At 38.0% G+C, this 72,089-nt stretch overlaps 8 protein-coding genes across 8 annotated transcripts; 3 read left to right on the forward strand and 5 right to left on the reverse strand.

Annotated features, from left to right (window-relative positions):
* Positions 1-4,492: 4,492 nt before the first annotated feature.
* Positions 4,493-5,834, reverse strand: LOC132926180 (ATP-dependent DNA helicase pif1-like). The gene is given in 2 exon segments (XM_060990518.1): positions 4,493-5,328; positions 5,331-5,834. Coding segments are annotated over 2 exon segments (1,188 nt in total). The 5' UTR covers positions 5,683-5,834.
* A 9-nt stretch (positions 5,835-5,843) lies between these two features.
* LOC132926181 (uncharacterized) lies at positions 5,844-6,660 on the reverse strand. Its single transcript, XM_060990519.1, has 2 exons — positions 5,903-6,660; positions 5,844-5,847 (listed from the first exon to the last, which is right to left on the reverse strand). Exons 1-2 carry the CDS (start codon positions 6,658-6,660, stop codon positions 5,844-5,846), a joined length of 762 nt encoding a protein of 253 aa, XP_060846502.1.
* Positions 6,661-8,039: 1,379 nt separating this feature from the next.
* LOC132927747 (uncharacterized) lies at positions 8,040-8,966 on the reverse strand. The gene has a single exon (XM_060992334.1). It carries the CDS (start codon positions 8,964-8,966, stop codon positions 8,040-8,042), a length of 927 nt encoding a protein of 308 aa, XP_060848317.1.
* A 59-nt stretch (positions 8,967-9,025) lies between these two features.
* Positions 9,026-11,813, reverse strand: LOC132926182 (uncharacterized). The gene is given in 6 exon segments (XM_060990520.1): positions 9,026-9,055; positions 9,117-9,459; positions 9,852-9,979; positions 9,981-10,397; positions 10,483-10,656; positions 11,718-11,813. Coding segments are annotated over 6 exon segments (1,188 nt in total).
* Positions 11,814-18,891: 7,078 nt separating this feature from the next.
* On the forward strand, positions 18,892-21,262 carry LOC132926183 (uncharacterized). Its single transcript, XM_060990521.1, has 4 exons — positions 18,892-19,480; positions 19,823-20,103; positions 20,216-20,423; positions 20,472-21,262. Exons 1-4 carry the CDS (start codon positions 18,892-18,894, stop codon positions 21,260-21,262), a joined length of 1,869 nt encoding a protein of 622 aa, XP_060846504.1.
* Positions 21,263-23,677: 2,415 nt separating this feature from the next.
* Positions 23,678-24,292, forward strand: LOC132926185 (uncharacterized). Its single transcript, XM_060990522.1, has one exon. It carries the CDS (start codon positions 23,678-23,680, stop codon positions 24,290-24,292), a length of 615 nt encoding a protein of 204 aa, XP_060846505.1.
* Positions 24,293-25,988: 1,696 nt separating this feature from the next.
* Positions 25,989-29,776, reverse strand: LOC132926186 (uncharacterized). The gene is made up of 13 exons (XM_060990523.1): positions 29,639-29,776; positions 29,379-29,579; positions 29,184-29,319; positions 29,061-29,120; positions 28,823-28,996; positions 28,554-28,753; positions 28,257-28,492; positions 27,910-28,194; positions 27,586-27,840; positions 27,109-27,508; positions 26,825-27,045; positions 26,436-26,762; positions 25,989-26,374 (listed from the first exon to the last, which is right to left on the reverse strand). Exons 3-13 carry the CDS (start codon positions 29,299-29,301, stop codon positions 26,029-26,031), a joined length of 2,622 nt encoding a protein of 873 aa, XP_060846506.1. The 5' UTR covers positions 29,302-29,319; positions 29,379-29,579; positions 29,639-29,776; the 3' UTR covers positions 25,989-26,028.
* Positions 29,777-41,180: 11,404 nt separating this feature from the next.
* Positions 41,181-43,876, forward strand: LOC132926187 (zinc finger protein 675-like). Its single transcript, XM_060990525.1, has 4 exons — positions 41,181-41,229; positions 41,418-41,956; positions 43,367-43,583; positions 43,812-43,876. The coding sequence occupies exons 1-4, from the start codon at positions 41,181-41,183 to the stop codon at positions 43,874-43,876; spliced, it is 870 nt and encodes a 289-aa protein (XP_060846508.1).
* Positions 43,877-72,089: the final 28,213 nt, after the last annotated feature.

A 72,089-nucleotide genomic window follows, 5' to 3' on the forward strand; every position in this document is an offset into this window, starting at 1 on the left:
AGTGGTAGTCAATAAGTACTATTACAAAAAACATAATAACAAAGCTGATACCAAAACACGTATATTTAACACTCGCAATATTCAAAAAAAAAAAATAGTACATAAATGTTGAAATACTGCTTTTTATTAGTCGAGTAATAAAAAAAATATACCGACGTCGCCAGCAAAATCATGTAAAATAAAAAAAACATTGGAAAAAAAAATGCAAAAAATGATTCGCAGTGTTAATAAAAGGGCCGCCGGGAAGGTCGCTGGAGCGGGATTCGATCTCGGTACACCTGCCTAAATCTTATCCTATCCTAACGCCTAATCCTATCGACTACAGTTTGAGTTGAAAACCGATGTCAAATCTCGAGCACTTAAACCGTTTCCGAACCGTCACCGAAATCGCGTTGTACTCGTTTAATTCGTATTTCATTACACACACACACAGACATTCTAGTTAATTTTCTTTAAAATATATTTGTAAATATCTGAAATATCCGTTTTATGTGTATTTTATTTATAATTTATATTTATTATATTAAACGACTTTTTTCTCACGCCCAATCGCTAATATATCGCTAATATAAAATATCGTAAATTACGCGAACACGGGAAAACTCGGAAAACGCTATAAAATCCGTAGAAAAGTGAAATAAAATAGTAATAATCATAATAATCGTATAGTTGTCCAACATATATTTGATAACCGTACTGGCGCGATAACGGCGGGCGGCGGCGACCGGAGCGCATTCTTTTTTCCGTTTTAGGAACTGCAATCAGTACAGCAAGCGCGCTCAAGTGGGTTTCGGGCGAAACGCTTGCGGTTTTATAATATAAGTCTAGCTGCCCGTGTGCCTCGCTGTGAGTGTGCCTCGCTTTGAGTGAAACTCATTGAAACATTGAACATTGTCAATGTACAATTATTATGATAAAAAAAAAAATATAAGTAATATCATTTATGTTTAAAATTATTTTACTATTATTGTAATGTATTTGATTCTTTTTTTTTAAATTATTTTAATTATATTTTATACCTACTCACTTTTTTTTCATAGTATATACACAAACACACACATACACACGCACAAATATATTTATACGATTTCCTACTTATATATTGTGGACGTATATTAAATTATATGTATATAGTTAAACCTATTAATATAGTTAAACGTAACGTGTTTTTAAATATTTTATTATTATGTATATATCGTACATTTTATCAGTTTTGTTATAATACTATATATATATATTTGTCCTCAATATTTTCAATATATTATAAGGTGCAACAGACTTAACTATGACGTACAAAAAACGAAATATGTGTAATATATAATAAAGTCGTAGGAAATTTATCGACGAATAAACCTTCCGTTATATTAGTACACCGCAATCGACACATCATTGGACTCTCGACGACGGCAATAAGTACACGCGTAAAATAAAATCGTACGTAAAACTAATATAATGAGGTTATTTATTATGAAGTCATAATAATTCAATGATCTATGACGGAAAAAAAAATGTCAACATTTTAAAATATAAAATCGCGTAATAAAAAAAATCGAAAAAAAGTGCGAAAAATGTGGGCGGCCGTGTTAATCAAAGCGCCGCCGGACATACCGCCGGAGCGGGATTCGTTCTCGTTACACATGCCTAATCCTATATCCTATCCTAACGCCTAAACCTATCGACTACAGTTCGAGTTGAAAACCGACGTCGAATCTCGAGCACTTGAGCCGTTTCCGAGCCGCGACGAATCGGGCGTCTAGCACCGTTTTACCCACGAAATACGTACGATTCGACTCTAAACGTGTTTTTTTATTTGTTCGCCCACGACGTCCGTCGAGACATCGTAATGTTTTCAATCACATTTAGCGTAATATATTATATATTATATTATATTATTATATATCTAAACAATCAATGCCCACATCATGAAATTATATAACATATATCGTGTTAAGTTTTAGGTAGGTATTTAACGATATAGTATATATAACAATAATAATAACGATAAAACATGATTTATTATTCAAAAAAATAACTCAAAGGCCGTGAAATCGTATTCAGGAGATCGGTCAACGCGATCGCGACCCGGAGAAAACAAACGCGTAAAAAGAGAGCACACCGAAGACGCGAAAAACACGTCGAGAACGGCTACTCAAAAGTCGAAATTTTCGGAAAAAAAAAAATGATAGGTATTAAAAAATCGCGGGAGCACGATACCGGACGGCCGGGATAAAAACCGCCGCGCGGAAAACGGCTTCAACAGTCGCGCGGCCGTCGGCACGGCGACGACGGGTGAAGCCGTCGTCGATATGACGGCGGAAAGGCGATCTCGCGATTGGCTCTCTGCTAAAGTACCGGCAGCGCTCAAGAAGACAACGAACGAACTCGTTCACGTTTTATTATATTAGACTAGCTGCCCGTGTGCCTCGGTGTGAGTGTGCCTCGCTGTGAGTGAAACTCGCTGTGAGTGTGCCTCGCTGTGAGTGAAACTCGCTGTGAGTGTGCCTCGCTTTGAGTGAAACTCGCTGTAAGTGAATACCCTAGGACGGATGGAAGAGCTTAAAAGCGGAAAGTTTTCAAAAAAAAGGAAGATTTGGCGGTAATAAGTCCGCGGTGTTGGTACCACTGATTGGTAATACTGCGAGTCTTCTATCGCTATGATGATAAGTTGTCGATTGTTTGGCGGTCTTCTTTCGAATGTGAAAAGTTTTTGAAAGTCGAGATTGATACGTAGACTTTTGAGTGTCTTGCTATCAGCCTTCTACCGGTGTAAATCGATACCCGGCTGCGGAATCTGCCTACGGCGGATTGTCTGACCTCCTGGCGTCGAAAGTAAGAAAAAATGTTAGAGTCGAATGTCGTCGTTTGAGCGTTGAATAATCAGTAATCACTCGTGAAAATAAATTTATGTGCAACTATGCCTACCAGGTAGGCAATCCGACTGCGTCGGATCGCGGACCCCGTCGGCGCAATAAGTGAAATCAAAATGTTGTATGAACTCAACTTTCAAAAAGCTTTAAGGGAAACCAAACCAGCTAGGTTTGTCGACGCACGGGTGAAAATTATATGTATTGAATATTGAGTGTACAACGCTACGACAATGGTATTAATTGATGAGTAATTCACAATAATACAAACTTTACAAATGGATAACCACACATTTATCGTATTTGTGTTTTAAAAATAAAAATAATCGTGCAAAGTAAAAGTTTTTTAAGTTATGATGATGTTGACTTTTTAATGTCTAGTTATCAGTCATCACTGGTGTAAATCAGTTTATGTATAATAAAGCCACCTATGTAGGCAATCTGATCGTGACCATTACAACATATACCTAATGTGTATTTAAAAATTTAATATTAAATACTAACATCAGCCAATACACTTATTAATATTATAATATATTATTATTAAATATAATACACGTGATTAAATTTGCAATGTATTGTGTTAAAAAAATTAAATATTACCTAAAATTGCATGTATTTTATTAGGTATATATATTTTATAAAACATTAGAAATATAATTAATTTAATTATTTTATGTTTATTATATTACATAATTGGTGTAACAACAATTTGTGTACAGATGAGGAGAGTATGAGTTTTACATGTATAATATACTTATAACATACATATTATGTTTGTAACGTTCAAGTCCAACAGAACAACGTCAATGTACAATTATTGTGATAAAAAAAATTGTTATACATTATAGTAAGTAAAAGCTTTGCATACAATAGGTAGTCTAATAAAAATAAGACATATTGTTATGATATATACTTGTACATTATGAATAAATTGAAAGCAATAACACCTTGTATTGTTGTACAGATAAATCAATACATGGTGTATATATAAAAACAAAAACAAAGTACAAACAATTTCATGGTGATTAGATGACAGATATTATGTTAAATATATATATACTAAAAAAAAATATACACTATTAATTACAATAGTTGAATTGGTATTGCACATATTTAATTGAATGGTATGTGTTACAAACAAATTGACAATTACAAAATTACAGATATCTTACAGGTACATGATAAAAAAAAAAACAAAAATAGGTAATAGGCTTTGAAGCAGATTCGCATCCAGAGAGAACCACGTGGAGGTTGTCGAACTATCTCTCCTCAGTGAACAGTCGGGAGCAGCTACACGACTGTAGAAATAACCCAACTGTCCATGAAGTACCTAAAAATGTACGGATCCCTAAGGATTAGGTACTTCAAGTGGCCAACGCCCGGTGGATCATAAGACCCATGATGTGGCCAACGCCCGGTGGATCATAAGACCCATGATCGGTATACAACAACAATGTTGTATATATATAAACAATTTTGTAGTCTCTGGTTATAAAGTCTCAAAAAACAAAATATATCAGAATTTTTTATTGAAATTAAACAATGGTAATAGCGAATGGCAATTAGGAATAGTAAATCTTATATCATTTTTGTTGTGAACAATTTCACCGTTGCCTAAATACCAGTTACCCCGTTGGTAGTACTTCCCTGTACACAACGTTCTTTGTGACAAACCGCCCATTGCCATCATCGTACATGCCGACTCTGACAGATTGAGCGTTCCTCACTCTCGAAAATGCAACATACAGTTGCCCGTGTGTGAACACGGGCACCGACAGAAGCAATCCAACTCGGTCAAACGTCTGTCCCTGCGACTTGTTGATTGTCATAGCAAACGATAACCTTACTGGGAATTGAACCCGCCTCATTTCGAAAGGCACGTCGTCTCCACTACCCGAAGTCTTGGGTATCGCTGGTATAACGACGTCCTCCTGTGCATCAACATTACCAGACAACACTCTAGCCTTAAAGTTGTGTCGCTGGAGCTCGGTGACCACTAACCTTGTACCGTTACACAGTGTTCGCTTAGGATCGAGATTTCTTAGCAACATGACTACAGCACCTACCCTGAGTGTCAATCTGAACAACGGCAGGCCGTTAAGTTCTAGTGAGTTTAGGAACTCGGTGGGGTAATTTGCTACCTCGTCGGGATCGTCCATCACCACAGAGTCTACGCCTGTGTACGTTCATTCAGCGCCCTCGATGCGTTGGAGCACCTTGCGATTGATTTGCCTGCATTCCTCGTTCCTAGGACACAGAATGATTTTCCGAGCGAAATCGTCGACGTTAGCCAACGACATGTGCTGCGGGTAAACAAAATCAATTAAATCAGCAACGTCACATACCATTTCCCGAGGGATTTCGACGGTGTCCGGGACACCTTCGACCGTCGGCAGTTGGCCGCTGCCGAGCCGGAGCAACCAATCCGCGAAGACCGCGTCGTTGCCGGCGCGCATGTTTGCGTCAGTTCAAACTTCTCCGAGTTTTGCCACAGGGAGTTGTGTTTGATCGACGACATGACGACGGCACTCCTGTTTCCCCTGTGGACTACGGGCAGTATCTGCCTGAAGTCGCCCGCGAACAGGACCGGTTTACCGCCGAACGGCGATTCCGAGCTCATGACGTCCTTGAGCAAGCGATCGACCACCGTGAGTTGCGGTCCCGGTGACATGGGCGCTTGGTCCCAGACGATCAGTGCCGCGTCACGTATCCTCTGAGCGCGTTCGGACTGCATGGTGATGGTAGACGTGTCCTCGTCCGAAAGGGTACCGAACGGCAGCCCGAACGTCGAGTGCACAGTCATACCACCGTCCATGAGCGACGCCGCGATCCCAGTGTACGCCACGCACAACACCGACAGCCCTCGGTTGCGAAGCGCCCAAATGAGGCATCCGTAGAGCGTCGTCTTTCCAGTGCCACCGGGTCCGTCGACGTAAAACACCTTTTGGACGTCCCGGTTGTCGTCGACGGCCGCCATCACCTGATCGTACACCGTACGCTGTTCGTCGTTCATGTCCACCACTTGTTGCGCCCACCGCAACGCCACGTCTATTGCCACAAACAGTTGGTCGTCCTGTTCGGGTTCCAATAAACCGACGTCCGGGTTTGGCAACCCGTAGTCGCCGAGCGTTTTTCCGTGTGCACGAAGTAGGTCTCCAATGGCGTCAAGACTTGTCGCTCTGGCACGGTCCAAGTCTTGGAAACGCCGATTGAAATCTTCCATCATGCTGGCCTCGTTGGCTTGGAACAAGGCCAGCGGTTCCGCTGGATGGCACATCACCAATATCGTTACGAAGAGATACCGGAGCTGTCGGGGAGTGTCTAACGCCGCAGACTCTTCCATGCATACCAGCCATGCGCGGTCGGACTCCAAGAGTCCCAACGCTATGGCGGCAGCCCCGTAGCTCTCGTGCACCACCCCGTCGACTGTCCTCATGTCCCGGAAAGACTGCGAGCCTCTCCGGTGCAAAAGTAACAGTCGCAGGTGGAACCGGTCACGGTCGAGTGGGTTGACGACGTACATCCGAGCCAACGTTTCGTTGGTCATCCGTCTTTGTCGCCGCACCCACCTTCTCTGTGCCTGATGCCACGTGTAGTGCACCGGTATCTCGTGATAGAGGTACTGCCTTGCCTCCACGTCGTTTGTGTTGAGCGTGAAGAACTCTGTCAATTTTGTACGACGTTGGTCATCGTTCTGTACTCGCTGTTGGGCTTGTCCAGGAGCAAAGTAGACGGTCTGTCGGTCTTCCAAGTGCACTGGAAGTCTAACGATCGTGTGACTTCTCTTGTGCATTTCATACGAAAACAACCGCCAGATCCCTTCTGGCGGACTTACGTATCGTGAATTGATGAAACTGAAAAAAAAATAACATATAATAAACAATAATAGTAACAAAGCTGCACAGTCATAATGCGACACATCAATTGATATTAAGTTAATTACATATATAATATATATTTAATATATTAATACATTAATATAATAATTGCATATATGTAACAAATAATATATCTTATTAATAGATGTAATGCTATAAGGGTTTGGCGAGCATAACGTTTAAATAATTAATAATTTGTTTTATGCTTAGATTAGATATATTATTTTTCATTATTAATCATTAGTGCTATCATTGTGCATGTGATACTACCAAGCACATGAATAAAATAAAATTAGTCATTAAAAAAAAAAAAAAAAAAAAAAAAAAGTATATAGTTAATAAAAAGTATATTATTATAACATGAAAAAGTGTATAGTGGTATAGTGTTTAAAGTATAGGATTAATATATTGTTATATTGTGAATTTTATTTATTTTTATTATTATTATTATTTTATAATAATTTAATTTAATTAATTTAATTTAATAATAATATAAAATTAACAGTTGTAAACAATTAAAATTCAGTTATAGGTTATTACTATAACAAATGACAACTGTTAACTATGTCTGCGCCATTCGAATGAATTAAAAATAATTAACTCAATTAAAACCATCGTCAATTGTGAGCTGGGGGTTAATAATTTGTTTTCGGATAGTAACAATATAGACAAAACCATACTTGACACCAAAAGAGTGAAGTTTATGTATATATATACATGTACACTAATGTATGGTCAAGTATTATATTATATAGTAATAGTAATTAAACATCACACAGATATGAGTTTGAAATAAATTAAAACAGTAGTAATACTAAGTTAATAAAAAAATGTTTTAAGTATGCATGTGTTTGAAATGTGTATAAAAGTGCATTTTATTAGTTTGTGCAACGCCATACCAATTTGAATTTAACAATTATCAACTATACCTGAGCCATTCGAATAACTACAATTGTATATCAAATTGAACTGAAGCTTTGATGAAAACCATTGATCGATGGTGAATTGGAGTTTAATGATTTTTATGTTATGTTTCAACAACAATTAGTTTGAGATAATGAGATAAAGCATGGCCAAGTATAGTTGAAAATACAATTAAAACTGCTGGAGTATTATATAATGTATTTACAGCGTGTTGTAAGTAAACAATGATTTCCATAGTCAAAAAGCATTACAATTAACCAAATGAATGCAGTTCTTACGACAAACATTTTAGTGTATGGTTCATCGAGTGTTATTAATGTATAATATATAGCAAAGACTTAGTATATGAAAATAATTAATTTGAATCTGCTTACTTTAATATCTCATCGCCGTCCCAAACTTCCATAGTAGCCGCATCATGGCCTTTGTACACATATTTATACAAATACATGACACTCTTAATCGTAGAGCACACCTCAACGTTGATGTGTGCATCGTATTTGGCCAGTAGGTACGGATTGTGGGGGACCACAAATTCATTGCCCACCTCTTGTCGTCTGACCAAGGCCACAGATCCATTGTTCGGTCGGCGGTACGTCGGGTACCCGTTGTTTGAGGCGTAGAGGGTTTCTTCGCTGTATTCTTTTAGATACTTCTTTGAACAACTGTTGTCCACCATGCACGGGCTGTTAGGGTTTAGTTGCCCACACGGCCCGTGAATCATGTGTAATTTCACACAGTCAAACAGGCGCCTGTCGGTTGCCGGGTCCGGCAAGGAAGCGCACACAACATTGTCCACATCCTCGGCGGTATGCAACTTGCTGTCCTCGCCGAGGATGACCAATATGTGCGCGTGCGGCAGTCCACGTTTCTGAAACTCAACAGTGTATACATAAGCGTCTACATTACCAAACACACGATTTACTATTATGTCCCGCATGAGGGCCTTGAGTTTGGCGTGGAACACCCGGGCTATGAGATCGGGTCTGTCGTTTGGAGCAGACCATCTTTCGACGTTCTGTGTGATTTCTGGCCACCTAGGATTGCACGTAAAAGTTATAAACAGATCAGGTTTACCGTACTTACGCACAATAGTCATCGCGTCGTGATAACATCCTTTCATGTAACGTGGACTCCCGACGAACGTCGACGGTAGAATGACTCTACGGCCGACAGCCATCGGGTTGGCCTCGTCCAAGTGATGCTGTTGGTTGACGTGGTCCACCAGCCCTTGATAAGCGTCAGCGAGGAGCGCTTGCTGATTTCTACGGGCGTAGTTGAGATTGTTCGATTCCATCCGAACATACTGGTCGCACACGTACTGCTTCAATAAAAAACCACCACCGTGTATTAAACTTATGCCTCCGTGATCAGTATAGTTGTTTCCTGTATATCGAATTGCCATACGATAACACACAAACTCCCGGATAGTGTTCCGACTGCGAACTTGGTTGTTGCGGTTACCCTCTTGCATCACGTTGAAGTGCCATCCGCTCTCCCCGTGCGGGAAGAACAGAGGGTACAACATGGGATCTGCGTGACATGAGCCCGCGGGTATGGTTTGCATCCGATGTCGGGGGTCAACGGGATTCCTGTCAAAAATTACCAGATTTAATTCTCTCGGTGGTCGTCCGTCGTCACCAACGAACACGGCCGCAACTTTGTTTGCGGTCGGTCGCTGGTCCCTGGCTGCATCTGTAACAAAATGCATACTTACCGACCTCGGTCCAATCAAATCAGGGTTGGCATTGGCTCTTTCTTGTTCCTCCAACCACAACCTGCTCATGTTCCTGTAAACACATTTATACTTATAATATTCACATTGCAAAAAGATGCAAAAAGACCAACAAGTGGGATAATAAAAATAAATATAATGCATATAATCAGTAGTCTATATGTTATTTAGTTTATTCGGAAGTACCGTGGTTTTGTTTTTTTGTTATAGTGTAATGTATATTGTATAAAATAATAAATTCAAATATTATTACCTTTATGCATTAAGAACCGACCGTGTGTATAGACAAAAAAAAAAAGCAATGTGTGCAATCATAAAATTTAAGTTTAAGCACAGCGTTTAATAACTACAAAAGTGTATGTGTATGAGTTTAGTGGTTGTCTCACCTAAAAGCCTGAGCGTACGGGTTGATCTCCCGAAGCATTTGGTCCAGGTCTGCAAGCAAACCTGCCAAAAGACGGTCTGCGACATCCTGTTTGTCGCATTCCGGACTGGTTGGCCTCGGCGGAGTTGACAAAGTACAACTCACAGTAGCTCGGTGGCCTGTGTTCGTTGCCGACGACGTCATTGTTGACCCCTGCGGTACACTTGTCCGTGAACAGTGTACACGCTTGGTCCCCGACCCGGCAACCGTCTGCGGTTGAGGTCGCTGGAGAACGCTGCGAACGCCAGTGAGTTGTTGTACCGGCGAGTCTCCCTTCGAAAGTTGGTACCGTCCTGTGAATCATCAATCAACAAATTAGTTAAACGCACAGTTGCTGTCAGCAGAACGCGCTGTCCTGTGGCGGTCACTTGACCGTTGTTACAGCACGTGGAGAAGTGACCTCTAGCTGCGCGCTCGCAGTGGAAGTGACGGGCGTTGCATTCTCGGCAAACCGCGTCCAAAGCACCTATGTTGTGTTGGTCCGGGAGTGGGTGTTGAACACCTGCCGGACGGTCTCTCATTGGCAAACGTTCTGCCGCCACAGGAACACCCAGTGGAATCGGCTCGAACTGCAATGTGTGAATAATAAAATTTTAATGGTTCTTATAATATGCTTTTTATTTTATCAATATGATGAAATATTTATTCACTGACCTCTTCGTCGACGTCCGGAGGTAAATGGTCGAAGATGTCTGCGAATTCAAGTTCTGCCCGCGCGTCGGCCGGCAGAACATCAACGACTATGACGTCATCCATCTGGAACTCGACAACTTCCACATTGTCGTCTTCCATCTGGACTTCGACAACTTCCACATTGTCATCTTCCACCTGGACCTCGACAATTTCCACGCTTTGAATAATAATATCACGTTTTTCAAACTGTTGCCCAACTATACATAAAGCTACTTCATTAGTAGTTGCAGCATTGTAACAGCCTTTGTGTCCGAAACACCCATCATATTTTTCAAAAAATACCAAACATAATGCTTGGTGTCACTTGGCAAAAGAATTTAAAAGATCGGTTGAGAAAATTAAAAAAAAAAGTTTACAGGGTTCATATCGTAGAGAAAAAGCGATAGTAAGAAAAAGTTATGGAACTGGAAAAATTAAAAATTAAAAATTATTAATCAATAATAACTAGAATGAAAATCTAGAAATCAAGTACAATATTATTTTTTTAAAGGTGCCAACGACATATACCACTCTAAATGGTTTGGTTTCGATGCCATGCATTGTTTTTTAAACGATAAGGAAGATCCAATGCCGACTGTAAATTCTGAAAATCTAAGTTTTACTAACTATGTCATGATTATAGTTTTATATAATATAATAATACATAATTAATTTTTTATAACTTAGCTAGAGAGTGTTTGAAATTTTTATTTTTAGACATTAGGGGATTGATAAAGTGTATTACCCGGTAAGAAATAGTGTTATTTATATATACATTGTATCGAAATAAACTACGTATAATTTCCAGATACATACAGGGCCGGCTCTAGACAAAATATATACATAGGCAAAATCAAAATTTGAAGCCCTTTCGTTTTGATCTCTCTATTTACCCCTTGTCCCCTTAACCATATCCTCAAACATATTTACCTCTACTTCGGGTTCAAGGCACAGTATACCTATACAGGCTATGCGTTACCTATTGTAATAAATTATAATTCACAAAAAAAAAAAATTTTAATCAACTATAGACAATTAATATTAATTACATATAAATATTACTAAAGGATAAGAATTTTATTTTTAATTACATTTAAATAGTTGTTTTTGTTGATATTTAAGTACTTTAAAATAATACAATTTTTTCACAAAAATGTTAAAAACGATATAATAAAAATTAAAAATTTTTACTTTTATATAAATTTTGTTTTTCTAACTTTTAATGCTGCAAACTCTTCTACTATTTCTTTCATGTCCAATTTATTTGATACATCCTTTTCAATTGAAAGAGTTGCCAGACCAACTAAACGCATTTGACATATTTGGGACCGCAAGTAGTTTTTTATAATCTTCAGCTTTGAAAAAGATCTTTCGGCACTTGCTGCAGTTATAGGTAATGTCAGTAAAATCTTAAGTGCTGTAACTAGGTTAGGAAAAATCTCCACCATTTTTCTTTTACAAATGTACTCCAAAACTTTGCGTGGATCACTTTTTCATCCCTTGAATGTCTTTTAAATGCGACAATTTCTTGATGTAATTCCACAGCACTAATATCTGAGTTAAAACCGTCGTCAGAAGTGAGAGACAGTTGTAGATCTTTGCAGTGTTTTAACAATTCATTTTCATCTTCAATTATTGATAAGTTATATAAGAACGAAAATAAACTGTTATATTCAGATAGCTTACCAAATCTTTCAATTATAGACTGAATACCTGTATCCAAAACATGATTAAAAAAATTAACCTTAAAGTGCATTTCTGGATCATTTATAGGGTTGTCCTGAGATTCATAAGCAAAATGAGTCGCCTAACGTCTAGATCTTTGTAAACTATCAAATTTTTCATCTATTCCAACCTTTTTAGCAACTTCCTTTGCAGTTTTTAATGTTTTTTTAAAACCTTTTTCAGAACGATAATCTTACAAGAACTTTTTTGTGGTGTTTAATTGATTAATAGCTTCCGATAGATCAAGCGATGGAGATTGAAGAAGTTTGCTCGAAATATTAATTTCATATAAAATATCATACCATATTACTAAACACATCACAAATTTAAAGTTAGATATTTTTTTTAAAATTCCTTGTGCTTCAGAACGACTTTTAACACCAGAAGCAGTAGTTAAAGTGTTATCTTCTTCAATATCTGACAATGCATCACAGATTTCATTTAGTTGGAATCTAATAGCTTTAACTGCATCTACTCTACTTTCCCACCGAGTAGCACTTAGTGGTTTCACAGTTAAACCAGGTAAATATTTAATAAATGTATCCAAACGGTGAGTTGACGAAGAAAAAAAATTGTAAATTGCTTGAATTAAACTAAAGAACGATACAGCTTCAAGGCAACAATTAGCAGAATCATTTAAAACCAAATTTAAAGTATGAGCATTGCATGGTACATAAAAAGTTCTAGAATTTAATTCAAGAATTCTTGCTTGGACAGTGGACACCACTGTGTTTTCTGCGCATATTCGCGCCGTTGTCATAACCTTGACCTCTCATATCTTCAAGGTTAATTTCAAATTCTATTAATTTATCCAAGAAGACTTTTGTCATATTAAATCCGGATGTTTCATATAGTTGGATAAAATCTACAAAGTGCTCATTTATGGTGACTTCACCAGGATCCTCTGAAATTGTCACGAATCTGAAAATCATGGTAATTTGTTCTTTATTGCTAATATCTGGCGTACAATCGAGAACAATTGAATAATATTTCGCTTCTTTCAAACATTTTAAAATGTGAAGTCTAATTTTTTTCGCCAATAAATAAATTATCTCATTTTGTATCTCTTTTCTAAGATAATGAGTATGTATTTCATCGAAGGTTATTTTTCTTATATGTTCCTTCATAACTGGATCAAATTGACCTAAAAACTCAATGAATTTTAAAAAATTTGCATTATTTTCTACATTAAGTTTATCGTAAGTTCCCCGTAGAGCTAAGTTTTGATTTCCAAGTACTCTTATTAAAGATATTATTCTTTCTATAACTTGTCTCCAATGTTGAATTTCCGTTTTTATTATTTTTTCATTTATATTGTCTATGGTTTTTGAATTATTTATTTTTATTTCTAGTTCTTTCCATTTAAGAAATGATGTTTCATGGTTTGGAGATCGCTCATGTTGTTTTAAAGTTTCAGCAATGTTCTTCCAATCATGATATCCCTCTTTGCCTAAAGATGATTTTGTCTCATTAAATAACTTGCAGCAATAACAATGTTCGGTATGCTCGGCGACCATCTTGGGTGCCTACAATAATGTACCCAGATAAGCACTGGTCAGTAATAATACGGACGGCGTAGTGAACATATCGTGCTCTCTGCTCAACGGCAGTATATATTATGTAATAGTTATTATTAATTAAAGTTTCTAAAGTTAACCAGTACTAATAAAGCTTAAAGTCGTTCATTGATTTAAATCATTGTTTTAATTACTCGCAACATGGTGCTTCGCAACCGCATATATAGAAAAATCGGTGTTTTAGTTATGTTTAGTTAAAACACGTTTTCGTACTACGTCGAAGTCGGTATTTATTACTCAAAGCCGAATTATAATTTCTCGTACAATACCATAGTATTCTCGCGTATTTTTCGAAATTTTGAGTTCGTGAACGTGAAGTCAGTGCGTGACGAATTTCAAATATTTCTCGTGTATTTTCGAACGCGAATGTGAAATTCAAGTCAGCATATTGGACTACCAATTTGTTTAATGTCCATACACAAGTGCCACCAGTAGGTTACAAGTATTCAACACATCAAGCAATCAAGCAGCAAATAGTCAAGTCTTCAGCTCAGGTAAGAGAATTGGCCAATTTCTATATTTATTTCATCTTAAATTTTTCCCTCGCGTTATTTCCTATATATTGTCCTCGTAATAAAACACGTAGAATAGTAAAGGTCGCAAAAATAGAAGTTTGGCATTTATAAGTCGAGGCCACTGCGACAAGCGATAAGACAGATCCGCGTTGTTATAATCTAGCACGCTCGCTATCGTTATATCTCCCTAATCATAGCGCACAAACGTTCGGGACGAAACGTACAACATATAGTAATAACAGTAACATTGGCTATTGTCCACCTGTAGGTTCATAGCATTAGTAGAAGGTATTACTTAATACTTATCATCAGCGCAAGAATAATGTCCGATTTAAACGCTATTATCGCACAACGGGGCCAGATAAAAGTCCAATTAACGAGTTTCGCCACATACTTACGAACTAATGGCGGTAACAACGTAGATATCGACCAAATCAAAGCAAACTTGGGAAGATTTCCGGTGCGTGCAGCAACAGATAGAGGAAGAGGACCACGGAAATGAAGACAACGAAAAGTATCGAGATGAATTTGAAAATTTATATTTTGAAAACATTGCGAAATCTGGAAAGATCTTCAAAATGGCGGATAGTATCAGTACAAATGCGAGTTCAAGCAATATAGATAGTAACGCACATATACCTTATAACAGTGGTTCCCAACCTTTTATGAGTGTGACCCTAAAATTTTAAATTTAACTTTTGGCGACCCAAAAATAAAAAACATAATTGCAAACATCACTTTCATTTATTAATATCAAATCGGTAAAATTTGGTACATTTATCTATCCTCAAATACTAAATAAAATAAATTTATAAAATACAAATAAAAAACTAATCAACATACGTGACTTACGTCTTAAAATATTATAAAAAGCAATTTATTCTTTGTTTCAAATTTGACATGGTATTAATTGTATTAACTCTTACTTAATGACTTCCTTAATGCTGAACATATTCCACGAGTTCTTCAATATTTGGATGTATATTCATTGAAAGTGCACATCGCATATCGTGTTGAGTGTCAAGGCGGTTTCTATGCTTTGTTTTGATGACAACTAACGTAGAAAAACCGGCTTCACATAAGTATGTGGTTGGGAATGGTAGCATTGCATTTTCGGATTCTCTTGATAAAATCGGTTTATCTTTTAGTTGTGCCCAAAATTGCGTCAAACACATTCTTGAAAAATTTTCTTTTAAGACTTGACTGGTTTGAAGGTCAAGAAGTTCTTCTTGGAACCCGCAAATGTCTTCACCAACTTCGTGAACAGAAATTTCAAAAGGATTTCTTACCCAACTGTATTTACTGAGTTCTACGTTTTCTGGTATATATCGATCGAGTTCTATCTGTAATTTGTCCAAGTACTCTTGAAGCAGTAATTTTAAGTCATTTAATGTTACCTTTGTTGAATCTTCAAGAAATTCACTTAAAAAGGGAAATGTAGCAATTTTTCCTTGAAACAGTTTTTCCCGCCAAAGTGCGAGTTTTTGTTTGAATGATGAGATTTTTTCGCCAATATCGACCATTGTCCTATTCTTCCCCTGCATCTCAATATTTAATTCATTTAACCGTCCAAAAATATCACTTAGAAAAGCCAATTTAGCAACCCACGAATCGTCATTAAATTTATCAGCCAATGAGTGTTTTTTTTTCGTTAGAAAAATTTGTATTTCTAAACGCAAAGACATTACACGGGTAAGAATTTTTCCACGGGAAAGCCAACGTACATCCGAGTGATAAAGTAAATTTACATACTGTGATCCCATCTCGTCACACATGGCATGGAATATTCTTGAATTTAGTGCTCTTGATTTTATGAAATTGACAATTTGAATTACGTCTTGAAGTACTGAAAAAAGTTCTAGCTGAATTGTTCTAGTTGCTAAATTTTCTCGATGTAATTTTTTTTTTCCGAAATTGAAATTATAATATAATAAAAATATAATTATTTAAATATAATATGTAAATGTAAGAAAAGCTTTTGCGACCCACCATGAAAACCTCTGCGACCCTAATTTGGGTCGCGACCCGAGGTTGGGAACCGCTGCCTTATAAGAACGATAATGCCGCAAGTACAAACCCGAACGTTAATTCAATTGTAAAATTAGCCCCGCTAAAGATCCCGCAGTTTTCCGGGGCATAATACAAAGTAGGGCTTACGATTTCACGTGTACTTAAATACACGGGTACACGTGTAATTATGAAACTCGTGTATTGATCCGTGTATTTAATGTTACACGTGTATTTAATATTACACTTGTATTTAATATAACACGTGTTTTTAATGATATATAATAATTGATAATGTATTATAAATGTTAATAAATTTAGCATATAGAAAAAAACAAATTTAACAGTAGGTAATAAATAATAAATATACAATATTAATAGAAGATATTAGTCTCACATTCCAGTCTTAGATAACATAATAACATTATAAATTATAAATAATATTAAACAAAAAACATTAACAACAAAACAAATAATAATAAACAATAATTATAATAATTTGTATAAGGTTATAAATATATTAATCAATTAAATGTCTATTTTGATACAAAAAAACTAACGTGTTTACATTTTCTGGGAGTAAGCAGCTCCTTTTTGGTGTAACAATATTTCCGGCAGTTGAAAAACATCTTTCAGAGCTGACTGATGTAGCTGGTATTGTGAGATATTTCTTCGCACATTCGGAAATGATTGGATACTTTATTGTTCTTGTATTCCACCACTCAAAAGGATCCAAATCAAATCTTAGTTGAGGTTCAGCCAGATAACCTTGTAATTGTCTTTTTGGATCATTCATATCGATCATTTCGTCACCGTATAGGAACTCCATGGCACTTGTATGTGAATTTTTTGTATGTTCCGTAACTGAAACCTGTGGATAATTAGTTTCAAGTATATTTTGCAACTCTTTTCGAATATCATCTCTTGAATCAAGTGACTCATGTTCTAAGTCCTTATACCTTGGATCGAGTAAAGACGATATTTGACTTAGGCTTGTAGTACTTGAGGATGTCCATTCGAGATTAAAACGGGTTTTTATTTGTGTTATAAGTGATTGCTTGAAATATATTTCAATATCATCTTCAGTGTCTTTTATTGATAAATGTTTTTCTATTACTTTTTGTAGTAATGGTCTGACCATTGAAACGGGAGAATGCTTTTCATCACAAAATAGTTGCGTTATTATTTGTAGTGGTTTGAGTTTTTTGATAAGAAATTCTAATGGTTTTGTTGTTCAAAATTCATAAAGCGTTCAGTTTTTTATATTTAAGGATTAAAAATTTAATGCAATGTTTTATGTAAACAGTTTATAATGTTACCAAAAAATCAGAAAAAAGTATTCAAATTATAATTTTTTATATACATTGTCCAATGAAAATCAATGATAAAACTATGCTGTGGTATGACCGTCGACCAACAACCTATATGATATCACGTATCTTACTTAGTAACAAAAATTAAAACAAATAAATGTACCTTAATGGCTGACAATTTGTTGGCTTCAAATTATGCACTAATTTTAAATGTCGACCTAATGATCCTGTAGTTCCACCAGCACATGAAAATTCGTTGACATCATCTTCATCACACATATTACAATATCCTTTGTCTCCAATACGTTTTGCATACTGCCATACCCAACTTTTTAATTTAGACATTTTAGAAGTTAAAATACGTTGAGCTTGAGAGGTGACACTTGAGACTGAGAGACGGCGGCAAACATAATATAATATGGTATCGTTTAATTTGGTCTTTGGAGTATATATTATAAAATAAACTAAGAGTTTATCAATTATTATCTTTGTTTGATAAACCTATTTTTGTTATTTCCATTATTTACTTTTCATATATTATTATTTATTAGGCTTTTTAATATTTGTTACGGGCTCAGCCATCCATGTCTTTTATATTGTTATATGATATAATTGATAAGCAGCGAAATAATGCACTTTTGTATAGATATAATCTTCGTAATAATTATTGCACACACTGAGCATAATATAATATAAGTATAATCTGCAACGACGTCCTTGACCATCGAACTAACTATAATGTATACTATAGTGTACGCCTGTGTACTACTGTTAAATTTATTAACATTTATAAATTGTTATACATTATAAATTATTATAGATCATTAAAAACACGTGTTATATTAAATACACGTGTTATATTAAATACACGTGAAATATTAAATACACGTGTAATACTAAATACACGGTTAAATACACGTCTACCCGTGTACCCGTGTATTTCAAATACCCGTAGGAAATCGTAAGCCCTAATACAAAGTGGGTGGCGTATCATGATATTTTCTCGGCTTTAGTACATAGTACATAAAATTCTTTTACTTACGGTCGTCATTATCCGGAGACTCCGAATGTGTTATAAAATGTATATACACCACGGCCGACAATTATAATGCAGCGTGGAACAGTTTGATAGAGCGATATGATAACAAAAAGGTTTTAATACAAGTACATACGCAAGCTATTTTTGATTTAGAACCGATAAAAAAGGAATCGTCCTCACAACTACGTAAGTTAGTTGACACATTATCAGGTCATATGAAGGCATTAGAATCATTAGGGGAGAGGCCAAGTCAATGGGGAGCATTATTAATGCATTTGGTCGTATCCAAGTTGGACACAAAGACGATGAGGGAGTGGGAAATCTCATCCTCAAAAACAGAAGTTTTTAGTATTTCAAACCTTACGAATTTTCTACAATCTAGATTCCGCCTTTTAGAGGCAGTAGAGACGTCTCAACAAATTAACTCACTTCAAGAAAATAATCGCATGGCAACTTATGCGAACAAAAAGAAGCGATCCAGCGTATTAAGTTATTTCTGTAAACAAGCTCACACTATTTATCGCTGTCCGTCGTTCCTAGGATTAGCGATTGCTGATCGAATAAAACGAATAACCGAGCTCAAGCTATGCAAAATATGTCTAAGATCACATGAAGGAGAAAGGTGTCATTCGAGGCGCTGTACAATATGTGGGCGCCCGCATAATGGATTATTACATTTATCGCGTTCCGAGAAGCCAACCAAACAAACCGCGTCGCACATTAATGAGGTTATTGACCGCGACGACGGGAAGGAAGGCGAAAATAGCAATAATACAGCTGTATCAGTGAGTGCGTGTGCTTACCGTAAAAACAATAATAGTCAAATTTTATTATCGACCGCTACCGTATATGTTTACAATGTTGATCGCAAATCAATACAGTGTCGTGTATTATTGGACAGCGGATCACAGCATAATTTTATTACAGAAGCTCTAGCACAGTATTTACGATTACAACGCACGAAAACGTCGTGTGCCGTAGTAGGTATCAACGAATCGTCACATACTGCGTCGCATATAGTAAACACAACAATTAAATCGCGCATCACAGATTATTTATCAAATTTGGATTTTTTCATTTTACCTAAATTGACAACAAACTTACCATAAATGCCTATAGGGGCACCTAATTTAAAGATTCCCGCAGGTTTAGCAATGGCTGACCCTGCATTCGGCACACCACAAGCCATAGATATGATACTCGGTGCAGAAATATTTTTTGATTTAATTAATAAAGAGCAAATACGTCCAATGGCTCACGGGCCAGTCTTACAGAATACGAAATTAGGATGGATCATTTCCGGCCCAGTACCACATTCTACTGTTTTTTGTGTAGAAACTAGTGTATCGTTATTCATCCGCACGTCATCGACATTCGAAACAAAAACACTAGAAGAGCGAATGGCCGCATTTTGGCGCCTCGAAAAAGTAAAGTCCGATGAATTATACACTATAGAAGAACGTGCATGTAAACAGCATTTTTTAAAAAATGTTCATCAACTCGATGATGGTCGTTTTATTGTTGCGTTACCTTTTAAAGTCGCGGCTCAAGTTAGGAAATTCGTACGATAGAGAGTTGCGCATATTTACGTCATTGGAAAGACGCTTTCAAGCAGATAAAAACCTGAAAGAAGATTACGTTAAGTTTATGAACGAATATATAGAGCTCGGGCATATGTCGATCACGAACTCTGTTCCAGCGGCGGATCAGTGTTATTACCTACCGCATCATGCCGTGTTTAAAGACAGTAGTACAAGCACCAAGTTATGTGTTATTATATGACGTGTTATTAAAGGGTCCATGTATACAAGAGGAATTGGTACGGGGTTTAGAACGCACAGGTATGCTATTACCGCAGATATTAAAAAAATGTACAGACAAATTTGGGTCACTGAAAGTCAACGCGATTACCAACGTATTTTGTGGCGAGAAAATCCCGACCAGCCCCTAAATACATATTGTTTAAAAACGGTGACATACGGCGTAATAACCGCATCGTATTTGGCTACAGCATGCATAGACAAACTGTCAAGTGATGAAGCTCTGCAATTTCCCGAAGCTTGTAGAGCTTTGAAACATGATTTCTACGTCGATGATTTCCTAGGCGGTGCAGGATCGATATCGGAAGCACTAAAGCTACGTGATGACTTAATTAAAGTTTTACAAAAAGCCGGTATGGAATTATGTAAGTGGTCTAGTAATGACCCTAGATTGCTAGAAAGCGTTGATACGGCAACAATTAATGTAAATGCTAATGACATTTTAATGGACGTTGAAAATACTACCAAATTATTAGGTATGTATTGGAACCAAAATATTGATGCTTATCAATATACTATACGGCCGTTCAACGAAAATACGCGTATTACGAAGCGAGTAATATTATCCGAAATAGCATCAGTGTTTGACCCACTGGGCCTAATTAGCCCTGTAATAATTAAGTTTAAAATAATAATTCATCGGCTATGGCAATTAAATACGAGTTGGGATGCTGTGCTACCGTCAAATATCGAGAAGGAATGGAGAGACAACCATCGCACAGTGGGAGGAATTGAGGTTTTACCGCGACAAAAATATATTTCATGATAAAATCAAATTATATTTATTTAATTATAGTTTTAAATATGTTATAATTTATAGGTTTATAATTACAAAAGAAAATTAATAAAATAGCTAAGTTCTATTAGTTGTGTGAAAACACGATAGCTAAATAGATACAATATTTATTTAATAAAAAATGTTATTCTGAATCAGAACATATGTCTGAATCTTCTAGTTCTTCATCATTATCTATAATTAATAATTGTTTTACTGAGGATGGTAATTCTGTAAATGATGTTTTCAAAATTTTTCGCTTAGAAGATATCACTGGGTCTGAACTTATTAATAGAGCATGCATTAAATCAGTATTGGTACTTATTCTTGATGTTTTGCGGGTATGACTTTCCCTAAAATTTTTATAATTTTTATTACATGCTTCTTGCGCTTCTTCAGATAATAATCCTATTGGTACAAGTACATTTTTTATAACAATAGAACCATGTAACAAAATTTTATGCATACTGGGAGGCATGCGATACCAATTATACAACTCAATATACATAATTCGGCTGTTTCTTTACAATATTCATCGAATGACTCAAAATTAATTTCATATCCACTAGATATTGCAATTAATATATCACCTAATTTTTTAATCAAATTTAAATCAACACCTGTTATTTTTGTCGACATTTCTGCATTTTTAAAAAATCTCCTTGCCACATTCCCAGTATTAGATGTACCTTTGTACCTTTGTTTACCTTGTACTATTTTATCAACTTTTATCCTCATATCATTCCAAAATGTTTGTTGAATATTTTTTTTTTGTTGTAAAACTTTCCCTATCTCTTCTTTAGACATGCGACTGGTTGATTCGTGGATATTTAATTTATATGAAATATTTAAAATGTATTTCAAAAAATTAATCCTAAAAATGATCGGCGACCATCGTGGGTGCCTACAATAATGTACCCAAATAAGCACTGGTCAGTAATAATACGGACGGCGTAGTGAACATATCGTGCTCTCTGCTCAACGGCAGTATATAATATGTAATTATTATTTTACTTTTTCTTTATCTTTTCTTATTCCTTCACAATCAATCACATGTCCTAAATAATTTATTTGCTTTTGATAAAAATAACATTTATTCACATTTAGTTTAAAACCAACATCCAGTAATCTTTTAAAAACCTCTCTCAAATTGTTTAAATGATCCTCATCGTCTAATCCTGTAACTATAATATCATCCAAAAAGTTCTTTACACCTTTTAAACCTTGTAATACTTTTTCAATTATTTACTGAAAAATTGAACAAGCCGGTTTTGTTTCAAAAGGCAATCTCTTTACTTTATATATACCTTTATGTGTACTCCATGCTAATAACTTTTGAGTCTCTTCACATATTTCAAGTTGATTATAAGCGTTGATAAAATCTAATTTACTAAAAAATTGTCCTCCTTGCAAAGCTACAAACAGTTCTTCGACTTTCGGTAAAGGGTAATTATAATCTTCTAAATACTTATTTATAGTTATCTTATAATCCGCACATAACCTATAGTCCGCGACATGAAAAGTGGCCGATTTGTACCGCGACCCGTTCCGGCTTCCCTACCTGTTAGCCATTGGTTATCAACCTATACCACCTCCTGCCCGGCGCCGACAGTTGTAGTGACACGCATCTGCGCGTAATGTGTATTCCATACATTATAGTAGACTGGTTTTTTTTGTGAACCCTTAGCGGATCTTCTGGAATGCTTGGAGGGCAGCTGCAGAATGTATTGTGGTAGGGAATACAGTAATGCACATAATACAAACACGTTTTATGGCACTCGTGTTTATCTTTCTGTATGTTGTGTACTGTGCACTCGTAAACAACTATTTTTTTACACTGTTTTTTCTCCTGCGTTACCGTGTAATCCATTTAAAAATGTCGTTTTCTGATTCAGATACTCACAGTCAGAGTAAAAAAATGATTTATAGTGTGTATTTATTTTTAAAACAATTATCAAAGAAGTCAGATTTAACTGCTGATTTTTTTAAAAATGCGCAAGTTGTTACTGCCGAAGCTTGTGGTGTGGGTTATCGTACTGTAAGACGGATTTGTGCTGAAGGAAAAAATAATATTAATCCAGAAACACCAAGTGCGGATCCTACGTTTGTTTCTCCACGTAAAGGGTATAAACGCGCAAAAACTGTTTCAGAGCTGGATGATTTCGATTCCGATGTTGTGAGGAGAACTGTCCACGAGTTTTACGACCGGGGTGAGTACCCAACGGCTCAGTTAATATTAAATGTCGTAAAAAAAAAAACAAATTACACTGGGTGCGTTCGATCAATGCAAAGGCTCCTAAAAAATTTAAAATTTACGTACAAAAGATGTAATGACAAAATGATGGTCGTATGTTTTTAATGGAGAGGAATGATATCGTCGCACTTCGGTGTAAATTTTTATGACAAATGTGTACGCTGCGAGAAAATAAAGACGATCGGCCAGTGGTTTATCTCGACGAAACGTGGGTAAACCAAAACCATTCACGGAAGGGTATTTGGCAAAATGAAAATAATTCAGGTGGTCTAAAGGTGCCGAAGGGTAAAGGAGGCCAACTTATTGTATGCCATGCAGGATGTGCTCGCTACGGGTTTATAGAAGGGTCAAAATTGGTATTTCGAAGCAATACCGGAAATACCACGGATTATCATAATCAGATGAATGGTGAAGTGTTCAAAGAGTGGTTTATTCAACTCCTAAAAAATCTTGAAGAGCCATCAGTTATAGTCATGGATAATGCACTTTACCATTCAATCCTCAGAGACAAATATCCTAAAAGTAATTGGAGAAAAGCTGAAGTACAACACTGGTTAAATGAAAAAAATATCGAGTTCCATCCATTGGAAACATTACCTGAACTTCGACAAAAAGTTAAAAACCTATTACCACGTGAAAAAAAATATGAGCTGGATGACATTGCAATTGAAATGGGTCATGAGGTAATCCGTCTTCCACCATACCACTGTAAGTATAATCCAATCGAATTAATTTGGGCTCAAGTTAAGGGCCAAGTTGCTCTGTGAGAATAACCAGTCCTGCCACAATAAAAGCAGATTCTCTAATGAAATCAGAATTCGGCTTCGCGGACATTTTTCTACGTCTACCGAAGGACACGGACGGGGGGAAGTCAAGCCCGCAGACCCGGACGACGTGAGTTCGTTACCGGCCGTCAACCCGCGATTTCCCCCGGTACAGACCGTCGCGGGCGGCCTGCACGCCCGGGAGGCTGTGGTTGCGCTAGACAGCGGGGTTACGCCGCGGCACGGACGCGCCCGGGACCGCGGGACCGCAGACCGCCGCGGAGTGTCAAGCTCAACAGCGCGGTCGTTCCCCGGGCGACTTCACCGCGGACCGACCGGCGAGCCGCGGGCAGACCCGTGCGTAACGGCACGGCGGGAGAAAAATCGTATTTTCAACTTTTTTCCCGCCGGTCCGATCGGTTTCAGACTTTAACGGCCGATGTAAAATTGAAAAACGAACGACATCGTTCATAGGTAGAAAGTCCGTAGGACCAATATTTAAGGAATTATCGTAAGTTGAAAAGTCGTTGACGAATATCGTTCGAACGGTCGTCACCCACGTCGCCGTTGCGGTACCTACCCCGGTCTTTCGCCTACGGCCGGTATCGCGCCGAACCCCTGATTCCCTAGGTTTTAGGCCGTTTCAAACGGTCAGGCCGGGGAACGGACGTCTTTCGTCGGGGAACGTTTGGATTGGGTCGCTGATAAGAGACCGTTCCCGGAGGTCTAAAATGCACGGGAAGTCGGATCGAAGCGTTTTTCGTTCTCGACTTGACCAAGCCCCGCCCATGACCGCGAGGAACGGTCGACTTGACGCGACGTAAACAACACGATTTCGCCGGGCAACGGCGTCTCGGCGGTCCGGGGGAACGCCGCCCACGGGCAGACCTCTCGCGACGGTCTGTTCCGGGGGAATTCGCGGGTTGACGGCCGGCATTGGATCCACGTCAACGGGGTCTTCGGGCTCGGCCGTGCGTTCGGACCCGCCGTCCGATACGCTAGTTTTCGGCGGAAAAATCGATTTCACGAGGTTTCGAATTTCGGCTTCGTGGACATTTTTTTCCGTCTACCGAAGGAGCCGGACGAGGGGAAGTCAGGCCCGAAGACCCAGTCGACGTGAGTTCGATACCGGCCGTCAACCCGCGATTTCCCTAGGTACAGACCGTCGCGGGAGGCCTGCCAGTGGGAGGCATTCCCTCGGACCGACGGTACCCCGGTCGGTCTGCGGTGAGACGCCCGGGGAGAAAAATCTTGTTGAGCTTGATCCTCCTCGGCGAAGTCCACCGGGAGTACCCCGGGGATAAAATCTTTTTGAGCTTGATCCTCCTCGGCGAAGTCCACCGGGCACTCGAGTCGGCTACTACATAATGCATTGTCCCCGTCCTACGATATAGGTCTTTTCGTTTAATTTTTAGTCGCTAATTTCCACACCACCTCGGAGGTATAGCGTTTGGCGCGTTTTTTTTTTGTGGTTTCCCCAGTAGGCCTAATCCACATATAATCATCAACACAAAGGTTTGCAAAAAACGGTTTATTGTTTAAATGGTAACATGCAATGAATAATAAAAAAATAATATGTACTAATACAACAATATTGTTTAAACAACAGTCAATAAAATAATGATAACATGCAATGAATTATAAAAATATAATATGTACTAATACAACAATATTGTTTAAACAACAGTCAATAAAATAATGTGTACTAATACAACAATATTGTTTTACCTAACCTATGGTCATTCGCCCTTCTTAATTTTTGCCAAGACTTTGTTCAATATTTTCCTGCGGTATCTGAGGTTATTCAAGAAGAAGTGAACCTTCTTCTTCTTGGCGACGTCTATTATGGCGTAGTCCGAGACGTTCGCGCGGTCGAAACCGGCGAGCTTCACCAACTCTGCTAGAACGTCCACCCTTTCGGCCAGAAGGGTGGCGTCATAGCGGTCTTGTAGTTTGATTATGTAGTCCATATCGATGGCCGCCGACGGATAATCGATCATTATGTCGCTTTCCTTTATCTTGTCGATCGCCGTCTCCGTTTTCGGGAACGGAGAGTGTGCAATAAGTGGGAAAAAGTCCTCGAAGCTGAAAATATGTCATGGTCAGTATACGGTGTGTTTTAGTCGACGGAGGTGTGTTCGCTTACTGTTTATCGACGTAGCTCTTTATTAAAGCCGTGTGCTCCACCCGGTCCAAGTTGCCCTGGCGTCGAATCGCCTCCGCCGCGTCCGGCACACGGTAATAGCGGCTGGCGGTGTCCTCGGAGTGCTGCAACGCCTTCGCCACCCCCGAAGACGTCGCAGCGTCGTGGTCCCGGCCCTCTGTCTCGACCATGCGCCGGAACAGAGTCGCCGAAAGACGGGCGCCAAATGTTTTATTGACGTCGTCGTAAATCTTTACGACTTTTTCACCCCGGTTCGTGACGAAAAAGTTGGGCCTTCCGTATCCGAGCCTTAGCCTTAATCGATAATATCTGAAAACAGAACACGTCGAAGAGTTTCTCATTATATATCATATCTTTACTAATCACACTACCTCTTCATCAGTTCACCCATGCCCTCTTCGAGGACGAGCGTGGCGGGCTCCTTGTCTCCCGTCTTATGTTCGGCTACCGTGATAATGGACCTGGTGTCCATTACCCGACGGGACTCCCACTCGCCGATGGTCATCCCGACGGCGACCCCGCTCCGCTGTTTGGAGGTCCACAGCACATCGATCACCAGCGCACACGTGACCTGTCGCCACAGTTTTGAGAGCTGAAAAAAATGTTAGCGGTTAATTATAAGCCTGTTAAGCGATCACGACGCGCGTTTTCAAACCTCCATCTCCGCCGGCGGACTATTTTTCTCGCTCCGGACGTTCACCGTGCCCGAGTTCCCGAACCTGTCTTCCAGCAACCTCAAATTTCCGTGGATCGTGCCCTTGATTTTGCGCAATGACTCGACGACAGCTTCGAACTCGGGCAGGGTTTCGGCCTCTCTCGTCTTCCTCGTAAACAACTCTCCTGGCTGTTGCTTCGTAGTCCTTTTGTAGACGAGTCCCAGCTTGTGGTCCAACAACTTAATGGCCGTGACCGTCTTAACGCAGGGCGACAAATCAAAATCCTTAGGGAAGGCGGGGTCCTCTTGAACGTACGAATTCATAATGTTGTGGAAAAGCATTCGCAAATTTTTCAAATAATTGATCGTTGTCGCCTTCGTTTGCCCGATCTCCTCGCGTCTAGGTATAAAATATAAATATAAAAATAAAACGTTCGACGAATTCTGTATTTCAAAGAACGTTCGACGGTCACTCACAGTCTAAAGTATTCAATGTAGATATCGACGTCGACGGTGACCAACGCCGACCAGTGTTCGGAAGGAGTTTTGTTCTCCACCAAACGCCTCTGCACGTACGCCAATGTTCTTGAAACGTTGGCTACATAATTTTTAGCCGCCGCTGAGTCCACCCCGTGGCTGTAGGCCAGCGAACGCTCGAGCATGGCTATCAACGGGTGGTCGACGGGCAGCTGATGGTTCAGCCCCTTGCTGGATGCCGCCTTGCGCAAGTTCCTGAATGAAAAAAAAAAAACGAAATGTCAACAAGACGTCGACCGCGAGCATTCAAAGGCCAATACTCACGACTGTTTGCCGGGCTGTGCGCCGGTCGGACGCCGCGGCGATGTCGATGTCGGTGTCGTTGTCGATTTTGGTGTCGGTGTCGGCTTACCCACTGGCCGCGACGGACCCTGTACATAGCGCACCGGGGGCGCGCTTGTCGTGGGGAGTTCTGGGAGCGGCGCGGGTCCAGAGATGGCGTCATCTCCCGCCGGCCTGAAGAGACCGGCGAAAGGATTCGGCATGTCTTTGACACCCGGGAGGTTCCAGGACTCGCCGTAACATTTCATTCTTCCCATGAGTGTGAGACTGAAATGGAACACATAAATAAACGTCGTGAATAAAAAGCACTAACCCATATTTCAACTCACCCGTGGACGATTTCCCTGTAGCACCGGTCGTCCCAGTAGGGACCTACTTTCTTTTTCACGGCCCTCGTGGGCACAACAGAATATGACTTTCGCGATTCGTTCGCAATGTAGTCGCAAATCTTTTTGATGTTCTCTTTCCGCGGCTTTGTCATCTGGTCCCAATGTTTGTTTTCGATGTGCCGGCCGAGTTTGTGACCGCAAGTCATAAACTCACACATCGGGCAGTATTTCACGAGCTGCGGAACAAAGACGAATTGTTAACAACGATTACGATTCGAATGGGTGGACGGGACGTACCTGGGTGTCGGTCGAACTGGCGAGTTTTTCGACGACGGTGAGCCGCTTGGGCCGCAGTAAACGCTCGTCGTCGTCTTCCTCGTCTTGCTCTTGCGAGTTTCCCGACGCGATCGGGCCCGTGGATATCGGTGAGACCGACCTTTCCGCAGCTGGTGCCGCCGGTGCATCGGTCCTACTCCTGAGTGGTGCTGGCTCGAGTTCTGAAACAAGCATGATGGCGTTAAAAATAAAACAGACAAATAAACAGTACGGCGTTACGGCTCGCGTACCATCGTCGCTCCCGTTAAACTGGTAAACGTCTTCGGGTTTCGTCGGATGGGGTGACGGAGTGAAAATGTCGTCCACTGCCAGTGGCGACTTGACCTGCAGGACATCGTCGTCCACCGGCGAGAATCGCAGCTCCGGTTCGTCGTCCGACGACGATTCGGCAAATACAATGTGAGCTGAAAAACCAAAAGCCATTATCGTACATTACGGACGAGACTTCATGTCGTGGTTTTTACTTACTGTTGACGGGCGGATCGCTGGTCGCACGAAGTGGCGAAACTTTGCTAGGCGGAGACGGAGCTGAAAAACAAAAGCCATTATCGTAAATTACGGACGAGACTTCATGTCGTGGTTTATACTTACTGTCGACAGAGGAGCTGGCTGGTGTCCGAATTGGGTACACAATTCCGATTGGGGGGCACGCTGTATGCCGAACGTGTGTGTACCACCACTTCTCGTTGAACGGTCCTGGCACGGCCATTTTTAAAAACAATGACGTCTGAATAACAAACATTTGTTTTTTAATTACAAACATTAAAGACAAGAGTAAAATTTTACCTTTCATGACGGTCTTCGGTGCGACGTCCTCCACCACATCGACCTCGACGTCCTCCGCGTCGACTGTGACGTCCTCCACAGGCCGTTCGTCGTCTTCAACGATCGCTAAGACGTCCCCCACAGTCGGGCTAGACGCTAATGGCGCTAAGACGTCCCCCACAGTAGGGCCAGATGCTAATGGCGCTGCCGGTGGCAGTATTCCTGAATTTCAAGAATATGTTAATAAAACTGATTTGTTGTTACGTATGGTAAATAATTACCTTTGATCTTTTCATGGTCTTTTAACGCCTTTCTTAACGTCGACCTTGGCACGTTTGCTTTTCTGGACGCTTCGTTTACCTTACAGCCATCTATCAAGACCAGATTAACCGCGGCAGCCAAATTTTGGTTTTCGGATATTTTCGTATATCCTCTGCTCGCCTATAAATTTATCAAAACACCGTCACTTAATTACAAGGTATTAAAGTCACGAGTACTGAAAAAAAAACAATGCTTACAACGGCCGGCCTACGATCCCTAGTTTGGTGAGGTGCGCCCTCAGGGTCGTTTCCGGGACTTTGAACTCCCTGGCAGCCTGTCCGGCAGACAGTGATCCGGCTTTAACAGCTTCCACAGCATTCAATAATGGAATGTCCGACATCTGGAAAATAAGAGACTTTATTATATTTTTAAATAGTAATTTGAATTTTTGAATTTTATTTGTTACTATTATTCCTAATTCATAGCCTAATTTTTAATTAATATAATATCAGCAAATAAAAATTAAAAACAACATTCAACTAATAATTAATTACCATAAGTTTATTCATACTTTGAGTGATTTTTCGATTTTCTCGATAAGTGATAACTAAGGCTAGTTTATTATATCCAATAAAAAATTGGATCTATTTAAACGAGAATAAGCAAAATCGTGGACAAATCTGATAACCATTAATTTTAAACTTAAGGAAAATGCATATAAATCCTAGCCCTAGTAAAAACTGTTGATTATTCTTACCATACGATTTGAACTTAGAGAAATTTTTAGAGAGATTCTGTCGATTATGAAAATTGATTCGGTTACTAATCTACTATACACTATGCCCATCGCTAACGGTAGCCAACGGGTTAAGAGGAAATTTGACGAAACGAAATTTAGCGAATTTTAAAAGGTATGTGGAAGCGGCTATCGAACCGCGAGACCCGGCTGCGTGACCCATCAGGTGCAATTGCCTAGTGATCTGGGGGGACTAGTGAAAGTCTTACACTTACGGTGTGGTGGATTCTGTATGTAGACGGCCGGCTTGTACGGCTAGATTGAAGGCAGGAACGACCGGCTTGTACGGCTAGATTGAAGGCACAGAATATTGTGCAGCTCTAATATTTCTTTAGCGCAAGCTCTGTGTTTACCGCTCGTAGACCATCGCGGTTGTGTACTGGTGTACTCATCACTCGTATAGTCGTACGACGTATATATTGTTTATTATGTCGCGTACCCAGGTATTAAACAAATTATAAGTTTTAATCGTATCATTAGACGCGCGTATTAATTGTTATTGTTTTAACTGTAGTTTATTTTACCTAATTATTAATTAATACCTAAGGGGATTGGTGGCGGCTGGCGTGTATCCAGAATTTTATTTCGGGAAGGGCTGATCAAATTTTTAAACATCGTCATATAATAAAATAAAATTATTTTTAAAATTCACTGAATTTTGATAAGAATAAAAAATATATAAATATAATAATAAGTGAACTATTTATCAATATTTGATGTATTTGTTTGGTATGATATAGGATTGTAGGCGCTTATTAAAAAATTGATCATTATGGCTAGAAGAATAACAGTTCTTTAGTTCAGTTCCCATTAAAAGTAGAAAAATTGACGAACAGCTAAATCAAGAAGAGTTACCAAAAGTTTCAAATATTTTTTCTGATTTATCTTCCAACAATTCTGAAGACAGTAGAAATGGTCGTGATCCTAAAACATTAGAATCTACCAGTGATCAAACTGAAAGTAATTGCAAAATAATGAATACGATTGCAGAACCTACTGAAACAAAAAAATCAGAATGGTATAAAGGATCAAAGTTAGATATTTCTTGGATTCTTCAGACTTATTCCTTTTTTCAAAAAATAAAATTGGGGAAAAGATATGGAATAAAATGCAAGACTTTCTTTTCTCTATTGGCTTCGGCCTTTAAGACCATGCCGCTATAAACAAATCTTGCCATCTGTCCCTGTCCTCTGCAACTTCTCTCCATCTGATTCCTGGTCCTATCGATTTTATGTCCTTCTTTACACAGTCTTCCCACCTCAACCTGGGTCTTCCTAAAGGTCTTTTCCCTATAGGCTCTTCCTCTATTACCAGCCTAACAAGAGATCCTTGCTTACGCCAGGCATGACCTCCCCACATGAGTCTTCTTTTTGTTATCTCCTTAATTAAAACAATATATATTATATATTATATTTTAAAAATAAATAAAAAAGAAAATGAGAATAAGGAAATGGATTTGGATAATAACAGACAGTTGGTAGAAAGGAAAGAAGGGTCACCTTTCATCTTTGTTGGGACTAACGAGGAGGAAACTCCGACTAGTTGCAATAAGAGATTGAAGGATGACGAGGGTGAGGGCGTTGGGCGCTTCACCTACGGCGCTGGGTCCATCGTGGACACAGCCGAGTTGTGGGATTATACCTGCAACTTGGGACGTCGTGGGAGGGAGTACTCTGATGAGCTTCTCCGTCTTGTGGTGGCGATGAGACTGGAGAAGTCAACTATGACGAAGGCCAGGGAGGAGACCTTTTTGAGAGCTCGGGCAAGGATCATGAGTGTCGTGGACGAACTTGTCTACGCGCAAATGATGTTGCAGGGTAGGCTCATAGAAGCTCGACACCAAAGGCCGACAGAGTTGGTGAAGGAAGCAGCTATAGTAGAAATCGGCGACGTGAAAGGTGGACCAACGGGGATGTCAGCATCACCGGGGGACACTTTGATCGGCGAGGATTTTAAAAAAGTGGTTTCCGACATCCATGCCGAGATATTGAAGGAGAGAGAGGAAAAGAGAGGAGCGCTGAAGAGAAAGAAGAACCGTGAAAAGAAGATTTCGAAGAAGACAAAGAAAGAGAAAGAAGATAAGATACAAAGACCGATGCGGATTTGGATCCTAAGGCGTCAACCTCGAAAGAGGTTGCTGTTTCGATACCGGCCGGGGAGATGAAGGTTCAAAAGGTTGTTGAAAAACGGCCTCAGAACAAGAACCTCGTGTGGTCGGTGTTGGTGGCAGAAGGGCGAAAACGGGAGGAAAACACGGTAGGACCCCGTCTTGAAAAGCCAAAGGCAGAGGGATGGACGACAGTGAAGAGGAAACAACCGAAAAAATGGAAAAGGGCTGTTCCTAAGGAAGTTAGAATACTTCTGGAGGAAACTCAGAAAGTCAAGGAGAAGACTTGGGGGGCGTACATCGTCAACTTGGCGCCGAAGGCGGATTCGGATCTAGAGAAGCCAAAAGTTGCCCACGAGGCAATCGAGGCCGAACTGGTGAAGGTTCTCTGGGAGGCGATAAGGACGGGGATGTGCAATCCGAAGATCCGGAAGATAAGAAAAGTGAGTAGAGACAAGTTATTCGTAGAGCCGGAGAATGAGGAGAGTCGGAAACTACTCCGAAACGCCTCGCTCGATTTGCGTCGAGTGGGCGAGAGAAATCCTCGAATAAAAATATTCGGGGTTGGGATCGAGGTAAAAGACAATGAAATAGCCAATCAGTTAGAGAAGCAGAACGTAGGTTCTGTGAAACTAGGTGATGGCTGGAGTAAAAATCTTGAACTCATCCCAAGGAGTAACCGGGTTACGAGTAGAGGGAGAGATGTTGAGTTTTAGGTCACGCCTGAGGTTGCTGGCGGGATTTTGGGTCTGGTGTTGTCTGTTAAGCTGTCTCGTTGTCGTGGGGGCCCCAGTGTGAAGGTGTTGCGGTGCCACAAGTGCCAGCGATACGGACACATTGGTGTGCCTTGCAGGGCACCGGTGGTGGTCTGCGGGCGATGCGCGGGCTCACATCACGCTGCGCGCTGCACTGCTCGACCAGCCGCGATAAGGTGTGCTTGTTGCGCCGCTAGTGGATGGGAGACTGTGCATGTCTCGGGTGACACCTCGAAGTGTCATACGTGGGAGGTGATTTCCGGCGAGAAGCCCGGAAATTCAGATGGGCAGTGTAAGAATAGGGCAGGTAACCCTGGGACGGGGGAAACTGGCAACAGACGACCTGCTGTCGTCCGAGGTAGGGAGGAGAGGTCTGGATGTAGTGTTAATCCAGGAGCCGTATATGACCGGAGCTGGGACGTTTGCCAATCTTGGTAAATGACCGCTTCGGTTAATAACCGGCTCCTTACCAGGTGAAAAACCAGCGGTTGCGGTATTGGTTGTGGACCCCAAATTGGGGGCGACACTATTGACGCAGTTTAGCGGGACTCACCTGGTTATAGTGGAGATACGTAGCGGGGACCAAAGCTTCTTTGTGGGCAGTGTGTATTTCCAGTTCTCGGAGCCGAAAGAAATCCACGTGAATGGCGGACTGGTTCATTGGAGGTGATGTCAACGCTAGGTCTACGTTATGGGGCGATACACATACAGACGCGAAAGGGGAGAAGGTAGAGGATATGATTATGTCGGGTAACATGATCTGCTGTAACGCGGGTAAGACGCCTACGTTTCAGTCTGGGATGGGATCGGCGATACTTGATCTAACGCTTGCGTCAGTAACAGCCGCCGTGAACATCCATGATTGGAAAGTGGCGTTGAACGCGGTTACTAGTGATCACCGACTAATTGTATTCAGCAACGATGTAAAAGAGGAGGACAAAAGAGTTGAATGGGAAAGAAAAAGGTTCAATGTCCGGAAAGCCGACTGGAATGTCTTTCGCCAAAGTCTAGCTGAGAGACTGTTTGACGGTCAATCATGCTGGCTTGGGGGGGACATACATGGTTCACGGATGAACTTGAAACCCAGAGACGCTGTAACAAAAGGATAAGGCGGAAACTGTGTAAGTCAAGAGCTAGAGGAAGCGATGAAAGGACAGCCGCATTGGAGGAAATCTACAGGAGAGAGAGGAATAAGTACACAGCAGGAAGGAGAAAAGAGCAGACGAGAACCTGGAGAAAATTTACCACGGAAGAGGGTAATGAGAAACCATGGGGGTCCACCTACCGGTGGTGTAAGGAAGGAGCCAATACCGATTCACGTGGTGTGCTTGCAACCCTCCGAAAGGAGGATGGCGGGAGCACAATGGGCCTGGTTGAAACTCTGGAATTACTGCTCAACACCCTGATTCCTCCAGATACGATCAACGGCGAAACCGAAGAGCACGAACAACTCCGCGGGGAGACGGGAGTGCAACTAGGTGAAACCGGGGAAACGACCTGGAGTGGAGAAAGTGAGAGCAATCACTGTGAGGAATTTTCTCAGGAGGATGTGAAAAGGGCGATTTGGCGCATGGGACGGGACAAAGCTCCCGGGGAGGATGGTCTAACGGCCAGAATTCTCAGAGTGGCGTTCCCAGTGATGGCGGAAATAGTGACCACCCTTTTCAACGAGTGTTGGAGAAGAGCCCGTTTTCCGAAAGGGTGGAAGCATGCAGTGGTGGTACCCCTATTGAAAAATCGTGACAAGGATAAATCTGACCCAAAGTCATATCGCCCGATCAGTCTACTTCCGGTGCTGTCAAAGGCATTGGAGTACCTGATATGCGTGAGACTGAGGGAAAAGATTGGTCCGAGTATGAGCGACAATCAATATGGTTTTAGAGCGTACAGATCTACAACCGATGCAATATTAAGAATGAGGGAATGGACCGAAAGCCGGGCAGAGAAGTACGTTCTTGGAGTGTTCTTGGACATTTCGGGAGCGTTCGACAATGCCTGGTGGCCGGCAATATTGCATCATCTGAAAAGGTTAGGAGCCACGGAGAGGTTGTGCGAAATAACACGGGATTACCTAGGGAGAAGATACGCCAGTATCACTGTGCCGACGGGGAGAAGTCAGGTTAGGCTGTCTAAGGGTTGTCCTCAAGGATCTCAGTTCGGACCAGAACTCTGGAACATTCTGATGGACTCTTTACTGAGTCTTGATGAGTCGGAAGAGGAACTATCTATCGGCTATGCGGATGACGCGTTGCTGATGATAGCTGGGAACACGAGTTATATAATCTTAGTTTAATATAATGTACACATCATCCTGCACCCTGATGCACCGCTTCAGCCGCCCACGCACACCCCTTTCACATGGACTCACCCGGAAAACACACATATACTTAACCAGGTGAGTCTCAATATATTTAACCGTGTGAGTTAAATATATAGACTCACCCGGCTAAGTATATAGACTCACCCGGTTCAATATATAGAGACTCACACGGTTAAATATATTGAGACTCACCTGGTTAAGTATATGTGTGTTTTCCGGGTGTCCATGTGAAAGGGGTGTGCGTGGGCGGCTGAAGCGGTGCATCAGGGTGCAGGATGATGTGTACATTATATTAGACTAAGATTATATAACACTTAGGATTTTATTAAAATTAAATTTATTGGTGTATATAGTTATTTACAGCGTTTTCATATTCCTGAATTTATGACCGTATGTATTGTCTTTTTGTTTTTGGTGCATATATTAAAGGAACGAATATTCCGTTTTCAAACTGTGACCTGAACGGTAACACTTGGGTTTTATCATACTTGTAGTGCTTTCCTAGTTTTGGAAATTCAACCCATACGTCATTTTGTATGAAACTATGTACTATACCAGCAAGGTAGGGTTCACCCTTCGACCTTACTAGTACCTTAACTCCAACTTTTGGCTGCAAAGTATTATTATAAGTTGACATAAACAATGTTAAATGTCGCTTAACAAACCCAATTTTCATTATCTTCTTGAGTAGTTGAACAAGATGGCTGTGGATCTATGTGTTCCTGTGTCAGGTGATCTGGGGATGGCCTACATGATGCGCAGTCTTGATGAGTTGTTCCCTGATCGGTTACTTCTGTCTTTCCCGTTTCTCGCATAGGTTGACAGTTGATCGAACAAGATGGCTCTAAATCTGGCTCATTTACAGTTGGGATGTCATCTTCCGTCGCCTATGTGTTTATATATTTATTATTCGTGGGTAGTATTTTGTCCAGTCACTTGCCGGTTGAGGGTACTTGTAAGATGCAAAAAATAATAATTGTTCAAACTTACAAACTCTATTGATAGCCCACGACATGGTGAACAAAAAGGCTGATATGCATAATATTTTGACGGCTGAGATTCATTACTCTCGATTTCGGGCCTACGTTTAGAATGTTCCTCTGACCTCTGAGGCGAAGTCCGTTGAGTCATCCTTGTCGAAATGCTATATTCACAGGTAGATCGTATTTGCAGTTTAGGTTTGGACATTATTTACATTATTAACAATTATATTTAATATATTTAACAAATATATTTAATTTTTTTTTATATAATAATAATTTAACTTTAATCCTTTGTAAGGCACCTTTGTTTATGGTCTTAAAGTGCCAATTTTCGAAAAGGAAATCATAGGTGCTCGCCGAAGATATTCAATAGGGTTCGGAATAATCTCCAGGCAATTCACTAGGCCTCTTCCGCATATTGTCGGCGAGCACCTTTATATATACTTAACCGGGTGAGTCTGTATATAGTTAACCGTGTGAGTCTATATATACTTAACCGTGTGAGTCTGTATATACTTAATTGTGTGAGTCTCAATATATTTAACCGTGTGAGTCTATATATACTTAACCGTGTGAGTCTGTATATACTTAATTGTGTGAGTCTCAATATATTTAACCGTGTGAGTCTCTATATATTGAACCGGGTGAGTCTATATACTTATCCGGGTGAGTCTATATATACTTAGCCGGGTGAGTCTAATATACTTAACCGGGTGAGTTAAATATATACTTGTCCCGTCCCATGCGCCAAATCGCTCTTTTCACGTCCTCCTGGGAAAATTCCTCACAGTGGTTGCTCTCACTTTCTCCGCTCCAGGTCGTTTCCCCGGCTACACCCAGGCGCACTCCTGTCTCCATGCGGAGTCGTTCGTGTTCCTCGGTTTCACCGTTGATCGTGTCTGGAGGAATCAGGGTATTGAGCAGTAAATCCAGAGTTTCGACCAGACCCACCGTGCTCCCGCCACCCTCCTTTCGAAGAGTTGCAAGCACACCGCGTGAATCGGTGTTGGCTCCTTCCTTACACCACCGGTAGGCGGACCCCCATGGTTTCTCATTACCCTCTTCCGTGGTAAATTTTCTCCAGGTTCTCGTCTGCTCTTTTCTCCTTCCTGCTGTATACTTATTTCTCTCTCTCCTGTAGATTTCCTCCAATGCGGCTGTCCTTTCCTCGCATCCTCCAGCTCTTGACTTACACAGTTTCCGCCTTATCCGCTTGACACAGCGTCTCTGGGTTTCAAGCTCCTCCGTGAACCACGTCGGCATCTTGAATCCATGAGGCTTTATCATCGGCATCGACTTCTTACAAGCTTCAGTTAGGGCTGAAGTTAGGTAATCCGCTCTGGAATGTATATCCCCCTCAAGCCAGCATGATTGACCGTCAAACAGTCTCTCAGCTAGCCTTTGGCGAAAAGCATTCCAGTCGGCTTTCCGGACATTGAACCTTTTCCTTTCCCATTCAACTCTTTTTTCCTCCTCGTTGACATCGTAGCTGAATACAATTAGTCGGTGATCACTGGATACCGCGTTCAACGACACTTTCCAATCGTGGATGTTCACGGCGGCTGTTACTGACGCGAGCGTCAGATCAAGTATCGCCGATCCCATCCCAGACTGAAACGTAGGCGTCTTACCCGCGTTACAGCAGATCATGTTACCCGACATAATCATATCCTCTACCTTCTCCCCTTTCACGTCTGTATGTGTATCGCCCCATAATGTAGACCGGATGACCCCCTCCAGTCTTTCGACGTGGATTTCGGTCGGCTCCGAAAACTGGAAATACACACTGCCCACAAAGAAGCTTTGGTCCCCGTTACGTATCTCCACTATAACCAAGTGAGTCCCGCTAAACTGCGTCATTAGTGTCACCGCAACACCTTCACACTGGGGCCCACACGACAACGAGATAGCCCAACGGACAACACCAGACCCAAAACCGCGCCAGCAACCTCAGGCGTGACCTCAAACTCAACGTCACGTCCTCTACTCGTAACCCGGTTACTCCTTGGGACGAGTTCAAGGTTTTTACTCCAGCCAACACTTAGCTTCACAGAACCTGCGTTCTGCTTTTCCAACTGACTGGCTATTTCATCATCTTTGACCTCGATCCCAACCCCGAATAATTTTATCCGAGGATTTCTCTCGCCCACTCGACGCAAATCGAGTGAGGCGTTTGGGAGTAGTTTACGACTCTCCTCATTCTCTGGTTCCACATCCCCGTCTTTACCGCCTCCCAAAGAACCTTCACCAGTTCGGCCTCGGTTGCCTCATGGACAACTTTTGGTTTTACCGGATCTGAATTCTCCTTTGGCGCCAAGTTGACGATGTACGCCCCGCAGCTCTTCTCTTTGACTTTCTGTGTTTCCTCCAGAAGTATTCTTACTTCTTTTGGAACAGCCCTTTTCACTTTTTTAGTTTTCCTCTTTACTGTCGTCCATCCCTCTGCCTTTGGCTTTTCAGGGCGGGGTCCTACCGGGTTTTCCTCCCGTTTTCGCCCTTCTGCCACCAACACCGACTTAACGAGGTTCTTGCCCAGAGGCCGTTTTTCAACAACCTTCTGGACCTTCACCCTCTCGGCCGGTATTGGGACAGCAACCTCTTTCGAGGTTGACGCCCTGGGATCCAAGTCCGCATTGGTCTTTGAACCCTCCGACTTCTCTGTTTTCCTAGTCTTCTTTTTACTCTTCTTCTCACGCTTCTTTTGAATCTTCGGCGCTCCATTCTTCTCTTCTCTCTCCTTAAGTATCTCGGCATGAATGTCGGAAACCACTTTTTCGAAATCCTCGCCGATCAAAGTGTCCCCCGGTGATGCTGACATCCCCGTTGGTCCACTCCCAACGTCGCCGATTTCTACTCTCGTTTCCGTCACCAACTCAGTCGGCCTCAGGTGCCGAGCCTCAATGAGTCTACCCTGCATCATCATTTGTGCGTAGACTAGTTCGTCCACGACACTCATGATTTTTGAACGGGCCCTCAGAAAGGTCTCTTCCCTGGCCTTCGTCATTGTCGACTTCTCCAGTCTCATCGCCACCACAAGACGGAGAAGCTCATCTGAGTGCTCCCTCCCACGACGTCCCAAATTGCAGGTGTAATCCCGCAATTCGGCTGTGTCCACGATGGACCCAGCGCCGTAGGTGAAGCGCCCAACGCCCTCACCCTCATCATCCCTTAATCTCTTGTTACAGCTAGTCGGAGTTTCCTCCTCGTTAGCTCCAACAAAGATAAAAGGTGACCCTTCTTTCTTTTCTACCAATTGTCCATTACTGTTTGATTCCATATCCTTATTCTCTGTTTGTTTTTATTTTTTATTTTTTTCCATACTTGTTCCCACGAATTGAGGACGATTTATTGAGTCCATTATGTCACTGCGCCTCTCTAACATAATAAGGGATTATACCCAGCCCTTCCCAGGGGGCTGTGGGATCTTTATAGACACGGTTTATTTACCTCCTCCGTGCCAACCTATTCTCATAGCTAATATGGGGTAAGAGTACCTCGGCATCATGCGGTAACCGTATGATATAATATTATACTTCTATGTAAAAAGGGAAGGTCACCTTTTGGACATCCTGCTTTCAAAACCACAACAGAACGATTTAAAGTGTACTCATGAATGCACATATAGCATTTTCAAAGCTCTAAGTCCAAAGCCTGACTTCTTACGATTTTCCTTGTACAAGTACGTACTACAAGTTTATTAGTAGTGCGGCAAAAACAATTGCACAACCGACTGGTCGTTAATATATACGTGTCGACTTGTTTTAAGTGCATTTATACAGTGCGTACTACAATGTAAAATCGTAATACATAACTACATTTTTTTTTATATAAAACATCTAGTAAAATCGCTCAATCTTATATCTTAGTAGAATATTTTAAACAAGTATATGATTTACTATTATTATAGTATTGCATAACATTAGTATTTTGAATAAAAATTTTACTATGTACGTGTGTCATCGGCGGTCCGTGATCGATTGACAGACCGCCGGCAACCGGTAATCTCCTGACGCGTCGTGTGAGGAACTGGATGCAGCGCTCCTAGTGGCTTTTCGTCTAATATGGGGTAAGAGTACCTCGGCATCATGCGGTAACCGTATGATATAAATATATAATATTATACTTCTATGTAAAATGGGACGGTCACCTTTTGGACTTCCTGCTTTCAAAACCACAACAGAACGATTGTTAATGTACTCATGAATGCACTCATAGCATTTTCAAAGCTCTAAGTCCAAAGCCTGACTTCATACGATTTTCCATGTACAAGTACGTACTACAAATTTATTAGCAGTGCAGCAATAACAATTGCACAACCGACTGGTCGTTAATATATACGTTGCTACTTGGTTTAAGTGCATTTATACGGTACGTACTACAATGTAAAATCGTATAACTTAACTACATTTTTTTTTTTAAATAAAACATCTAGTAAAATCGCACAATCTTTTATCTTGGTAGAATATTTTAACAATCATAGTTCAATTATAGTGTTACTTGTATAATATTGCAAATATCAATAATTGAACTACACGCATTTTTCTTTTATTTTTTTAAATTAAATTATGACAATAGTTTTTACTTATATTACAGTAGAGACTATGGCAGAGGACGACCCACCAGATACAGTGAACATTCTTAAAACAGAAGGTAATACAGCTGTTTTTTTTAAACATTTTACTTTTATCGTGTGAATTTCTGCCCTATTCTCAAGTATATACCTATATAGCTCACACAATCTTCAATTGTACAAACCACATATCAATAATTGAACTACATGCATTTTTCTTTTATTTTTTTAAATTAAATTATGACAATAGTTTTTACTTATATTACAGTAAACGCTATGGCAGTTAACCATAGTTCTTCGGATACTGACCCTTCGTCATCTGATGAAGATGTAGAGAACATAGTTGATGATACAGGATCCATACAATCAACAGACAACAGTGACATAGACCCACCTTTTAAGTATCATTGTAACGAATGTGACTTATCGTTTAAATACAATTGTTGGTTTAAAAGGCATATGGTTGTCCACAACCTTGGGACCTATGCCTGTGAATATTGTACTAAGTTATTTAAAAGAAAAGACAGTATGCGGGAGCACCTACAACTCCATTTAGGTGGTCCCAAACATAAGTGCCAGGAATGCGGTAAAGAATTTGGCGATAAAAGAAACATGAATAAGCATATAAAATCAATACATCAAAAATCTATGGTTAAATGTCTGAAATGTGATAAAATGTATTCGAACAAACGACAGTTACGTTATCATGACAATAGAGTCCATACATTAGAAAAGCCATATAAGTGCAACAACTGTGGGGATGCATTTCCAGTTCCATGCCTGCTTTCGGCTCATAGAGTGAAAATGGTAATATATTGAAAATTCATTAAAAAATTATGAATTTATTAACATCAATTTTGTTTTTTTTCAGAATCACTTAAATTAATGTTCAACAACAAAACAATACAAATTCATTGGATTTTACACAAAAAAACACTTCATTGTTATTGATACTATTATATTCATTTACAATCCAGAATATATATTTAATTGCATGTTTTTTTTTTCAAGAATTAATTGTTTCACTCAACTAGTTTAATTTGTAAACTATATATATATATATATTTTTTAAAAATATATTATATATAAATATATATATATATATATTTAATTGCATGTTTTTTTTTTCGAGAATTAATTGTTTCACTCAACTAGTTTAATTTGTAAACTATATATATATATATATATATATATATATATATATATATTAATGTTCAAGACATGATAAAAATGTGTATATTAAAAAATGAAATATAATTTATTATTTACAATTTGTCGAACTATATTAATTTATATTCCTGAGTGCATTTACTATCGTTCTGTAGTGTTTTTGTATACGTCAAGTCCAAATAACGGCCGTCCGGCAGGTAAGTATATGATTTACCGCTGGCTTGCATTGCAATCTGGCGGCAAAACAGACCTACGCCGGTTCAAAAAATCGTATAAAATCAGGCTTTGTACTTAGAGCTCTAAAAGTGGTATGAGTGCATTCCTGAGTGCATTTACTATCGGCCTGTAGTGTTTTTGAAAACGGCAAGTCCATATAACGGTCGTCCGGCAAGTAAATATGTAAGTTATCGCTGGGAAACAGATAAAAGAATAATATTTTCAGTTATAAGTTCTGGCCGCCGTAATTCTTAGTCCTTATTTTTGAAACTTGTACACCGAGTAGCCAACGCTTTTACCTATCTAATGAAGTGATTTTTATAAAGATAGTACAAGAATTGGATTTTTGGTGAATTTTCAAAGCGGACATATCAAAAATAGGAATGTTTCTCAATACCCCCCCCCCCTTTGAAACATTTCATTATTTTCGTAATGCGATAGTACTCGTACTTGGAAAATCATATAAAATCAGGCATTCGACTTAGAGCTTTGTAAGTGGTATGAGTGCATTCCTGAGTGCATTTACTATCGTTCTGTAGTGTTTTTGTATACGTCAAGTCCAAATAACGGCCGTCCGGCAGGTAAATATATGATTTACCGCTGGCTTGCATTGCAATCTGGCGGCAAAACAGACCTACTAATCTAAATAATAGAACTTATGCAGATCCATGTATTTATGTTACGCACTCTGTCCAACTAAAACAAATAAAATTATCAGATACAAAACAAAAATTGGAGGGAAAGTATTATAATTACGCAATCTCTGTGCTGACATTTTTTGAAGCTCTAACTTTTTGAATTCGTTGGTTTATAGTTGTTTGTTTCTTTTAGTGCTTTAAAATTTTAAATATGAGTAAACGCAGCTTAACTCTTGTAGACCTAGCAAAATCAAATGTTGCATTGCAAAACTCAAGTGTACCAGTTGACAAAAACATGAAACTTAAACTTAAAGCACGGTTTATTGTGGGAAATGCTATTGACGGTGTTGTAGCTAACATTAAAGCTCCACCGTCCCCCACTACCCCGAACACACCCCGGTTTAGGGATTGTAAGTATTTCATCTTTTTCATTTATATTTTATTTAGTTTAATTAATTATGTTATTATGAAGTGTATAACTTTAATAAAATCTTTAATAATGTTGCTTTGTTGTTTTTCTTATATATTTAAAGTTACATATATAATGTCTTAAATATTTGTTTTGTGTTGTTCAATTAGTTTCTAAAAAATAAAAGTCACTAGAAACGTAATATAAGTATAAAATAATATTGTTTTAGTATCTTACCCGGCAGTTTTGTCAAGAGTTTGGGAATGTGACAGTGTGTTCTTTTTCGATCCTTAACAATGTAATAAATTAATTATGTAGAGCACGAGCCGCTGATTACGATTCCGCTTTCAAATTTTTGCGGAAATAAATACCGTGGAAGTTTTTGGGCGGGGGGTCGGCAATATTACGTAAATTCGCGAGATGTGTTAATTTTATCCTCTCATAACCCATTGATTTTTTCGACGAAACCTATGGAACGGCACCCGGGGAGTGTTTTCGGTCCTTTGGAGGGGGGTCGAAAAACCAATATTGACCGAGATGTCGACCTTTTTTGAAAGACTAATCTCATTGTGCATTATTGGTACAGCAATCCGCGTACGGTACCTTTTATGCTAAATTACGTATAATCGTGTTTTAAAAAATTCCAAAAATCGTATAAAATCAACCCTTTAACCGATCGCATTGAAACTTTCACAGATTGAAGCAAATATCATCAGCTACCATCCCTGCTAATTTCGTGTATAACACTTAAAAATCTCGGTGTCCAGTTGCGGACGGCTGGAGTGTGACCGACCGCCGCGCAATCACCCGGATGCCATGCAAATATTACATTAATTAATTAGTTAAAAATCGAATAATTGTGCGATCGACTTGAATCTTGTACCATTAGATTACACAAGTACCCAGCTACCATATCTGCGATTTTGGTGAACCTACTACAAATATCTCGAATACGGTGATCTCATTGTGCATTGTTGGTACAGCGATCAGCATATTTATTACTATAAATTACGTATAATTGTGTTTTAAAAAATTCCAAAAATCGTATAAAATTAACCCTTTGACCGATCGTTTTGAAACTTACACAAATCGTAGTAAGTACCCCGAGCTACCATACCTGTGATTTTGGTTAGCATACTACAAATATCTCGGAGACGGCGATCTCATTGTGCATTGGTGGTCTAATGATGTATTCACCCGGCAACAGCTAAACGCCGTTTGGAAAATTATATTTTAAAACTCGTAAACGTGATTTTCCAAAGCACGACCCCCCGGCCGCTAAACTTCTCCGCCAGAAAACAATTATTCGATTTTTAATTAATTTATTTATAATGTATTTGCATGAAACACCGGGTGATTTCGCGGTACCAACAATGCACAATGAGATTAGTTTTTCTATCATTATATTATATTATATTTCTATCATTATAATGTCTTACTTCTACGCCTCGCCTTCTTGCAGTTGTTCCTCAAATCCGCTATATCACTGCTCCACCAGTATAAATAAACGACAATACGCGAGTATACGGCCGTATAGCCCCGTATACCTATAAGAATTTTTAGTGATAAAAACAAAATGTTCTGTAAATTTGTAATTTTCATTTATCAAAATTGATAAACCTGTGCGAGAGCTACAATTGAGTGCTCACCCTATTTACGAATCTTGTGAATTTTATATTTTAAATTAAAATGGACTAATTTGTTATAAGAAAATCAAACATTCAATTCGTTTGCCTACTTTGTAGTTTTTATGATTAATTTTGTGATATGCGAGTAACAAAATACAATTCTCAACACTTGGAATAAAATACCTACTCAACATTTTAGTGCATATTTTGACTATTTTGGTTTTAAGGACCATAATATATTTAGTTTTAAGAGTACATTTAAAATAAAAAGTCGTGGGTTAATGTGTTTATGTTTTTCATTGAGTTAGTTGTTGAAAAGTATTTGTATATTTGTAATCTGATAATTAGAATAGAATTTGGTTGTTACTTTATTCGAGCGAAGCGAGAAAAAAAATTTTTTGATTTATTTTTATAGTTACAATATCATTGACACCTAAGATCTTTTTTTTTTTTTTTATTTAATATATTAAAATGTGTCAGCATATCACATGCTATTACAAGTTTAACAGTTATATAATTTTACAAAATATAATGTTGTGTTAGTTGAGTCGAATTGTATTTGATTAGGTTTAGATATTTTTAAATAAACCTAAGATCTAGAAGGCGTATACCCACAAATATTTTTAGCAATACACCACTGCACACACCCCCACAAGGTACCTGTCCAGCGCAGTATATGCAGCTATAGGATCTACTGCTTTTTCACCGACGTTGCTTGAATTTATGTATTGTACCAGTTTTCCCTTGTCAAGCTTTCTCCATGCCCACTTTGTTCCTGGCTGATGTATATCTACCTGCTTTCCGCTTAAAATGAAATTTTATTTTTTTGTTTTTTATTTTTTACAGTTGGTTTCGATAAAAAAATTCTATATAATTATATAGATAATTCAAATGCAAAATTTTTATTAATTATTTGTCCGCTGTGCTCAAAAAAATTTTCAACAGAGGGCACATTTTTACTACATTTGAGAACTAACCATTGCCAAAAAGCCCCAATGGAAAGAAAATATATTGCAAATAATGTAAAACTGCTTTTTTAATCATACTTAACTATTTTTACAATATTGGTTTTTGTTATTAATTTTTCTTAATAATTTATAGGACATGATTACAAAAATTACGATTGCCATAAAGGACTTAAAACATTGTAATATTGATCAGTTGTGTTACTATTTGAATAGCTTTGGCTGCAAATTTGTGGACCCAAATTACCTTAAACAAATTATTACGAACCAAATTTTTGACATACAGTTTCAAATTACCAATAATTCTGAAGTATGTAATAATTCTGAAAAAAGTAACAATAATAATAATATACAAATAATATTTACAGAGCTTATCAAGATACACAAATATTAATAATTTAATTGAATATATAAAGTCGACAGATGAGGTTGATACTATTCTGGAGAAGAATAATAAAAACATTTTAATTCTTTCTAAAAATTTCGTTAATAAATCTTACAGTAAAAAATTAGGCAAAAAAAAAATTAGTCATTTCATAAAAGAAACTTTAAAATTATGCCATTCAAACTCAATTTTTTATTTTTGTAAATTTTTAAAATCTTCACATCTTCAAAATTCTAACAATTCTTTTTTTCTGGCTCCCTTTTTAAATTTTTTTCGGACCCCCCCAGATAATATTTTTTCACTAAATTTTAATTTCTCCAGACTAGGATCATCCTCAATTTCTGATTTGGATTTCAAAATAACCAATTTATTTAATTGTAACTCCGTTCCATCTACTGATGAGTAAGTATAAAAATATTAATTATATTAATATAATTATATATTAAAATATATATTTTTATTATTATACAGTGATCTTTTCAAACGAATTATTCATAGCAAAGCTAAATTAATGCAATTATCGATTCTTAAAAATTATGTATATATATTTCTCATTCAAACAAAAACATTTATAAGGGATGATAAATTTTTAATTAATATGAAGGAGTTCTTTAATTACAACGTTATAAAATCTCTTGATGTGGAATTTATGAAGTTCATTAATTTAATGGATAATTGGTGGCATCATTATGCAACTATTAATGATTACCATACACCTGTGTTGTAAGTATGACGTATATTTTAAAACAATAATTAATTAAAATCCTTAATTTAAAATAGTAAAAAATAAAAAAAATTAATAATCAACGTAAAATGTATAATTTAACAGATATCCAGATATTAAAGATTACGAATCATTTGATGTGTTAATTGACAATGATTCCGTAATTGAATTCAGTATATTTCAAGAAGATAAAATTGAATTGTATGGAGTTTGTGCATTATATACGTATAATGCACATTCTACCAAGGGCGTATTTCTGGGGGGGGGGGGCGATGGGGCGATCGCCCAACCCCCCCCCCCCAGAGCCTCTGATTTTATTTCTATTTAATAGTACCTACTTTAATATTTTCGTAATTATATGTAATTATGATACAAAAAGTTTTTTTTTTAAATTGTATCAATAAGTCGCCCCCCCTTGAAAATAGGGCCAGAGACGCCCTTGCATTCTACTGTCTCACAACAGTACAATAGGGTACTTGTTAATACTTTTACGCTATGTCCTAACTGAACCGTCTTGACAGCACTTTTATAACACTTTTTTTTTTTCATTTTAGCTTGGTAACATTTTTAATCATGTAAAAATAATAATGGTGTTGTTAAATATACGTTTCATAGCATCAAAAACATCACTGAAAATTATATTACATCAATTAAACCAAAAACAGCTGATCAAAATAAATCAAATATATAACAAAACAATACATTACATAAATGATCTTCACAAAATAACTATTTATATAAATACAAATAAAAATTCAACGGCAAGAAAAATTCTTAATATAACAGATGTAACATATATTGGGACTGCTTTGTTTCATGGAGTAAGTGGCAATAATCACGATTCACAAATTCAAATAATTTATTTAATTGTGTTTTGTCATCTGTTTCAGCTTCCAACAATAGTCTTTTGTAAATTAGATAAAATAAAGACATCATGCAATAAAAGTTACATTATTAAACAATTTATAAAAAAATATCTGTTTATAAAAAAATTAATTAACAACATAGCAATAACACTTACAACGACTCCAGAACAAATACACTTTGATTTATAGGACATGATTAAAAAAATTATGAATGCTATAAATGATTTAAAACATTGTAATATTGAACAGTTATTTTACTATTTAAACAGCTTTGGTTGCAAATTTGTTGACCCAGATTATCTTAAAGAAATTATTATGAACCATCTTTTGGATATACAGTTTCAAATAACGAATAATTCTTAAGTGTGTAACAATTCTGAAAAAAGTAACAATAATAATAATATACAAATAATATTTACAGAGCTTATCAAGATACACAAATATTAACAATTTAATTACTTATATAAAGTCGACAGATGAGGTTGATACTATTCTGGAGAAGAATCATAAAAACATTTTAATGTTTTGTAAAAATTTCGTTAATTATTCTTACAGCAAAAAATTAACCAAAAAAAAAATTAATCAGTCGGATATTCATATGAAAAATAACACTTTTATCATAAACATAAATATAATATACATTATCAACCATACCTTTTATCAATATTTTGTTAATCTGGTATCAATTATTTTTCTTTACCGCATTCATATAAATGGTTTACCGTGTTTATCTAATTTTTAGTAGATATCTGTGTTACGACGGCGTTGTCCCACAATTTAAGATAGTATGGTTGCCCGACGAATCACGTAAAGTGTCTACTGAAATCACTATTAAAAACAGCTGGAAAATCCACCACTAGCGCTTGAATGTAATAGTGGCAACATCCTATAAGCTTAAATACCGGTATACCTCGCTGACGGTTGGCGGTAAATTCTCCTTCTATATTGGTACACATGTTCCAGCTGTTCTAGTTATTTAATTTGGTTGCCAGTTTAAAACGATCTTATCATAGGTCGTCGGGCAACCATACTATCTTAAATCGTGCGTTGTCCGTTCCTATCTCCTTATCACGTCAACGACCATCAATAATTCATTATGATAATATTGTCAATTTTATTTTAATTCTTTCATCCGTTTTTTACGGTTTTCCAGCCTTTTCAAGTTTTAAATCGTCATTCAGGTGTTTACAAGGATTCCTCTACTGCGATCGCACGTGAAAAATATTTCGCGTTGTTGTCCGAAATCCAAATGCCCGGTGTAACGGTCTTACGTTTTTCTTTCGAAATATCCTCTTAAGTTTTTTTTCTTCTGGTTGCATTCGCTGTATGACCTACCTTAAGATCCGAAAATACTCCCCGTGTGCTGTGACATTTGATTCGTTAGTAAAATTAATTGGTTATAGCAGGCTAAATTCGCGATGTTTGATATTACGTAATATTACCGCCCCCCGCACCGCAGATCACTTCCCCGCCCTAAACCACCTTAAAAAATGGTTTGCAATGAGCAGAAAAAATTTCAAAATTATTACAGCATCTAGCTCTATACGATGTGAAGTTCAAAATGTATGAAATCTTTGGCCAAAGTGCAGTGTAAAATAACCGTTTGGCCACCGGTGCCAGGGTAACCCACAGGGAACTATCTCGACACCATTGGCCAAACAGTTATATTACACTGCACTTTGGCCAAAGATTTCATACATTTCAAACTTATCATCGTATAGAGTTCGATGCTGTGATAATTTTGAAATTTTTTCTGCTCATTGCAAACCATTATTTAAGGTGGTTTAGGGCGGGGAAGTGATCTGCGGTGCGGGGGTACGGAATATTACGTAATCTCAAACATTGCGCATTTATCCTGTTATAACCAATTGATGTTATTAACAAATCTAATAGCGAGTTGCACTAGGAGTACTCTCGGTTGTTAGGGGAGTTCAAAATGCGAATTAAACCAGGAAAAAAAATTGAGGATATCTCGAAAGAAAAACTTATGACCACTAAGACGGGCATTCCAATTTCTAACGGCGACGCGATATATATTATTTCACGTGCGATCGCAGCAGAGGACCTTTTGTAAGCACTCGAAAGACGATTTAAAACTGGAAACGGGGCCCAAAAGGGCCGGAAATTCTTAAAAATTTAATAAACTAACACGATTATACGTAATATAGCGTAATACTGTACGCGGATCAATAATGAAAATAATAATAATAATAATATAATCATAACGAATTCTGTTATCATGCATGTTATCACCAATGCACAATGAGAACGCCGCCTTACGACTCACCGGCAGTGTTGCCTCTTAATAAATTAAATTTATATCTAATATAAACACATATTTCATGTGCTGTCAGACAATAATTGACATTGATACATTTATGATAATCGGGTTTACTATAAACATACATGAAATCTGGCGGTAAATCAAGAGTTCGCTGGTTCTAAAAATCGTATAAAATCAGGCTTTGAACTTAGAGCTCTGAGAGTGGTATGAGTGCATTCCTGAGTGCATTTACCATCGGCCTGTAGTGTTTTTGAAAACGGCAAGTCCATATAACGGCCGTCCGGCAAATGAGTATAGGATTTACCGCTGGCTTGCATTGCAATCTAGCGGCAAAACAGACCTACGCCGGTTCAAAAAATCGTATAAAATCAGGCTTTGTACTTAGAGCTCTAAGAGTGGTATGAGTGCATTCCTGAGTGCATTTACTATCGGCCTGTAGTGTTTTTGAAAACGGCAAGTCCATATAACGGCCGTCCGGCAAGTAAATATGTAAGTTATCGCTGGGAAACAGATAAAAGAATAATATTTTCAGTTATAAGTTCTGGCCGCCGTAATGCTTAGTCCTTATTTTTGAAACTTGTACACCGAGTAGCCAACGCTTTTACCTATCTAATGAAGTGATTTTTATAAAGATAGTACAAGAATTGGATTTTTGGTGAATTTTCAAAGCGGACATATCAAAAATAGGAATGTTCTCAATACCCCCCCCCCCCCCCCCCTTTGAAACATTTCATTATTTTCGTAATGCGATAGTACTCGTACTTGGAAAATCGTATAAAATCAGGCATTAGACTTAGAGCTCTGAGAGTGGTGTGAGTGCAATCCTGAGTGCATTTACTATCGTTCTGAAGTGTTTTTGAAAGGAGGAAATCCAAAAAACGATTGTCCGATATCACTTAAACTTTTAATAATGATGAATATGATAATTTGGAAAATCACGTTTACGAGCTGTTTGCCGGGAAAACCGTGGGAGATATGACGAAAACCAATAGAGATTAAATTGTTCTCCGTAGGGATCTGCATAAGTTCTATTATTTAGATTTTTCCAAAACGTGTTATTTAAGTTAAAAAACTGATAAAAGAAAAACAATAATATCAATGTAATCATAACCGTGGCTGTGGTTCACCTAGATAATAGTCGCCGTATTCACCGGCAACAGCTAAACGCCCTTTGGAAAATCGTATAAAATCAACCCTTTGACCAATGGTTTTGAAACTTACACACATCGTAGTAAGTACCCCCGAGCTACCATTCCTGTGATTTTGGTTAGCCTACTACAAATATCACGGATACGGTGATCTCATTGTGCATTGACGGTCTACCGCGGGATTTATCCAGCAAATGACAATCTCCTTTCCGAAAATCGTGTAAAATCAGGCTTTCGACTTACAGCTTTGTAAGTAGTACGAGTGCATTCCGGAGTGAATTAACTATCGTTCTGAAGGGTTTTTGTATACATCAAGTTCAATCAACGGCCTTCCGGAAGGTAAGTATAATATTACCGCTGGCTTGCATTGCAATCTGGCGGTAAATCAAGAGTTAACCAGTTCAAAAAATCGTATAAAATCAGGCTTTGGACTTAGAGCTCTGAGAGAGGTATTAGTGCAATCCTGCGTACATTTACTATCGTTCTGAAGTGTTTTTGTATACATCAAGTTCAATCAACGGCCTTCCGGAAGGTAAGTATAATATTACCGCTGGCTTGCATTGCAATCTGGCGACAAATCAGACCTACGCCGGTTAAAAAATCGTGTAAAATCAACCCTTCGACCGATCGTCCTGAAACTTTCACAGATGGTAGCAAGTACCCCATGCTACCGTTCCTGCGTGTTTGGTGAACCTACTACAAATATCACGGAGATGGTCATCTCATTTGACATTGTTGGTCTACCGCGGGACTCACCCGGGCAAATGATAAGAGTTCTCAACGGGGGTGTACCTCTCGATTTTTAGTCGAAAAATCGACCATCCCCCAATCATCCCCAGCATATGCGACCCTGTAAGGGACCCTGTAAACTCAGTGTTGCCGAGGTTTAAACCCGTTCACACCATTATATCGTATTATACATGCATCCGCGTACAGTATTACGCTATATTACGTACATTCGTGTTTTAAAAAATTCCAAAAATCGTATAAAATCAACCGTTTGACCGATCGTCCTGAAACTTTCACAGATCGTAGAAAATACCCCGAGCTATCATGCCTGCGATTTTTGTGAACCTACTACAAATATCACGGACACGGTGATCTCATTGTGCATTGTTGATACAGCGATCAGCATACGCGTGCTGTATTACGATAAATTACGTATAATCGTGTTTTAAAAAATTCCAAAAATCGTATAAAATCAACCCTTCGACCGATCGTCGAGTAGGTTCACCAAACTCGCAGATATGGTAGCTCAGGGTACTTTCTACGATCTGTGAAAGTTTCAAAACGATCGGTCAAAGGGTTGATTTTATACGATTTTCTAAAGGGCGTTTAGCTGTTGCCGGGTGAATACAGCGGTAGACCAACAATGCACAATGAGATCGCCGTCTCCGTGATATTTGTAGTAGGCTAACCAAACTCTCAGGGACGGTTGCCCGGGGTACTTGCTACCATCTGTGAAAGTTTCAGGACGATCGGTCAAAGGGTTGATTTTATACGATTTTTTTTTATAATTCCATAAATCATGATATTACTATTTTTCAAATAACATATAATATATAACATATATTATGTCTGATAAATGATAATGTAACTAATATAACAAGGTGGATATATATACACTTTGATATTATACATATCATTCAGTAGTGCACAAACGACAAACATGATAGTGTAAACCACGGTTATAGATACCGTGGTGTAAACTGAACAGTGATTCGAATATATTATATAATAATATTACATGTTAATTTATTGATAATACCACAAGAGTGTGCCACGTCGCTACCAGTTGGTCCTAGACAATCAAAATATAATAATATTATGGTTGATTAAACTATTTTGGTTCTATAATTAGAACATAGTTATGTTAATAATCATTAATTTATTTATTTATTACATTGATTACCTATGTCCTATACTTATTGTTATGACAAAATTTTTAAATTATTAATAAAGTATCTATTAAATATTATTGGGGACCCCCCAGATTTTTGCTCTGGATCCGTGCCTGGATGGTAGCAAGTACCCCAGGCTACCATGCCTGTGATTTTGGTGAACCTACTACAAATATCACGGAGAGAGTACAATAGTACGAATTGACTAAATGTCAATAAGGTATTCTATACTACCGGACTTATTACAGTGTATGAAACATAAAAATATTTATAACTATAAGTAAAGTATTTTTGTAATATAGTTATTTTAGAAACTAGATTACGGTAGAACATGATTGTTAATGTATTGCAATGTTGCCAGATTTCCATATGTTTACGTAGGGCGTAGGCATTTGTCTATTTGACATTACATTTAGCGTTTTACGTACGTTTCGCGTATATTTTATAGGGGTTCCACAGTTTATACATAACTAAATAATTTATATAAACTATGATTACTATATACCTATTGCCTTTATCATCCAGCCCCCTGGACCCCTCCCACCATGTAAATACGCAATTGTGGAATTTTTGAGAACAAAAATAAGGATAACTTATAATAGATTTCCCTGCCGAACGATCGTTTGGCCTCTTATTTATTATAATACTTATTTGTACTTGTTACAACGACATTTTATTGGTGAAAAAATAAATAAATAAAATAAATAATTATTTGTATGGTTTATTACAATTAAATAATAATAATTAATAATTCAAATTACCACAATAAACATAACCAAATCCTACGCTACCAATTACATTTTGAATTTCCCATTCAATAACCTTAGTTTATTTTTTTAATGATCTTAGTGGTAACTTTTCTTTAGAAATTAGTTACTTCTAAGGAGTTAATTAGGACTAATATACTAACCAAAATAAAAATAAAACAATACATTTGTAGGTTTATCACTTACATGTGGAAAACGACAACAAACCACTGTTGTCCCTTTTGACTTCATTTTTAAAAACATTATGTTTTATTAAATTATTTTTCGCCAGGTCCACAATTGACTTTGACCGATGACTCATTTTGAATAAAAAAAATAAAAACAACGAAACCAACAAAACCAACGATAAAAACAACGTTTAATGTCAGTTCAGAGCTTGCGTTGATGTAATATTTTCCCTCCAATTTTGTTTTGTATTTGATAATTTTATTTGTTTTAGTTGCAATGTGACGGCAAAATGTAAGTACGCCTGTTCGAAAAATCGAATAATCGTGCGTATTTATACAAAAACACTACAGAACGATAGTAAATGCACTCAGGAATGCACTCATATGACTTACAAAGCTGTAATGATCGGTCAAACAATGCACAATGAACTTAATGTTTCAAAAAAGGTCGATATCTCGGTCAATATTGGTTTTTCGACCTCCATCCAAAGGACCGAAAACACTCCCCGGGAGCCGTTCCATAGGTTTCGTCGAAAAAATCAATGGGTTATGAGAGGCTAAAATTAACACATCTCGCGAATTTACGTAATATTACCGACCCCCCGCCCGCCAACTTCCCCGCCCAAAAACTTCCACGGTATTCATTTCCGCAAAAATTTGAAACCGGAATCGTAATCAGCGGCTCGTGCTCTACAACTTGAAGGTGTCAAAGTGCCAATTATCGAAAAGGAAAGCATAGGTGCTCGCCGCCGATATGTGGAAGAGGCCTAGTGAATCGCTAGGAGATTATTTTATAATCATTTGGGAATTTTTCATATTACTGTATATCATGGAAAAGTCATTTATGCCTTCTCGAATATCGTCTTCATGAATGAAAAAACATTGCCCGGCCAATTTTTTTAGATGTTCTTGTGGTAGAATTTTTTTGGTACATACCACTTTCGCACCATACGACTTTTCATTAGGGAATCTAAAACATGGTGCATATCTGAAATCATAATAAATCAGTATATTGTTGCATCTGTTCTGACTAATGTACAGTGGCGGTTGAATATAAGTACAAAAATGGATAATGAAATTTTTACTTGTAAGTATATAATAATGCAGGACAACATACCTGAATTTGGAGTTTTTTGAAATTGAATGTTCATATAACTCTCGTTGTAAACTGTATATTTTTTTTTCGGCAGGTTTTAAATCAAAAAAAAATGCAGGTGTAAATGTCTTATGGGTGCGCTGATGTAAATAACGGTCAACGATATTTCCTGTATATTTGTCGTCAGCTTGAGCAAGGATCATGGCTTTTCGGCTGGTTGGGTGGCAGTGTGATGGTTTCTGTGAATGTAGATTTTCAGTAAAAATGACTATATTAGTGTAAAGTGAAAAACTGTGACTGTTTTGTATTGATACTCTTGTTATCTTATGAAGATAATGGAAAAAAAAAATATTATTACTTATATATACAAAAAAAAAAAAAAATATTACCGTCATATTGATCGTTGCTTTGAATTGAAGTAACGTCGTGACTACCTAAATCAGTACAAGTATAATTATTAGGTATTATTACGGTCAATCCAATATAAAAAAAAAAAAATAATAAATTTAATGATGTTTGCACGCATTTGGATGAGAGCACGAGGTTTGTATTTAAACGTATAAACAAATTGAAAATAGACGTAAATTATGCATTAAATATCGTTTCTGTAATTTACGTTAATACCAAAATATTATTAAGACGCTACATAATATTAGAAAAAATAACTTGTTTTGCCGCCAGATTGCAATGCAAGCCAGCGGTAAATCATATATTTACCTGCCGGACGGCCGTTATTTGGACTTGACGTATACAAAAACACTACAGAACGATAGTAAATGCACTCAGGAATGCACTCATACCACTTACAAAGCTCTAAGTCGAATGCCTGATTTTATACGATTTTCCAAGTACGAGTACTATCGCATTACGAAAATAATGAAATGTTTCAAAGGGGGGGGGGTATTGAGAACATTCCTATTTTTGATATGTCCGCTTTGAAAATTCACCAAAAATCCAATTCTTGTACTATCTTTATAAAAATCACTTCATTAGATAGGTAAAAGCGTTGGCTACTCGGTGTACAAGTTTCAAAAATAAGGACTAAGCATTACGGCGGCCAGAACTTATAACTGAAAATATTATTCTTTTATCTGTTTCCCAGCGATAACTTACATATTTACTTGCCGGACGGCCGTTATATGGACTTGCCGTTTTCAAAAACACTACAGGCCGATAGTAAATGCACTCAGGAATGCACTCATACCACTCTTAGAGCTCTAAGTACAAAGCCTGATTTTATACGATTTTTTGAACCGGCGTAGGTCTGTTTTGCCGCTAGATTGCAATGCAAGCCAGCGGTAAATCCTATACTCATTTGCCGGACGGCCGTTATATGGACTTGCCGTTTTCAAAAACACTACAGGCCGATAGTAAATGCACTCAGAAAACCAACCATACCATTTGCAGAGCTCTAAGTCCAAAACTCGAATTACCACGACCGTCTAAATGCGAGTAGTTACGACTTACCGCCAGATTGCAACCCAATAAAATTATTTTTTCAGTTATAAGTCCTGGACCCCGTAATTTTTAGTTCTTTTTTTTGAAACTTGAACACCGAGTAGTCAATGTGTATACGAAACTACCGATATGTATATTATAAAGGTGGTACATAAATTGGATTGTTGACGATTTTTCAAAAAAAACTCCATCGGTAATATTATAATATTGTACTAACTATGACAACTGGGATTATTGACAAACCCGTAACATTCATTATTATTTAATATAAGTAATCAAAATATATATTTTTTAAGCTGTTAAACACTTATTAACACTCATTTTACAAATACACAAAAATGAATAAATCTACTGGTTAGACAACCGAAGGGTCCTTCATCGGATCTGCCTTGCGGATAAGGGCAAGAGGTGTTCTTAATTGAACATCTCAGCAAACCTCCTAAGCTCAGGTATTTAGCTATGAGAATAGGTTGGCACGGAGGAGGTAAATAAACCGTGTCTATAAAGATCCCACTGCCCCCTGGGAAGGGCTGGGTATAATCCCTTATTATGTTAGAGAGGCGCAGTGACATAATGGACTTAATAAATCGTCCTCTACTCGTGGGAATAATTATGGAAATAAACAAAAAAGAAAAACAAATAGAGAAACAGGATACGGAATCAAAAGTAATGGACAGATGGTAGAAAAGAGAGAAGGGTCAGATTTCATCTTTGTTGGAGCTAACGAGGAGGAAACTCCGACTAGCTGTAACAAGAGATTAAGGGATGACGAGGGTGAGGGCGTTGGGCGCTTCACCTACGGCGCTGGGTCCATCGTGGACACAGCCGAATTGCGGGATTATACCTGCAATTTGGGACGTCGTGGGAGGGAGCACTCAGATGAGCTTCTCCGTCTCGTGGTGGCGATGAGACTGGAGAAGTTAACAATGACGAAGGCTCGGGAAGAGACCTTTCTGAGGGCCCGCGCAAAGATTATGAGTGTCGTGGACGAACTAGTCTACGCACAAATGATGATGCAGGGTAGGCTCATTGAGGCTCGGCACCTGAGGCCGACTGAGTTGGTGACGGAAACGGGGATGTCAGCATCACCGGGGGACACTTTGATCGGCGAGGATTTCGAAAAAGTGGTTTCCGACATTCATGCCGAGATACTTAAGGAGAGAGAAGAGAAGAATGGAGCGCCGAAGATTCAAAAGAAGCGTGAGAAGAAGAGTAAAAAGAAGACTAGGAAAACAGAGAAGTCGGAGGGTTCAAAGACCAATGCGGACTTGGATCCCAGGGCGTCAACCTCGAAAGAGGTTGCTGTCCCAATACCGGCCGAGAGGGTGAAGGTCCAGAAGGTTGTTGAAAAACGGCCTCTGGGCAAGAACCTCGTTAAGTCGGTGATGGTGGCAGAAGGGCGAAAACGGGAGGAAAACCCGGTAGGACCCCGCCCTGAAAAGCCAAAGGCAGAGGGATGGACGACAGTAAAGAGGAAAACTAAAAAAGTGAAAAGGGCTGTTCCAAAAGAAGTAAGAATACTTCTGGAGGAAACACAGAAAGTCAAAGAGAAGAGCTGCGGGGCGTACATCGTCAACTTGGCGCCAAAGGAGAATTCAGATCCGGTAAAACCAAAAGTTGTCCATGAGGCAACCGAGGCCGAACTGGTGAAGGTTCTTTGGGAGGCGGTAAAGACGGGGATGTGTAACCCGAAGTTCCGTAAAATAAGAAAAATAAGCAGGGACAAGTTGTTTGTGGAACCAGAGAATGAGGAGAGTCGTAAACTACTCCAAAACGCCTCACTCGATTTGCGTCGAGTGGGCGAGAGAAATCCTCGGATAAAATTATTCGGGGTTGGGATCGAGGTCAAAGATGATGAAATAGCCAGTCAGTTGGAAAAGCAGAACGCAGGTTCTGTGAAGCTAAGTGTTGGCTGGAGTAAAAACCTTGAACTCGTCCCAAGGAGTAACCGGGTTACGAGTAGAGGACGTGACGTTGAGTTTGAGGTCACGCCTGAGGTTGCTGGCGCGGTTTTGGGTCTGGTGTTGTCCGTTGGGCTATCTCGTTGTCGTGTGGGCCCCAGTGTGAAGGTGTTGCGGTGACACTAATGACGCAGTTTAGCGGGACTCACTTGGTTATAGTGGAGATACGTAACGGGGACCAAAGCTTCTTTGTGGGCAGTGTGTATTTCCAGTTTTCGGAGCCGACCGAAATCCACGTCGAAAGACTGGAGGGGGTCATCCGGTCTACATTATGGGGCGATACACATACAGACGTGAAAGGGGAGAAGGTAGAGGATATGATTATGTCGGGTAACATGATCTGCTGTAACGCGGGTAAGACGCCTACGTTTCAGTCTGGGATGGGATCGGCGATACTTGATCTGACGCTTGCGTCAGTAACAGCCACTGTGAACATCCACGATTAAAAAGTGTCGTTGAACGCGGTTTCCAGTGATCACCGACTAATTGTATTCAGCTACGATGTAAACGAGGAGGAAAAAAGAGTTGTATGGGAAAGAAAAAGGTTTCAACAATTTAAATATGAACATTGACAATAATCTACAATTCAAAATCATTAAATTAATCAAAAAAATTCAAATTATTGTAATGATATTAAATCTATTCAAAATTGTATAATCAAAAATAATAATTATTTACAACAAAACAGTAAAAAAGAAAAAAAAATATGAACTAAAAATAAATTCAGTATGTAAAAGTAAATCATTTCATGCACTTCTTGATGTTGACCGATTTGTGTAAGTGCAACACTAAAAAAACAAATAAAAAAATTATATTTAAAAAAAAAAATATGTATTACAGGCCAATAACAACAAAAATTACAACAAATGAAGTTTTTGAAAACATTCCTCGTCGTACGCGTAGGTCACGGCGACCGCGTCGAGATTAAAAATTTTTTTTTTTTTCCCCGGACCCCGACCGCGGCCCCGCGGAGCGGTCGTCCGGTCCCCAGTAACCCTCGGCGTACAGGGCGTAGGCGGTTGGGAGAGCAGCGAGGCCGGTTTGCCGGTACAGACCGGGATGAATCCTCGGGTCCGCGGCGCCGCCAAGCGTCACGGTCTCTTCTATACCAACACATTGAACAGTAATAATTTTATGCCTCGGATAGCTACCGCATCCCAAACAGCGGGCGGTAGCAACCGTGTTGGTGCGGACGTAGTCGGGACTGTCACCTCGGCCACATCCGCGTACAAGTGTCGTTTTTGTACAAAAAGTTTTGCCACCAAGATTGGTGTCGGTGTCCATGTTAGCAGTGCGCACGTGCAATTTGCCAATGACCTAATCGACGTGGTCAGGAGCAAGGCTCGATGGCCCGTCGAGAAACAGAGATTGTTCGCAGCGCTTGAGGCAGAACTCGTATTCAATGGTATTCCACCCGGCCAGATAAACGGCCAGCTTTATATTAAGCTCCGGGGCCGCACCCAAGAATCTATTAAGGGGCGGCGAAAGACCCTTAAGCACCGCGAAATGGTGGCGACTCATCTCGCCTGTCTTAATGGGGACCCGATAGTACCGATTGCTGAGACGGTACCGGTGGAGTCGAATACGAGTGATGCGCATGCGCTGCCTACGGATGATGATGGTTGCGCGGCAGCTAGTGACCGATCGACTACGATAGATCGATTGAGTCCAGCCCTTGAGGCTGGCCAAAAGGCGGTTGACCTCCTATCATCCGTGTCCGGTCATGGAGCAAACAAACTCCTTTTAGCTGCAAGACGCCTAGTTGAGCAATCTTTAGACCCGTGCCACGCAATAGCGGGGTGGTACTTAGAATATAACTGCAGTAATTCCCGTAAGAAAACGAAAAAGGGAAGGCGACCGGGCACCATTCCCGGCGCCGGCATATGCGCTGGTCGCAGGCCGAATAAGAAAGCGTTGAAAACAGCTTGTTACAGACGGAACGTCACCGAATGGCGTAAAAATGCATCTAGCGTTGCTGAGCGAGTACTTACGGGTGTAGACCAGGGGGCTTTAATGCCCCCTGCGTCAGAGATGACCAAATACTGGGTTCCCATTATAGAGGGTAATTCTGAATCTCGTCCCCAGACCCCGGCCGTATCTTTAGACACACACGGCACACCGCAGAACGCAACGATATTTGATGTAATAACGCCCGAGGAGTGCCTTCCCAGCAAAACAACTGCTCCCGGGCCGGACGGGTTTCCGGCCCGTCTGTGGCGACGTCTCCCCTGTAACTTGACAGCTGGCTTATTCAACCTGTTTGTCGCCTACAGTTCTTTGCCTCCTATCTTGGTGAAGTCCCGTACCGTCTTCGTGGCGAAGAAAGGAGACCCTCAGTGTCCTGGTAGTTATCGGCCGATCTCGATCGCGTCCGTCGCTATCAGACACTTTCATCGTATCCTTGCTCGACGCCTGGAAAAGTTGTCTCTGGTGGATGAGCGACAACGCGCATTTAGAAGGGCCGACGGTGTGGCGGAGAATCTTTTCCTCCTGCAATCGGTCTTGAGAGACGCCCGTGCGTCGTGTAAGGGCCTGTGTCTGGCGTCCCTCGATTTATCGAAGGCGTTCGACACGGTGACCCACGACTCCATCGCGTCGCGCACATTCAGAGACATTTCTTCAGGTCGGCGGGCAGGGTACGCGGGGGATCTTCCCACGAAGTGGCGTTAGGCAAGGGGACCCTTGTCCTCGCTTTTATTTAATCTGGTGGTAGACAGTGGTCTCCGAGTAATACCAGAAGCAGTTTGCTACACTCTGGGAAAAACTGTAGTGAACGCAATTGCCTTTGCGGACGACGTGATCCTGTTGGCGGAAACGCCTGATGGGTTGCGAAGAGCATGCGAAGCGTTCACGGACCGGTTGAGTGTAGCGGGTCTTAAGGCAAATCCGCTGAAGTGTGCGACTCTCACCCTGGTGCCGTCCGGACGAGACCGTAAGGTTGACGAGGTTTATACCCTTAGTGGTATCGACCTTTCAACGCTTGACGTTACCTCTCTATGGCGGTATCTGGGCGTGGGTTTCGCTAGAAGTAGAATCGATGGCTTCGACTCCGCGGCGTATGTAACGGCGCTTAATCGGATCTCTACGGAACCGATGAAAGCGCAAATGCGACTCAGTATCGCAAGGGATTACCTTATACCGAAGTTCGTTCACGGACTGACGTTCTCGGTGGTCTCGGTACGCAAGTTACGCAGTCTCGATCACGAGACGCGCCGCGCAGTCAGGCGTTGGTTGGACCTTCTCACTTCGTGCCCGAACGCGTACATTCACTCGCCAACATCGGCGGGTGGCTTGGGTATTCCTGACTTTGTCCTATTCGTACCTCGAAATCGTGTGAACCGTTTTGTAAGACTTGAGAACGCGTCGCTCGCCGCCGTACCGCTCTGGCGTCCGCGCGTCGATCGACCGAGGGTCACCGTCTCAAGCCTAGTTATGCGCAGCAACTTCATGCATCTGTTGATGGCTCTGAATTGAAATCATGTATTAATGAGTCGGCATCCGTTGCGTGGTTGAGACGTCCTGACGGCATCCCGTCGTCGGACTTCAAAGATTACGCTCGGATTCGTATCAATGCGTTGCCGACTCGCAAGCGGGTTAACCGTGGGCGCAACGGTCTGGCTCATTGCCGGGCCTGTTTCGCCCCGGCGGAGACGCTTGCCTACGTAGTGCAGAGCTGTTCTCGGACGCATGACGGTCGCATTTTGCGACATGACTGCATTGCAAAACGCATTGCGGGCGGTTTACAGGAGAAGGGTTACGAGATAGAAAGGGAATACCTCTATAAGCTGCATGACGGAAATCTTAAGCCAGACATCGTAGCTACCATTAGCGACGAGATTAGAGGCCGTATTTCCGTTATATGCGATGTACAAGTCGTTTCGGGCATAGGAACCTCACACTGGCACTCTAACAAGGACGAGAAGTATTTTTTATTTTAATTATTTTTTTATAGCATGTTCTTATGACACTGGATCTGCCTCAATTACCAATAGCAAACAGCCTTCCGCTGAACAGTTTAGTTACAACAGCTGCAAACATTTGCGTTTTAGCGTCGTATGTATAAATTGTAAAATAGTTTCTATTCGTATTCAAAAAATAAAAAAAATAAAATGTTTTATTTTCAAGAAAACTGCAACATCAACTACAATCAGAAAGTTATTCTCAAAAAAAAAAAAAACTGCGTTATAGCATCGTATGTATACATTTAAAACAAGTTCTCTTCATATTCGGTATTCCACATAATAAAATATTAATAATTAATTTAATTTTTCCAAGAATACTGTCAAAAAAGTTGCTATTGCATTATTGTCATTAAAAAAAATGGGGTATCAAGTACAAAATCAAAATATGATTCAAAAATATTTGAATTAGCAGAGGACACTATAATATACATGTGGCTGGCATAATAATAAATAGATTCATGAATTTGCATACTTATATACACGATTTCAACAATTTAAATATGAACAATGACAATAATCTACAATTCAAAATCTTTAAATTAATCAAAAAAAATTCAAATTATTGTAATGATATTAAATCTATTCAAAATTGTATAATCAAAAATAATAATTATTTACAACAAAACAGTAAAAAAGAAAAAAAAATATGAACTAAAAATAAATTCAGTATGTAAAAGTAAATCATTTCAAGCACTTCTTGATGTTGACCGATTTGTGTAAGTGCAACACTAAAAAAACAAATAAAAAAAATTATATTTAAAAAATAAAATATGTATTACAGGCCAATAACAACAACAATTACAACAAATGAAGTTTTTGAAAACATTCCTCACATCAACAATAATGAGAATATAAATAACTTATTGATGAAATTAAAATTACAAATTATACCAAAAAACTTATGGAATATAATTTATGATATTTACAATGATTATTTATTTATTGAACAGAAAAATGTCTTTCTTCATAACAAGATTAAATGTATGTTTTATAATATAAATAATATAGAAACTTTTGATCCCAAGTAAGTATTAATTGTAGCGCTAATCTAACTTGACCATTTTTTTTTTTTTAACTAATTAATAATATTTTTCAGAAAACAAAATCCAGAAGTTGGACACATATTGCTCAATTTAATTTCAAATTATATAGAATGTTGTCAATATAAAATAATTTATGACTTTTACATAATATTTGTACACTGGACGCTGATGAACATGGATGAATACGTGAGTATTAAGCATATTATTTAATAAATACCAGAAAAATATTCCTTAAAACACACACAATATCAAAAAAGTTGCAGGTGGCTGGAAACCCAAGATACTATTAATATTAATTTAATTAAAAAAAATAGTTACACATTTATGTTTTTATTAGTTTCAATTATTTTTATTTGATATGTATAAATAAATTATTTTATATTCAATTATTCTTTACAGGACCGTAGAGCATATATTTTATGCATAGCCGATGATCGACAATGATCGACACCAAACTAGGTATGAAAACGCATAAGACATTTGTAGAGCCTATTGAATTAGTGTATGCAAGTGATAAATCTATTTACAAAGCTGTAAAGAAATTGTATGCTGACGCTTTATCACCGACATCATGTATTGAAATAGTTAAAGACAACCGACTAGGTGGTGCAAAAATGATTGCCACTAAATTCATCCCCAAAAGGTGTAAAATAACTGGGTTAACTGGTAGGCACTATCCTATATCAAAACATTTTATAAAACGTGGTGTAAACGATTTCTCCATACTCACAAGCCAACTCACTAAAAAAGATAAAATATTTCTAGGGCCCTGTTCGTTTGTCAATCATGACAAACGCTCCAATTGTAGTTATCGATACTTCGAAACAGAATGATTCAGCAACAGCTTCATCAGTAGATGTTCAACTAGAAATTGAATCATCAGAACCTCTTACAGGTGTAACTGCTTATTGTTTATTAATTCATGATCGTATTGTAGAATATGTACCTTTCACTAGAGAAGTAAGAAAACTAGTATAAATAATTTAGAATTAAGGATGTATAATATTTGATGAAAAAACATATTATTAAATTATTTTTTTTATTTTAATTAAACAGTGTTCTTATTCAATAAAAAAAACAATTATTTTTTAAAAAAAAGTGTGTAAAAATCAATTCTAGATGTGTTTTTTCGTGTTACAGGGAAAAAAAATGGCTTGAGGCGGATAGTCCCGCTTGATTTTTTAAAATCTCCCTGCCTAAAAGTGCTCAGAACATACATTATGGTTTTTGAAAAAACAGTGTTTTTTCGTGTTACAGGGAAAAAAAAAATGGCTTGAGGCGGATAGTCCCGCTTGATTTTTTAAAATCTCCCTGCCCAAAAGTGCTCAGAACATACATTATGGTTTTTGAAAAAACAGTGTTTTTCGTGTTACAGGGAAAAAAAAAATGGCTTGAGGCGGATAGTCCCCCTTAAACTTTTAAAATCTCCCTGCCCAAAAGTGCTCAGAACATACATTATGGTTTTTGAAAAAACAGTGTTTTTCGTGTTACAGGGAAAAAAAAAATGGCTTGAGGGGGAAAGTCCCCCTTAAACTTTTAAAATCTCCCTGCCCAAAAGTGCTCAGAACATACAAATACATACTACTTTTAGTTTTTAAATTTGTCGTACGTTTTGTTGTATTGATAGATTAATACAAATAAATACCTATGAGTATTGTTTATTATTTGTAATAGATATCTGTGTTAGTCATTGGATATATTTCATTATTTACATTTTAAATGCATTTAGGGGGTGTGGGGGACGAAGTCCCCCACGGGTTACTTTTAGACTAATTTGCTCTGGAACGCTAATTGTTCAACTACATTTAGAGTCCACCTTTATTTTTTTTTCCAATTCAACCACTGGCTTTTGGTGTGTGAACGTAACCTAAAATATCAGGTTTCGAGATTACAACTTCACCCAAGACCTGACCGTAGTCGGTCCTAAAGGTTAGGAAGCGGAGTCACCAACTACATAATACATATTCGTTTAGCCTTGGCCCTCAAATATATTTAACATTAGATACATAAACCAAAGTACTTAAAAGCAACTTAACAACTTAAAGTTCCATTGAGGTGAGTAAAATACCAATTTAAGAATTATTTCTAATGTTCATCTTATTATGTAATAACTTGACTTAATATTAATATTAATTGTAATTAAAGTTAATAATTTGATTGTAGGAGGTACTAGGAGTACTAGGGTTGAATATTCGTATTCAATATATATAAGGAACAATGTTAAAAGATATTTTATGAAGTTACATAGGTACATTATTTAAAGTTATTTATTTATTTTTTTTTTATTGATCCATAATAAAATTATGTGCTAATCCTCTTAGGTACTCTGTGGCTTGACGATTTCTATAATTTTGTACCAGCGTATTAATGCGTTATGCGCAGGTGCTCCGTCTTGTTGAAAAAATAAATGTACGCGAATGTTTAGTGGAACATCTTCCATAAAAATGGTGAGTTGATTTGATAAGAAGTCGAGGTATCTCGTACCAGTCAATGTGCCATCATAAAAATAATAATCACCGAGTAATTTGCCACCTACAAGTCCACACCAAACGTTTGTTCCCCATACGTGTTGAAAATTAGTATCGTTTGTCCAAAATGGATTACTATCAGCCCAATATCAATTATTTTGTTTGTTAATAACACCGTTATCAGTAAATTTGGATTCGTCAGTCCAACAAATGTAATTTAAAAACTGTGGTTCCTCTTGAACTTGTACCAATAACCACGCAACAAACGTAAGCCTTCTCTCTAAATCACCAAGTACTAAATTTTGAACTAAGTTTGGCCGATATGGCTAATACTTATTTTTTTTCAAAATCGAGTGCACTTTTCCCACGGATACATTACGCTCTCTTGCTAAATGTCGCACGGAAGAACGCGGATTAATATTAATGTATGCTAATACCTGCATTTCTTCATCATTATTGGCTTCATGTGGTCTTTGATTACGGCGGCCATTACCATCTCTACTCAGTGGCGGATCTAGGATTTTGTTTTGGGGGGGAGGGGGGGCAATATTTTTTTACATCATTCCATATTTTTATAAAAACACTTATATTAGTATAATGGTATATCAAAATATATTATTAATTATAATGTATTATATAAGTGTACGCACATAAAAAAAGTATTAAAATCAAAAATATTTGTGTATAAAAAAAATATAAATAAAAGTAGTGTTTTATAAACAAAATTGTAAACGTCTTGAATGTTGTTTTGCAAATAAATCTATTACTTCTTCTGGTTTTATATCAATTTGATGATGAATATTTAATAATGATAACCCATTCAAACGATTTTCTCCCATTGTCGTTCTCAAATACGATTTGATTCTTTTTAAGCTAGAAAAAGATCTCTCACTTGTTGATGTCGTTACAGGTAATACAGCAAGAATAAGTAATAGTTGCCGTATGTTTGGGAAATATCCACCTTCAGTCTCTTTAAATGCTTCCATAGCCGTGCTGATTTTTGATTTTTTTTCTGGTTGTTTAGCCCAATGTAACTGCCATATCATGATTTCAGCTATAAAAATGCAATAGAAATTATTTCGTTAACATAATAGGTAGATATATTTATTATTTTACCTTTTAGTTCTTTAAGTGTTCCTGGTAAATCTGATCCATAGAAAGATGCACCTTTTAAAATATCCTCTTCAGATTGAACATTTAAGTAATTTGGTATAAGTTGTTGTATTTTAAACACTATATTATTTTGGTTGTCCAAAAACATAGTTTGAATAGACGTTATAAAATTATCCAAAACTGTGAAATAAACTGTAATTTTAAAATATTCTTCAGTACTTGAAGTTGTTAAATTTGATCGGTGAGCTTGTCTTTTACATATCCGTGGAATTTTAACATCAATATTTAACACACCTGCTTTAGACACAGCTCGATTAAAAATATCAGTAAATTTTAAAACAAAAAAGTTGTAGTTTTATGATATTCTCTTTCAGAGTGTTTTTTTAAATCATATAAAGCATCTTTGTACTTAATTAAAGGAGTTTCTTTCAAAATGTCAAGCCTTTATCCCCCAAGACCACCCACCTTTGGTCCAAAAAGTACACAAACTTTGCAAAAAGCTCCCTTGCTTAAATGACTATAATCTAACCAATTGTATTTATCTATCCATTCAATACGAAAACTTCTACTATGACGTTTTTATCTTTTGTTACTGGAAAAATATAATTTTTATTTGGAGTCCACGTTTTAGTTAAATAATTATAAAGTTGATTTATCTCTTTTCGTATTTTAACATTACAGTCTTCTTCAACTGCAAATCCTATATCATACTCTTTAGTATCATTAATTTCCGACGAATTAGTATACAATCGTGCTGCATTACGCGAATTTTTAGGCACTCGCCATAAATTAAGAGCATATCTGTTTTCTCACTGAAGCTCACCATATTAAACAAAAATTAATGTGACCCAAACGAATGACAAACCACATTTAGCAACAATTGTATCATAAATGTGAGCATTGAGCAAATTTAGAAATAGTACCTAACCAAAATTATCGTTTGTTAGATTACCTACGAAATTAAGATAAAATAATCTAAGGCATGCAATAAAAGTCGATAAAAGATAGAACGAGAAAAGATTTATTTTTTAGAAATATGAAACCAATATTATTTGTTATTAATACGAAATCACTTATAAATTTTAAAACTCTAAGTAGACTATTGAAAAATACGATAAATACAAATGTTATAAATCGACTCATTCTCAATCAGTCAATTTTGAAGATAGAGCAAAACTTTAAAGGTCAAAGTTGCTTGAAAAAATGCACAAAATTCAAATCTGAACTCAAAAATGGGAGGTGCCATTTAAAAAAAAATTATTTTGTTGCGCATGCGCAGAATTTTTTAAAAAAAATCAAGATTTATCAAAAATAAATGTAATTTTATGTCCTTTACGCATTACAAAAAACCCGAATTGCATACAAGGTCATGCGTTCAAAATATTCCGTGTTACCTTTATCGTTGAACACACTGTATATATATGTGCATATATTTTTTTTTAGAACATTTTAAATAACTTTGATTTAACCCCTGAAAGTCCATCATCAATATCATTAACCAATATTAAACCTAATTCAGAATATGAGCTTTATTGTGAACCATCAGCATCAAGTAGTAGCTTAAGCGAAAGTCAGGCTTTTGATGTCTTAGATACTCAGGCAAGAATTTAAACTATTAATTCTAAAGTTATAGAAAAGGTAATTTTTCTAGTTAATGTGTACACTTAATGTATATAATAATTTATAATATAATTATAATTACTAGTATGATATATAAATTAGTGTACTAAGTTTTGAACAATTTTAACTTAAATTACTGTACAAGAAATATGTTATTTTTAAATTAATTTATTCATATTATATTTATAAAAATGCCTAAAGTATATTATATTATGTATATTTTAGCACTCTGATTTGTTGAATTATTTACAAAGTACCACAGAGGGAAAGGCTTTGTTAGCCACTTACAATAAAGATTGTATATTAGACAATAGTAGCCGAAGAAAATTATGTAATTTGATAGTAAGAAAAGAACTCCAAGACAATCCTGATAAATCTATCAAAACGCAACATTTACTTTTACTTGCTAAAGAAATAACTGAAGTTTTTTCCAAAGAGCATATAAACACGTATTTTATACCTTATATGAACTATGGTAAATATATAGTATAAGCATGTATTATATTTTTAATATTAGCATGATTATTAAATAATACTTTATTCATTTCAGGTCCATTGATGAAAAAAGGTGCCAAAGGGAAACTCCTCGATTGTTTTAACAATAGAAAAAGAGAGTATAGAAAGGCAGGTATTATTACTGCTAGACGCTCTCCTTCTATTGTGCGTATATCTGAATCTATTTCAATATTAAGTCAAACTATAATTGATACAACAGGTAATGTTTTATGACTTTATGAGTTTAACATGTTCATGGTCATTTATTATTTAAACCGTATTGTTACCCATGTACATTTTCAAATTATAGGTACATTATAGTGAACATTAAATAAGTATACCAGTACAAATATTTTAGTACAAATTAGAATCTGTTTTGTGCGCACTGTGTAACCCTCTAATATTTCTGTATATTTTTTTATTTGATTATTTTAATAAAATGTCCAATAAAATGTACAAGTACAAATTCTACATCGACCGCAATAATTACAGATACACTAACTACAACGGAATCTACAAATGATATTATTGATATTGGCTGCTGTTTAGATAAAAAGGTTAGTGATGAATTAAAATATAAGTTACTTACTAATGTTTGGGTGCCTGATGAAAAGTTTACGTTTCCTATGTCGGGAAATAGAAATTTAAAATTTCAATTAAATTAAATTAAACGATTTCCGTGGTTATGTTACACTAAAATGCAAGATTCTGGAGCGGTATGTAAATATTGTGCTATATTTTATCATAATTTTATCGGTAAAGGTGCACATCAAATACTAGGATTATTGGTTACAAAACCTTTCAATAAATGGAAAAATGCAATAGAACATTTTAACATACATAACAACACAAAGTATCATGAATAATAATGTTTTTATCGCAGAAAATTTTATTTCCGTTTATTGTAACAAAGAGTTAGATATTTGTCAAAAAATCGATTCTGAGCGTGCTAATCAAATTGCAGGAAAAAAAATTAATACCGGTTATTCAAACTATTTTATTGTGTGGCTGTCAAGAATTGGCCCTTCGTGGTACATCTGACGCTGGGCCACTCACACTAAATGAGCCAATTCACAATGATGGTACTTTTAGAGCTCTTATGCGAATACGAATGAACTTTGGTGATAAAATGATGACCGATCGCATTGAAAACGGCGCAATAAAAGCTATGTATATAAGTCCTACCATACAAAATAATTTAATCACTATCATCGGAAAAATAATACAAGATCGTTTAGTAAATAGAATTAATAGGGCAAAATCATTTTCAATTTTAGTAGACGAGACAACTGATGTATCGCGAATCGAACAAATGTCATTTTGTGTTCGATACGTCGATGAAGATCCTGAACATCAATTCATTTTACGGGAAGATATTTTAAAATTTGTTTCAGTAGAAAATACTACTGGCAAAAATATAGCCAATGTTATTTTAGAAACTATTAAATGTCTTGGTATAGATTCGAAATATATGGTAGGGCAAGGATATGACGGGGCGGCATCAATGAGTGGTAATTTTAACGGAGTGCAAGCAATTATTCAAAAAGTTCATCTAGCAGCACTTTATGTACACTGCAGTGCTCATTCTTTAAATTTAGCTCTCTCTTATTCGTGTAGTATTCAACATATTCGTAACTGTATTGGTACCATTAAATCGGTAGGTAATATTATTAAAGCATCTGCAATGCGAACAGAATTATTAAAAAAATATATTAAAGAACAGTTTCCTGAATCTAAATAGTCCAAACTTACATAAATATGTGAGACACGCTAGGTGGAAAATCACGACGGAGTTATACGATTTATAGAAATTTATAAAGCAATTGTAAATACATTAGATGAATTACAGTTAAAACGTGATATTGAAACGTCATCAAAAGCTTTAAAATTAGGAAAAACTATTATAACCAGCGACTTTGTTATAAATATGGTCACAGCTTCTATACATACTTTTTACCCAAACATTACCACAGTGTAAGAATTTACAGTCTGTAAATTGTGATTTAACCGAAGCAATAGAATACGTTGATACTGTGTTACACGAAATACATAATATGCGGAGTAATACGGATACTACATTTTCAAAGGTTTTTGAAAAAGCAAATGATCTCATAAAATCAGTTGATAGTGAAGAAAACATAAAAATATCAAGAATCGTTGCACGTCAAAAACATCGAATTAATGTTATTACAAATTCACCTGAAGAATATTATCGCATAACAATAGCTATTCCTTTTTTCGACGATTTCATTGAACAACTTCAACCAAGGTTTAATAATCACAAAAAACAAATTTCTTCACTGCACAATTTGTTACCAAAAATATGCAACAAATTTGAAATAGATGCAAACGACTTCGAAATGTAGTCTGAATTTCTGGATATGGAAGTACTGCCAACAGAAATTCAACTTTGGAAAAGAAAATGGTCTAACAAACCAGAAAAAGACCAACCAAAT

Source organism: Rhopalosiphum padi, chromosome 3 (genome assembly GCF_020882245.1).
Source record: "Rhopalosiphum padi isolate XX-2018 chromosome 3, ASM2088224v1, whole genome shotgun sequence".
NCBI lineage: Eukaryota > Metazoa > Arthropoda > Insecta > Hemiptera > Aphididae > Rhopalosiphum > Rhopalosiphum padi.

Excerpts from the sequence above, each read along its gene's own strand:
- LOC132926181 (XM_060990519.1), bottom strand. The coding sequence starts at position 6,660 with ATGCACAAGAGAAGTCACACGATCGTTAGACTTCCAGTGCACTTGGAA.
- LOC132927747 (XM_060992334.1), bottom strand. The coding sequence starts at position 8,966 with ATGGAATCGAACAATCTCAACTACGCCCGTAGAAATCAGCAAGCGCTC.
- LOC132926183 (XM_060990521.1), top strand. The coding sequence starts at position 18,892 with ATGAAGGCATTAGAATCATTAGGGGAGAGGCCAAGTCAATGGGGAGCA. Across the intron at positions 20,104-20,215 it reads CATTTTGGCGCCTCGAAAAA|TCGCGGCTCAAGTTAGGAAA; the intron begins GTAAAGTCCGAT and ends TACCTTTTAAAG. Across the intron at positions 20,424-20,471 it reads TCATGCCGTGTTTAAAGACA|GGTCCATGTATACAAGAGGA; the intron begins GTAGTACAAGCA and ends GTGTTATTAAAG.
- LOC132926185 (XM_060990522.1), top strand. The coding sequence starts at position 23,678 with ATGTGTACGCTGCGAGAAAATAAAGACGATCGGCCAGTGGTTTATCTC.
- LOC132926186 (XM_060990523.1), bottom strand. The coding sequence starts at position 29,301 with ATGGCCGTGCCAGGACCGTTCAACGAGAAGTGGTGGTACACACACGTT. Across the intron at positions 29,121-29,183 it reads AGCCAGCTCCTCTGTCGACA|CTCCGTCTCCGCCTAGCAAA; the intron begins GTAAGTATAAAC and ends TTTGTTTTTCAG. Across the intron at positions 28,754-28,822 it reads GTTTAACGGGAGCGACGATG|AACTCGAGCCAGCACCACTC; the intron begins GTACGCGAGCCG and ends TGCTTGTTTCAG.
- LOC132926187 (XM_060990525.1), top strand. The coding sequence starts at position 41,181 with ATGGCAGAGGACGACCCACCAGATACAGTGAACATTCTTAAAACAGAA. Across the intron at positions 41,230-41,417 it reads GAACATTCTTAAAACAGAAG|TAAACGCTATGGCAGTTAAC; the intron begins GTAATACAGCTG and ends CTTATATTACAG. Across the intron at positions 41,957-43,366 it reads CGGCTCATAGAGTGAAAATG|TGCTTTAAAATTTTAAATAT; the intron begins GTAATATATTGA and ends TGTTTCTTTTAG.